Source organism: Aplidium turbinatum, chromosome 3 (genome assembly GCF_918807975.1).
Source record: "Aplidium turbinatum chromosome 3, kaAplTurb1.1, whole genome shotgun sequence".
Classification (NCBI taxonomy): domain Eukaryota; kingdom Metazoa; phylum Chordata; class Ascidiacea; order Aplousobranchia; family Polyclinidae; genus Aplidium; species Aplidium turbinatum.
In genome coordinates this window covers 32,723,644-32,795,732 of record NC_137474.1, presented here as the reverse complement: position 1 = coordinate 32,795,732, position 72,089 = coordinate 32,723,644, and the positions used below count along the sequence as shown (strand labels likewise).

General features: G+C 37.5%; 3 protein-coding genes and 1 pseudogene across 4 annotated transcripts; all 4 read left to right on the top strand.

Annotated features, from left to right (window-relative positions):
- The first annotated feature begins 8,795 nt into the window (after window positions 1-8,795).
- LOC145767500 (uncharacterized) lies at window positions 8,796-23,610 on the top strand. Its single transcript, XM_082579333.1, has 7 exons — window positions 8,796-8,929; window positions 13,670-13,758; window positions 17,177-17,240; window positions 18,329-18,472; window positions 21,544-21,641; window positions 22,312-22,418; window positions 22,830-23,610. The coding sequence occupies exons 1-7, from the start codon at window positions 8,852-8,854 to the stop codon at window positions 23,069-23,071; spliced, it is 822 nt and encodes a 273-aa protein (XP_082435459.1). The 5' UTR covers window positions 8,796-8,851; the 3' UTR covers window positions 23,072-23,610.
- Window positions 23,611-32,882: 9,272 nt separating this feature from the next.
- Window positions 32,883-33,916, top strand: LOC145766722 (protein FAM200A-like). The gene is made up of 3 exons (XM_082578429.1): window positions 32,883-32,917; window positions 33,125-33,798; window positions 33,906-33,916. The coding sequence occupies exons 1-3, from the start codon at window positions 32,883-32,885 to the stop codon at window positions 33,914-33,916; spliced, it is 720 nt and encodes a 239-aa protein (XP_082434555.1).
- A 1,471-nt stretch (window positions 33,917-35,387) lies between these two features.
- LOC145767111 (Na(+)/citrate cotransporter-like) lies at window positions 35,388-46,271 on the top strand (annotated as a pseudogene). The gene is made up of 12 exons (XR_014288738.1): window positions 35,388-35,486; window positions 36,059-36,324; window positions 37,025-37,169; window positions 37,916-38,071; window positions 38,547-38,701; window positions 39,342-39,464; window positions 39,790-39,894; window positions 40,325-40,518; window positions 40,770-40,888; window positions 43,297-43,458; window positions 44,584-44,721; window positions 45,651-46,271. The product of XR_014288738.1 is annotated as a Na(+)/citrate cotransporter-like (transcript).
- Window positions 46,272-56,433: 10,162 nt separating this feature from the next.
- On the top strand, window positions 56,434-68,907 carry LOC145766721 (Na(+)/citrate cotransporter-like). The gene is made up of 12 exons (XM_082578428.1): window positions 56,434-56,532; window positions 57,544-57,809; window positions 58,601-58,745; window positions 59,052-59,207; window positions 62,019-62,164; window positions 62,844-62,966; window positions 63,542-63,643; window positions 64,809-65,002; window positions 65,592-65,710; window positions 66,332-66,493; window positions 66,947-67,084; window positions 67,591-68,907. Exons 1-12 carry the CDS (start codon window positions 56,434-56,436, stop codon window positions 67,729-67,731), a joined length of 1,791 nt encoding a protein of 596 aa, XP_082434554.1. The 3' UTR covers window positions 67,732-68,907.
- The last annotated feature ends 3,182 nt before the right edge of the window (window positions 68,908-72,089 follow it).

Here is a 72,089-nt window from a genome sequence, read left to right as displayed (position 1 = left end):
ACCCCGTCTCAACCTCAATGCCAAGTCTTACCACAGACTCGTTAACCTCAACGCAGTTGACATCGAAGAACCTCCAGCAATCCGAAATCTCACTGACTCACTTATTGAAGAACTGAGGATGAAACCCTTAACATTTAAACAACCCTGCCACAATCAAGCCGTAGAAAGGCATGTCAAATTAATTTCAGAAGCTTCCTCTGCTGTAATAGGACATGATCGAAGAGATGGTATGATTCGTCAAAGAATAAAATCGAGGAGGCTGATGAAACGATTTGATACCAAGAAGCAATTTGTGTAAACATGTCTGTGATGTGTATTTTGTTTTCATCCTCAATGACTCTATTGTGTCAATGCAATAATTTAACTTATTTTTAACACTGATGATGGATAATTGGATATAGTCTTTATCCAAAATGTCTCATGAAGATATGAGTCTATTTGATAATCTGTTGGCTCTTATATTTTAGCGTTGATTAACTAAACGCTCCACTCATTATGCTTTTGCTCGTTCTGGGAGAAATGTACATTTTTTCACATAACTTTTTTCTTGTTGACTTTAGACCAAAAACTTCTTTTAGGACATATAGAAACTTGGTAGTTCTGTATCTTTTAAGACCAACCACGTATTTCTAGAATGATCGGTTCAGGAGTTATGGCTATTTTCAGAAATTGGGGACTCTCCGGCCATCTTGTGGCCGGTTGCCAGGACAATGAAAGTGGCAACCCCCTAAAATCAATTTTTATGGTGGTTATGGATCATTTGTCGGGTTTTAAGAACTACACTTTTTTGAATTTCAGGAAAAAAATTGTTTTCACTCCACCCTAACCTCCAGCATTTGCCAAACACTTTTTCTTTCAACAGAGGCTTAAACCACCTCCGCAGGTGGCTTATATCTTTCGGCTTATAAGCCGATATAAGCCTTGCTAAAGCATAAGTCTGCTTTCTGAATTGCAAAATCGACACTTAAGACAGACGTTTGTTCAGACAGACTTAAGTCGCCTTAAGTCTGGTTTCTGAATTCTGCCCTAAGTGTTTTTCCAGTTCTTGAAGCTGGTATACAAGCTCCCGCCCTGGTTAAAAAGGCGATGACGTCACGGAAGAGGTATCCACCAAAAAAATAGTGGAAAAGTGGGGTGAAACTAGTCAACCATAAAGATAAAAAGCATGCAAGTGTTCGCCTTACTAAATTAGTCGTGATTTGTTTTTTTGTTTTTCTTATCTGTATCCTGCATTGCGGGAAAGCGGACTTGAGCGCTATGCATCGGTGTACGCCTTCCGACGTACACCTGACCCACGCTGCAGCCGACGGCAATGTCTGTTTTCGGTTGTCTACTCTACTTATGACTTAAATTTGATGCTACCCATTACTCGAAATCGATTTCTGGGTAGAGGCAATTATCGTAAAGTTTCTTGCCCAGAGAAACAACAGCAAGTGCGGGTGGCTGGAGTCGAGCATGCAGGCTCTCGACTGCGAACCCAACGCGCTAACCACTCGGCCACTCCTGCCGACTTGCTTGTTTCTGCTTCAATTTGAACAATGGAACCAGCCCTGCAAAGCAGAAGATCTCACCTATGCAAAGCAATGTAACACAGGCCCGAAAAACACTACATATCTCTTTAGAAAAGAGTTAAACTTGACCAAGTTTAACTATTTATCCAAAGAATACTTTTAAAGATACCAGCATTTAATCAAGAGCATATCTCTGTCGTTTCTGCTTTAACTTTTACAATTGAACCATTGCTGGAAAGCACAAGCTATCGTCTGCCCAAATAAAGCTAAGCCAGACCCTAAAAGTTAAAATTATAATATATCCTAGGTAAAGAGATGAACTGGACCGAGTTTAACCATTTATCCGATAGATACCTTCAAAGATACCAGCATTTCATAAACGCTGATTTAAAGAACATATCTCTGTCTAGTGTCTATTTACAAGCAAAAGTTGAGGTTGATAGTTTTTTCACAAAGCGGGCAACCGAGCTTTAAACACAAGCAAGTAGCGCCTGATTTCTTTTTTTTTTATTTATTTAATATTGCTACGTAAGTTATGAAGGTGAAAAAGCACTGCTGTGCTTGCAACACCATTATTATTCTTATTATTATTATTATATGACTTGTTGCATTTTTGAATCGAAGCAAGTATAGCCTACAAGTCTCCGGCAGTCTGCGATCATTATACAGTAGAACTCGGTTAATCCGGATTCGATTTGACCGGCGATTCCATCCGGATTAGGCGAAGATCCGGATTAACCGATGACGGTTCTAGAGATGCAGCGAACCCAAAATTTTTATCCGCACACCGCACCGCAACTGACTCATCTATCCGCGCACCGCATCGCACACCGCAATTTATCTGTAACTTTGACACTGCAACGCACACCGCAAATTACAAAATTTTAAAAAAAATTTTAACGAGTTATTTTTTAGAAAATCAATTGTAGCAAAAAGCACCCATGGCATATAACTGGTAACCTACCGCTACCAGTACAGTTGTGCACTAATTGTCCAGGCTAACCAGATCATATTCTCCTATCAGCAATGCATCTAGTCAGTCAGTCAGTTTATTTATTTGTCACAAACACAAACATAAAAAGAATACAAAATATGCAATAATCTGCTGTGTGTCATATGACGAGGAGACTGCGAAAAGACCAAGCGGTCATCTAGTCAGCAGCCACCTCAAGCTAGGTGATGTAGGTCTAAATAACATGGTCTAAATCTAAGTTCAAGACATAATACAAACTAAAACAAATAGAATGTTCCTGGATCCAGTATCAGGACTTTTGAACACTTTTTGTAAGCAATAATGCAATTATAATGTCAGTGGCTATACGGTATGAACTACACACACAAGATTAAAACTTATAGCCTGAACTCACTGGGCTAACTGTTATAGTAACTAATGCGGTAGTTGCGCTAGGCCTATAGCCTGATAACTGAGCTTATCAGCTAGGCTATTAACCAAAAACATTCGTACAACTTCCCTGACAAATCAGCCCTAAAACAATGGCAACTGCAAGCCATTTGCATTTGCATAGCTTTCCATCTTAGGGCTTCCGAGAGAAAAAATAACTGATTTGTGTTTCCAATTTAAATTTGAAGTTTCATAACTGATTTTCTTGAAAAATTGAAAGTTTACGTTTACAAAAGTTTAATTTCTTGAAAGTTTACGCGGCAAGCGGCGCGGCGCGGCTTTGTCATTGCAACCTTCCACGCGGCGCGGCTTGCATTACTAGACGGTTCTATCAAGCCTGACTCATTTGTACTTCCAGTTTCATCCGGATTAGGCGAAGATCCGGATTAACCGAATCCGGATTAACCGAGTTCTACTTGTATGTCTTTATCAAATTAGATGTAAGTTGCTTGTTTCTGCTTTGATTTTTACAATTGAGCCATTGCTGGAAAGCACAAGCTATCGTCTACCCAAATAAAGCTAAGCGAGATTCTAAAAATTAAAAATATATCCTAGGTAAAAAGTTGAACTTGACCGAGTATAACCATTTACCCGAAAAATAGTTTTAAAGATACCAGCATTTAATCAACTCTAATTTAAACAACATATCTCTGTCTATTTACAAGCAAAAGTTGAGGTTGATAGCTTTTTCACAAAGCGAGCAACCGGACTTCAAACGCAAGCAAACAGCGCCTGATGACTTGTTGCATTTTTGAATCGAAGAAAGTATACAAGTCTCCGCCAGTCTGCGATCATTTTATGCCTAATATTAAATTAGTTGTAAGTTGCTTGTTTCTGGTTCGACATCGAAATCGCCTGGACGTTGAAGATGGGGTCTGCTACTCTTCGGCGAGTCCGATTCGACTAGTCCGATTCGGCGAGTTCCCTATTCGGCGAGAGCCTTTTTCAGCGAGTGCCCTATTCAGCGAGTTTTTGATTTTTTTAAATAAAGTTATCGGGCACCGTAGCCTAATTATAAATGTCGTTTTTACATCGCTTTAACGTCGCTAAACCTTGAAATCGTGCAGAAAAAATTAAAAATAAAAATGTTTGAACTATTAAATTAAAATTCGTCATGTCAGCTCAGTTGTTTTTATTTCTGACCATCATATCAAAACAATATACACGTCAACATAGCAAAGGTAGAAGCGACAAAACGCGAACGTTATGACGTGCTCGTGACTGAAGTAAAAGTTATTGAGTTGAAAGAAATTTGGCACGGTCGCAACACCTTCAGAAAAATTTAAGATATGAAGGGGAAATAAAAAAAATAAAATGTACAAACAAAATAAATAAATCATGTTTATGTCTATAAGTTAGTAGGCTACTTTTGAATATTTAAAATGATTAGTTTGGATCAACAAATGTGTGGCCTACAGCTTGGATTGAAAGGAAATTATCGGGTACGGTGCCGTAGCCTAGTTATTCCGACCAGCAAAAATTTGTTCCAAGAACCCAGTTAGCCTAACAGTTCATTTTTACATTGTAGTAACAGAATGAAAAGGCTAACCAAATGTGTGGCATATCGTTTTAACGTCGCTAAACGTTGAAATCGTGGAGAAAAGGGAGCTTTTGTTGACTAGGATACCGTACGTTGAAACTGAGAAACATTCACAGAAGCCCTGATCGATTTGTTCCAAGAACCCAGTTAGCCTAATGTTAGGCTACTACAATGTAAAAATGAACTGTTATCACGGAGTTATGGCATTTTTATGGGATTTGACTTTGGGATTTGATTTGACTTGACTATGGGATTTGATTCAACTTCCCAAAACCATTTTTAAACTTACTTTTGGGACCAAAAAGCAATTATTGAGTGGGGCCTTTTTTTGAATTAGTGATTTTTTTTCCATCCTAGGCATACTCCTAATGTGCCTACTTGTTTATACTGGTATAGCCTATATCTGACAGTGCATGCTGCTTGCAAGTGAATTTGTTAAATTGTTTTTCTTCACTTTTAATGGATGGCAAAGTCTGAATCTGAAATCGATGATTACCGAAATGTTCAATAAATAAAAATCAATTAATTAATCTGTATCAGATTTTCAGATATGAATTTCATAGAATTCTAAATGGTATTTTCGAAGGGCGTCGCACAACAAAAAATTGTGATTTTCAAGTAATGACACTTATTTATCGTACCACCGAGCTTGTATTCTGAAAAATATCGAGACAAGTTTCTAATTGGATTTTTGGAAAAAAAAATTTACTTTTTCATAATAGACAAATAAAACCTAACAATCACACGCAATTTAAGATAATATAATAACATGAGAATAAACTAAAATTTACAAACGTTTTCGGCCATACTCTTGTTAGATCTTATCCGGGGATATATCCGATCTTATCAAGTAATCAACTGACTGATATTCTACATAAAGTGAAATTACAAAACTGATCTAGATACACAAAATCGAAACGCATAAGAATGAAATGAAAAGGCAATAGCACATGACTCTAAATTGCGCAAAGAAAAAATACACATCAATGACACCAAATTAGGTGAAGAGATTTGGCAGATTGGAGGCGCTTGCGGCGAACATCTGACTATTGATGCAAGTATTGATGGATTTTATAAGCAAAGCCTCGTGGGTTTTGGCATCAAATTTGAGAAAGCACTTAGCCGAAGCACAATTCTAAAATACTCCAGGAATGCTTTTTTGTTTGAAGAAGTATATGACTTTTAATTTCACTTTTTCTGTTGAGAGCAGTTAAATCCAAATATTCCCTCAATCGCGTGGTCAAATGTCACGTAGAAATATCAATGTAAGTTAGATCATAGATACGGTACAGTTCGAGTCATGCGAAGTAGTAAACTTGTTCACAACATTTGAACACAAAAAGGAGGGAGTTCCAGATTTAAGCTCAAAATAATAACCAACTTTCAATGTTTTATACACGGGAATAATATCACCGTCGAACTTTAATTAAAAAACTTGGCATAGTCTTGACAAAAGGTTTTGTAATTGGTAAAGAATCCATTCACCATATTACCAAAATTGTACTCCCATAAATAGTTGGACATGTATAGAGCAGCGCATAAGTCGCTGATCAGAACTTTAGCAAAAGCTTTTGATTTTAAGAGCAGTTGAATAAACAGCTGTCCATAAAATACCGTGTTGAATTTTATTTTTTATCAAAAAAATCTGGAAACTCTGATCGACAACGCTCGGCGTTGAGGTTTGAGTTTGAGGTTGAGGTTTTGAGGTTCCAGAAAACTGGCCTTTTTTAATTGCAGTTGGCCTAAAAAAATTGATGCAAATAAGGCCAGAAAATTTGGCCTTTTTTATGGCTGCAAGTTTTTACCGGTTTAGAAAGTATTATTTTAAGGAAATTCAATTTCAATTGTAATATAAAAGTATCACTTATCATCACTTAGAGCCTGACCTATATTCGTTTTAATTTTAATTAGTGAGCAGAGACATAGGTAGAGAGTAGAGAATGTGTTAGCGGTGGACAGGGCGGTTCTATTAAGTTGCACCTGCCGTAAACCGTAAAGTATACACTTGCTTTGTTTGTTAATGTGATGTGTTTGCATTCCATTTGTGCAATTGTCGTATTTTGTTTGCTGCTAAATAATTTCAAAACCGAGTATATATTAGTTTTAGTTCTTATGACATCTTAAACGTATTGATTTCATACTGGGTTGGTCTGTGAATAAGTTTATTATAAAAGCCTACGACAACACATTTCACTGATTGTTGAACACTCCACGTTTACTTCTGATCCGGTTTGCAATACGCAAAATGCTACAGAATGACAGGGAATCTTTGCATTTGTTTATTTTGGATTTTTTAGATTCGTGGTTTTAAACTTCTATACATCAAATAAGTTTTGATGTGAGTGTAGGCTATATTTTATATTGTTATTGTGAAATTGAATTTTATACATTCTTTAGTTGATACAAACAGTGTTTTATTTTAATAATGCTTCTGTAGTCATGTATAGCACTGAAAAGAGTTTCCAATCCTGTAGTTGTAGACAATACATCCCTGGCAAATATACTCAATAATACAAATTCATGCTTATTTCTTAGCTAGATGTTCCGAATAGCACTGTTCATGAATTGAAGTAATAATGGTTTCTAGTTTATCTGCTACTTCAGTAATTTTTCATTAATCAAATTATGCAAACAAACCGGTCATTATGCTCTGACAGGCTAAATTATTATCTGTCATATTTGATCGTAAAATGGCATTTTCAAAAAACTATTTCAATTAAGTTGTTAGCGTTTATTTAGCCTTAGAAGTAAATAAAAAATTTGGCCTTTTTTTGGCCTTATTTTATAATGGATTTGGCCTTACTATAGCTTGAGTATCTGGCAACCCTGGTTGAGGCCAAGACTGAGGCACATGAAAGGAGGAGGGGACACTATTTTGTAATTTTTACCTTGAACTTTTCAATAAATAAAACAGTTTGCACTCCAAAAGTATAAGGTTGTGAAAATTACATCACTCTAATGTAAAAAGGCCCGTCTTCGAAATTAACATATTTTTACTTCCGCAAAAACGTTGCCAGGCAAAACGGCAAAAGTTGAAACTGCCTGGGCAATTGCTGTAAACATTTATTACGAAAAGATTGTACCAAAACATGTAAAACAAAAGCGAAAAAAATACTAGAGTAGTCTATCACGATCGCATTGATAGTTTTGGGTTGATTCAACGCTCGAGTCAGCACAAATCGATTTAATTATCCCGGCAGGTTATTTTGCGTAACAACAATGCCCAATAAAAAATTTACGTTTGCTTTACATTAATTCGACATCTAGCGACGTTGAATTATCATAAAGTAATGTTAGTTGTTGGAAAATCTCGCACACAATTTTATGAAGCTGACAATTAATTGTAAGCTACTAGTCGAAGTATTAGTCTTGTTTGTGTTTTCTTTTTTGATTGTAACTAATTTGGTTAAATTGTTGATTAGTTTCATAACTCAAATTATTCTTTCCAGGGTGGCAACTGACTAGTTGACCGTATGGTCGTTTCGTTGTCTCCCTATCAATAACAAAACCTCAACATTGTATGTATTATTGTTTTATGTCACTTTTGTGTTTTGTTTTTTGATAAATAAACGATTGATTGATTGATTGATTGAATTGCTTAACCAGGTACCGGTAACAAATTAATAGCTCCCTGCGAGAAGATTGCCTCGATTTACCTATAAGCTAACATAATTTCGGCACAATTGGGACACTGCTAGCAACACAAAGTCTGTTTGATAAAAAACTAGTCAGAATCGGTATCATCAAATGCTGTATCAGCTGGACGAGATAACGGAAAGCGAGGTGCAATAAGGATTAGATGCTTAGGCTACAATAGTTTGACATCTACTGGCTTTAAATTAATGCAAATAGGGTTATATTTCTATAAAAGATTCAATTCTCCCAGCTGGGCACGTGTCTAAGCACCGGCGAAGTAGGAAGTATCCCAAATAAAACATCCAGCAATAGTAAGATTGAATCAACATCCTAGCCTGGTGAAGTCTAAGAAAATTAGTTTTGTTTTTGTAATCTTGTGGTCCTTACAAGCGCTCGTGTGGTTTCGGCATTTTTATTGCCGACGCTAATGCGCCATTCATGCATCTGCGTCGGCCTTCACCTTGGCGATTGCCGAGGCTAATTTCGAAGACTGTAGGCTTATTACTAATACTAACCGAAATATTTTAATTTTATTTTGTATGGTTTTGCTGTGTTTATCCATAACATTAAGGTATGATATAGCCTAGGCTAGTATTTACCTGTACAGATTTGCCCAAATTAACACGCTCAAATTAATCAAACTAAATTATTGATTTCCTAAATGAGGTATCATTTCATGCAATTTCACCTTTATTGTATCTGGCACAGAACTGACCTATTATAAGGATATGAAACAGTGTGTGCAAAGGTGGTTCAGCAACTATGTATTGTTTATGCCAATTCATTAGAAGCAGAAGCAGCTTTCGTTCTTTGCAAAGTATTCGAAATTTAACAGAATTGGTAAGTAATTATGGACAATCCTTAAAAGTGATGTTTAAGTTAATGTAATGATTCCAACTCCAAGTATCAATTACTTTGCCATTGAAATTGCTTATTGAAAACATTTTATCACAATTGAATGATTTAAATTCTGGGGTATGGCTATATCTATGGCTCTAGTATTGCCAATTAAGGAATTTTACTTTATTTTGAGAAAACTTTGAAGGTGTTAAAAACAAAGTCTTGTCATTGGGGAAATTTTTAATTCCTGGGCAAAAAGCAAAACTCTGACCACACAACACCTGTCACAAAACAATGCTCTTTAGTCGCAACCATAGGAATTGGTGTTATAAATATAGCCACTTTAGATGGGTACCTCTAAATACCCATTGTCGGGCATTGTCGGCTTTTCGGGGGGTTGTGGAGCATTTCTAGGGGTTGTCGAGCATTTTCAGGGGTTGTCAGGCATTGTAGAGTAGCTACTTTCAGGTATTGTTGGGAATTTCCAAGGATTGTCTAGGATTTCCAGGCATTGTCGATCATTATCAGTGGTTGACGGATTTGTTAGGCATCATCAAACATTTTCAGGCATTGTCGAACATTTTCAGGGGTTGTCGAGCATTTTCAGTGGTTGTCAGGCATTGTAGAGTAGCTACTTTCAGGCATTGTCGATAATTTCCAGGCATTGTCTAGGATTTCCAGGCATTGTCGATCAATATCAGTGGTTGACAGGTTTGGTAGTCATTATGGAACATTTTCAGGCATTGTCGAACGTTTTCAGGGGTTGTCGAGCATTTTCAGGGGTTTTCAGGCATTGTAGAGTAGCTACTTTCAGGCATTGTCTATAATTTAAAGGCATTGTCTAGGATTTCCAGGCATCGTCGATCATTATCAATGGTTGACAGGCTTATTTGGCATTGTCGGAAATTTTCAAGCATTGTCGAACATATTCAGGGGTTGTCGAGCATTTTCAGGTGTCAGGGGTTCTCAGGGGGTACGTCTAAATACCCATTGTCGGGTATCGTCGAGCATTGTCGGCTTTTTGGGGGGTTGTGGAGCATTTTCAGGGGTTGTCGAGATTTTCAGGGGTGTTCAGGTATTGTGGAGTAGGCTAACTACTTTCAGGCATTGTTGGGAATTTCCAGGCATTGTCTAGGATTTCCAGGCATTGTCGATCATTATCAGTGGTTGACAGGCTTGTGAGGCATTGTCGAACATTTTCAGGCATTATCGAACATTTTCAGGGGTTGTCAGGCATTGGAAAGTAGCTACTTTCAGTCATTGTTGGGAATTTTTCGGCATTGTTGATCAATAGCAGTGGTTGACAGGTTTGGTAGTCATTATGGAACATTTTCAGGCATTGTCAAACATTTTCAGGCATTGTCGAGCATTTTCAGGGGTTTTCAGGCATTGTAGAGTAGCTACTCTCAGGCATTGTTAATAATTTCCAGGCATTGTCTAGGATTTCCAGACATTGTCGATCATTATCAGTGATTGACAGGCTTATTAGGCTTTATAGAACATTTTCAGGGGTTGTCAGGCATTGTAGAGTAGCTACTTTCAGGCATTGTTAGGCATTTCCATGCATTGTCTAGGATTTCCAGGCATTGTTGATCATTATTAGTGATTGAGGGGTTTGTCAGGAATTGTCGAACATTTTCAGGGGTAGTCTAGCATTTTCAGGGGTAGCCAGGCATTCTAACAAACCTATCTACCACTGAATATGTTCGACAATGCCTGGAAATCCTAGACAATGCCTGAAGATGTCCGACAATGCCTGCCAGAAAGAATCTAAAGTACTTTACAATGCCTTAGAACCCCTGACACCTGAAAATGCTCGACAACCCCTGAATATGTTCGACAATGCTTGAAAATTTCCGACAATGCCTAACAAGCCTGTCAACCATTGATGATGATCGACAATGCCTGGAAATCCTAGACAATGCCTTGAAATTATAAACAATACCTGAAAGTAGCTACTCTACAATGCCTTGAAATTATAAACAATACCTGAAAGTAGCTACTCTACAATGCCTGACAACCCCTGAAAATGCTCGACAACCCCTGAAAATGTTCGACAATGCCTGAAAATGTTCTATAATGACTAAAAAATCTGTCAACCACTGATAATGATCGACAATGCCTGAGTGGAAATCCTAGACAATGCCTGGAAATTCCCAACAATGCCGGAAAGTAACTACTCTACAATGCCTAACAACCCCTGAAAATGTTCGACAATCCCTGAGAACGTTCGACAATGCCTAACAAGCCTGTCAATCACTGATAATGATCGACAATGTCTGGAAATCCTAGACAATGCCTGGAAATTATCGACAATGCCTGGAAATTATCGACAATGCCTGAAAGTAGCTACTCTACAATGCCTGACAACCCCTGAAAATGTTCGACAATGCCTGAAAATGTTCTATAATGCCCAACAAACCTGTCAACAACTGATAATAATCGACAATGCCTGGAAATCCTAGACAATGCTTGAAAATTCCCAACAATGCCTGAAAGTAGCTACTCTACAACGCCTGACAACCCCTGAAAATGATCGACAATGCCTGAAAATGTTCAATGACTAAAAAATCTGTCAACAACTGATAATGATCGACAATGCTTGGAAATCCTAGACAATGCTTGAAAATTCCCAACAATGCCTGAAAGTAGCTACTCTACAATGCCTGACAACCCCTGAAAATGCTCGACAACCCCTGAATATGTTCGACAATCCCTGAAAACGTTCGACAATGCCTAACAAGCCTGTCAATCACTGATAATGATCAACAATGCCTGGAAATCCTAGACAATGCCTGGAAATTATCGACAATGCCTGAAAGTAGCTACTCTACAATGCCTGACAACCCCTGAAAATGCTCGACAACCCCTGAAAATGTTCGACAATGCCTTAAAATGTTTTATAATGACTAACAAACCTGTCAACTACTGATAATGATCGACAATGCCTGGAAATTATCAACAATGCCTGAAAGTAGCTACTCTACAATGCCTGACAACCCCTGAAAATGCTCGACTACCCCTGAAAATGTTCGACAATGCCTGAAAATGTTCTATAATGACTAACAATCCTGTCAACCACTGATAATGATCACCAATGCCTGAAAGTTCCCAACAATGCCTGAAAGTAGCTACTCTACAATGTCTGACAACCCCTGAAAATGTTCGACAATGCTTGAAAATATTCTATAATGCCTAACAAACTCGTCAACCACTGATAATGATCGACAATGCCTGGAAATCCTGGACAATGCCTTTAAATTATAGACAATGCCTGAAAGTAGCTACTCTACAATGCCTGACAACCCTGCAAATGCTCGACAATGCCTGAAAATTTTCTAGAATGCCTAACAAACTCGTCAACCTCTGATAATGATCGGCAATGCCTGGAAATCCTAGACAATGCTTGGAAATTCCCAACAATGCCTGAAAGTAGCTACTCTACAATGCCTGACAACCCCTAGAAATGCTCCACAACCCCCCAAAAAACCGACAATGCCTGACAATGGGTATTTAGAGGTACCGCTTTAGATCATTAATGAAAGCTTTGAATGTTGTTCTTATATTTGTTACTGACAAATCCACGCTCCACAGTTCACCTTAGAAAACTTTTAATTTGTTCTGTAGAATTTGTTGTCATTTTGACTTATTTATTACAGGGGTGCAACCTAGTTCGTACCTTGAACCATTCGTACAGTCAGTTTGTACCCTGAAAAGATCGAGAAAGAAAATAAAAAAAAGCCGAAGTCGCTGATCGGAGTTTCCCCAAACAATTTGAAACAAACTCGAGGGTTAGGGTTAGCGGAAACTGCGGAAAAATGTTTGCGGAAACTGCGATCAGCGAGGGTTAGAGCATAGATTATTCTATATTTAGGGTAAAGGTTAGCGGAAACTGTGGAAACACGTTTGCGGAAACTGCGGAAAAATGCTTGCATAAACTGCGATCAGCGAGGGTTAAGGTTAGAGCATAGATTACTCTATGGTTAGAATTAGGGTAAGGGTTAACGGAAACTGCGGAAAAAAATTTGTGGAAACTGCGATCAGTTAGGGTTAGAGCATAGATTACTCTATGGTTAGAGTTAGCGGAAACTGCAGAAAAATGTTTGCGGAAACTGCGATCAGCGGACTTCGGTTTTGAGCTATTTTTTCACTCGATCTTTTCAGGGGAAAAATTTTAAAATGATTGGGGAAACTGCGATCAGCGACTTGGGCTTTTTTTAATTTTTTTTCTCGATCTTTTCAAGGTACGAACTGACGGTCCGAACTGTTCATGGTACGAATTAGGTTGCATCCTTATCACAGTTTTGTTGGTTCAGACAGAAGTCGGTATAGTTTTAACTTGTTTGCATAATTCGTCCAAAATTGTTCAAAAATTTCAGCAGATGTTTAAATGGTCTTGGCTACGAATACAAATAATGCACCTTTCCCATTCTATATTTATACACTTCATTTTATGTGTCAATTTATGTCAGGCTATTCTAAACAATTATGCAAGATGTATTTGTTATCATATAAAATGTATTTTTAGGCCTATATATAAAATTTTATCCTTTTTTTTTGCTACTTAGTGGTTTATAAATGTTAAGCACGTAATGGATTATATATGATATGTGCTATATATTGCATTTCAAGGTGACATTACCGGTATATGTATATACAGTATACACTTTGTTTTAAAACAAAACTGTGCTTGATTGTGGGCAAATACTCAGTGGATATATTATTGTGTTGTTTTTTCAGATTAGAACACAACATAATGTCGCAGCAGAAAATGATGCCAATGCAACAATTTCTGTTGAACCTACAGAGGAGATAGAAAAATCTAAAAGGTTCTTGTTGCATCAGCCTGCATAATTATTCATAATATTAACAAATGTTTAAATAGTATCATATTATTTAAAAACATGACTGTTGACCGGTGTTCTTTTTAATTTTGGTTGGACAATGATGTTAACATATTGGAATTTGATATACTGTAGTTAGTGCTTAATGTTAGTGCCTATAAGGAAGATAAGTGCTGTAATGTCATTGAAAACTTATGCAAAAAAGTCTGAAAATTTGACTTTGCAAGTTAATCTTTATCTTATTATACAGGGTGATCAAACCAAGTGTAGACAAATATTTATTGAAATCATAGGCGCCGACTCCGGGGGGCGGAGGGGCGGCGCCCCCCCCGTAAATTTAGCTCGGGGTGGCTGCCCCCCCGCAAATTATTTTTAAAAAAATCCTAAAGCAAATGTTTCTAAGTTCAAATTTGCGTTAGTTTGACCTTCATTGCGGATCGATCTCAATTAACAGATCTACTTGTTGCAACAAGAGCGCTGCTCCTAAGATAACAAAAGAAACAGAAGTACGGTAGCTGATAAACGCCAGCATAGTAACAATGATTGAAAAACGTTTTTCTGGATTTCTTCTGCTTTGTTTTTTCTTGGGACTATGGGAGTGTCAATAACGAGGTGCAGTTTGCTCAATTTAGTATCTATGCGTATTAAGAGCTTAAGTTCAAAGTGACTAGCATATAATTTGAAGTAGCCTACAGGCCTTGAAATTCGTTTTTGTTGACGGCGGACAAACGTGTCCGGTTTGAGCAGCTATCTCGGCGGACAAATCAAGTCTCACGGCGGACACACCAGTTTTAGCTGTCGATCGTCATGCTTAATCACTTTATCTTGATAATAATTCTTCGCCATTTGAGAACTATAACTACGGTTTTAAAAGGCTTTTTAAAAAATCTGTAAAGTTACTCTGAAAGGCTTTCATCAGACCAACAACTTGCGCTTAAAGAGTCAAAGCGCCGTGTAGCTGGTCAATACGTCACATATATAACTGATTATTGATTAACTTCCCCCGAACGAGGTCGTGTGGCTTATTGCGTCACAATACTCTGGGCAGGAGTCGGAAAATTTCTAAACCAACGCTATTTTCTGCTGTGCAAAGTTTCACAGGCTTTTTTCTTTAAGTTTATTTTTGCGTGTCATACGAGCGAAAGTGAATTTTCCCTGGACCTTTTCTTTCTTACTACCAGGGGCTCTATCCACTTTTAGAATTCGGGGGGGTGATTTTTGGACAGTGGGCTAAAATCGTCATAGTCATTTCAACTTCTGGGGGGCTGCGCCCCCCAGACCCCCCATTGCAGCATCAGCTTCTTTCTGATCGAAGCATAGGGTTTCCAAATCGTTTCACAAAGTTTGTTTCGGAAAGGGCATTTTTGGGTAAGCAAACTGGTAGTCACTTAACAAGAAATATTTCTGGCACTGCAAATGAAAACTCGAACCAATCATAAACTACGTTTTCCGTGACGTTGAAAAGGGCGAAAAAAAGATGATACAAAGCAAATCAAGTGCTGGATTTTCTATCAGCTGTTTGTTTGTTTGTTTATTTGTTTTTCATATTTTTACCCTGCATTGCGAGAAAGCGGACTTGAACGCTATGCATGGGTGTACGCCTTCTGACGTACACCTGACCCACGCTGCAGCCGACTGCAATGTCTGTTTCCGGTTGTCTACTCTACTTATGACTTAAATTTGGTACTACCCATTACTCGAAATCGATCACTGAGTAGAGGCAATTATACTCATAGTGAAGTTTCTTCCCCAGAGAAACAACAGCAAGTGCGGGGGGGTGGAGTCGAACATGCAGGCTCTCGACTGCGAACCCAACGCGCTAACCACTCGGCCACTGCTGCCAACAGGTTGGCAGCTGGTTGGCTGTTTAGGGATTAGGGTTAGAAAGTAGTCATTTCATTGACGTGGGTTCGATTTTCACAACTGCTATTGCTCTTTTTTCTTCTGTAATTACCATTTGAATAAAGTTCAAAACAAAGATTAACTCTCTGGCTAAGTGCGAGAAAGGTCACAATTGGACGGTAGCCTCTTATAACATGTACTGATTGGTTGGCGGTGTCATTCTAGTCATTTGCAGTGGCAGAATTTTTTTCTTGTTAAAGTGGCTGCCAAGCAAACTAAGAACACAGTGTAAACGCCTGGCTCGTAGTTCAGGGTTGCCAAACCAAAAAATCATATTGAAATGAAATATATATTCATATTAATAAAAAATTCAAAATGTGCTAACAGCGAAAATATATTTTTCAAAATTTGATCAATAAAATATCACAAAACCTTTTCAAAGCCAAATGAGTGGGGGGGGTGATTTTGCATTGATCACCCCCCCACTCCAATTAGTGGGGGGGTAATCACCCCCCTCACCCCCCCTTGGATAGAGCCCATGGTTACTACTGTACTGTAATATCAAAACTTAACAAATTTTGTTGCATCTTGCTGTGATAGCCTACTCGTATAATCTAATTATATAAGTAACCAACCTTGCCGTATCATTATTACTTGGAGATCAAAGCCAGACATTGTGACGTAAAACTTAAACTAAATTGCGCGTGATTAGTGTAGAAGCACCGGTACTCCCATCGATTCTTAGCGAAGAATTCACCTTTGTTATGCTGATTCAATGTCATCAATCCTTGAAGCAACGTAAAAATCGAAAGTTTTCCTCCTTGAATGGAAGCTAAGGGACACAGTATTCACATTTTCTAGATGCGCGCTAGAATGCGCTGGAAAATATATTATATTGCAATAATTATTCGTGCAATGCAATGACGATTTGTATCGCTAGTTCCTGTGTTATTTCTCGGTGGACAAATATGACCGATCTAGATGGTACTTCCCGCGGACATCACATGCTGTATTTCGAGGCCTGAGCCTACATTATAAAGCTTGGCGATATACAATGGCAGATAGACGCAAACAAACATCAATGCTGACAAACAAACATCAGCATTTTGAATGTAAGCAATCAGTCGGCTAGAAAGTTTGCCCCCCCCCGGCAATTTTCAAAACCCGGCGCCTATGATTGAAATAACAGTGTAACAATGAAATAATTTTACACATATATTATAAAGAAAAAGAAAAGTATAAATAAACAAATTGTACTCGTATTTTTCAATATATTCTCCCTTTGCCTTTGCCAGAAATGCAAAATGAACAGAAAAACACCCTGCATGTGTACCAGTATGCAGCATGATTTGTTGTGCAGTTGTGCTTGATATCCAATAAAGTGGATTGTCTACTGTCTAGTCCCAACTAGTTTTAATGTACCGTATATAATTGGTACCTGTATTTAGTTATTAATTCACCCACAAAGTAAAGTGCAATGAAAATTGAAAATATAATTTCTTTTTAATTATGTGGGAATCTGTTTTGATCTTGTTGAACTCATATTCCAATAATGTTACAGCAAATTAAAGGCGCAAGAAAAGAAATCCCCTTTTACTCCTCGTCTATCCAAAGCTCGACTGGAGGTAATTGTTTGAACAGAGCATTGACATTTATTTTTTTAACATCATAAGCACTGAATATTATATGACCATATTGAATAGCTAGGCCAGGGTGGTCCAAACCATAGTATGCGGCCCTCTTGCAGCTTTTATTTTTCATCACAAAATCTACAGATGTAAAAATACACTCAGTTTTTCATAAATCCATTAGATTAGCCAAAATCCTAAAAAAGTGCAGATCAATAGCTAACTATTATGAGGTAGGTTTCTTTTTTTACTTTTTACTTTTTTTACTTTTTTTTTTTAACTATTATGAGGTAGGTTTCCGTAATAGTTTCTTTTTTTGTGGTTTGTGACCGCAAAGACTTGCGTCTTGCATGCTCTTTCTTGCAAGCACACACTCTGGAATTCCTTTGTAAGTTAGCTGCTAACTTATCTATTTGGTCAAGTGAAGTACAGTAAGGTACGTCCTGTACTTTATTAATAGAATGATTTCAGAAGAAAAGTGTCAGAGGAAAACAGAGAGTTCAATTCTACGTAAGAAAAGTATATTTTGCCAATAACAATGGTAAACCACAGTGTCTGGTGTGCTTGCAGTTAATATCCGATCCGAAGTAATTTAATTTAAAAGACTTTTAACTGAAGATGTGTTCCATGTTCGGTAGCATATATGCAATTTCTGGTGAAAATGAGAATGACTGATGAAACCCTGGATACCTGCTTACGTCAGTCGACCGCCGAATTTAAAGCAAAAGTGGACACAATAAATCATAAATTGTTTTGGTTTGCTATTTTGTTGATGTGTTGTGTATGATATTGTATTTTTTCTAGCTTAAAATCATTTTTTATGCGGCTTGTAAAGTTTTCTTCAAACTGTAATGTGGCCCTTCATGCTCGCAGCGCAGGCTTGGACCACCCTGAGCGAGACTACTTGCTGCTGAATCTGATATATTGTTGAAAATTACACGCTTCGTTTTTTTGCCATTGAAGAAAAAGTACTGCTTGCTATGACATGGCACTAAAAGAGGTTTAAAAAAGGTTAATACCCTTTAAAGCACTGCCCGATGGAACTATATCATAATGAACTGATCAAATTCACGTTACATTTTCAGAGCATTGAGAATGTGATGTCAATCGTGGTATCCAGCCAGGAGCTGTCTTGTGTAACAATGAATCGCGATCGTGAACTCACTGACTTGATCAATATATCTTTTCCAAAAACAAATCGCTCTTCCCGCTTAATTTATTATGGATTGGTGAGTAGTTCCACTACTCCTATACCAGAATCATGTTGCTGAACTTAGTATTTAGTAATAATATCTTGATAACGTCTGAAATAAAAGCTGGGCATCAGGTGTTACAATCACCAGAAGAACGTAAGTCATTTTATAATATCTTGATTATATCGATCAGTGTCCTTTTGTTTGTTATTTTTACCTTGCCTTGAGAAATTCTGCTGCTTGAGAGCCTAACCTTTCCAACTACATGAGTTGTACACTTTGAACTGGTGGTTTAGTATAATCATGAGGCTTGGTAGAACTCGCACTCGCACCGGGACATTTTTGTTGTATGTAGAGTTTAAAGTGCAACTGCACGATCAAATTAACATTGGCTAGAATCCATTGCCAAGACGTCTGGTACGGGATGAAAAACTAAAACTTACTTCCTTACAATTGAGGCCCACAGCCAAGAAACCGACCTTTTTCCCACGCTCTCTAGCACTTCTCTCTCACGCTACCTGGAAGTGGCAAACTCGTCTACGCCACCTAGCGATATGACGTCACTTGTAGTCGAACTTTGTGGAGACCAAACTAGACGCGATAGGTAAATGCGCTAATTTATAAGGTATCTATAATGAAGACGCATCTTTCAGCCAGCATATTATACAAATTTAGTTGTTGATGCCTGTGTGCCAGGAGTGGTTTGCGATACCCATCGCCGAAGGCTAGTTTCGTAGATTTGAACCGGCAAACTTGGTTACAGTAGCCTATATCGAAAAGATTTTGTATTGTACAATAACGCTTCAACAATCAGTTCAGTTTGTTTTTATTTCTGACCATCACAACGAAAAAACAGTATATGGCAAACATAGCAGAGGTCTAGAAAAAGGTAGAAGCGACAAAACGCGGACGTTATAACGTGCATGATAGCCTACCAAAGCAGGACAATCAGTTTAAAATATGGCACGGTCGCAACATCATTGTGGCTGTTTTCTGAATCCAGCATAATCCCCATCGTCGCTAGGGTATTTTCTACGAATAAAAGAGACAATGCAGGATGGCAGCACGACTCTGTTCGACTTGCCCAAAACTTCTCCATCCAACAGCCTCTCCAGCACGTGCCTATAAGCGACCAGCCTGAGAGGCATAACAGCTTCGTTAAGTACGAATGGAACAATTACGCAACTAGCTTTTGAAAGGCTGTTGAACAGTAAACAACATTACTCACTCATTTGACAACTTTCCATTGCGTAGTCTGGGCTTGTCATCTTTTTCCCAATTTTCAAAATCATGCTCAAGAAAGTGATTTGAGCAGATAACACTGCTAGGGAAGGGTCCATTCCACATACGGACTTGATGAGCAAACCTGCACCACTTAATTTGCAAATGTTGATCGTTCGGGAAGGCAAAAAATGTCACCTTGCAACAGGAACAGATTTTGTGTGACAGATAGAGAAAATTTTCACCATTTTAAATATTTAGTTCAGAACTACAATAATCTAAGAAACAAAATTGCTAGAAAAATGTTTTCTTTTAAAAGTTCATTTTTCCAAGAGATACATTTGAACGAAAGACTTGAAACTTACAAGAATGTTACATGACATTGGTTAAGACGTATGCTTTCCTTATGAGCCTATAACAGCTTTGGTCAGTCTCTTAAACCAACAATCTCAATGAACAAGACAACAGACCTGGCTTATTTTTTCAAACTAGAGGTTGCAAAGAGCCTATACTACTTGCTTTCACATAAGAAGCACGTGCCACGAGATCGAAGCAGCGAAAAAAAACCTCTTCCCTCTAAGACTAAGCCAACCAAAGCACTTGCAAAACTGATAGTCGCTCCGAGGTCTGACTATAAGTGACGTCATAATCCGCGTGTTGCGCAATGCAATCCGCCATTACAGGAACGTGGCCAAAAATACAAGCGCGTGGAAAACCATGGTTTTGATAATTTTTACTGAGATAAATATAACCTTAAAATGCAAGGGCGAGGTTGGTATTTATAGATTGAAACATGCTCTTTCAGATAAAGTGAGGTCAAAGTCATCGTGCAGTTGCACTTTAATTCTCTTTTTGACTCTTCGATACCATGGTAGTAAAGGGTCCACGTCTTTTTGGCGCAGACAGTTAGGCGTCGGTCAAATAGGCGCCGGTCAAATAGGCGCGCACACTGTGGCGTCTGGATATTTAGGTGCGGAGCACTGTGACGCCGTTCATTTAGGTACTATTCCTAGTAAAGTCTGCAGATTGTATCAGCTCAGCTTTGGAAAAATTTAGTTTTGACGGAAAACTAAATTACTTTTCACTCAAAGCCTACCACCCGCTTGAATATAGGCTACGGTATATTTTTTTACTGATGTTTAGTGTAGTTATAGCTAAAAGTGAACTCAGTCATGTTCGGAAACTTAAGTAATTTATTGATAAAGCTTTCGCCGACACAAACCTGGACTAACAACAAATAAATGCCGAACACGCGCATTAAAAAAACAATATATTTTTCTGTTCAATATAACAGTTTGTGTGAAAAGCATTGCCGGATAAAGCAGTTTCACTCACTGAAGCCATGACTAACAACAAATAAATGCAAGCGCATTAACAAAACAACATATTTTTGTGTGAAAAGCATTGCCGTTTTAAGAAGTTTCACGCACGGAAGCAATTGCATATTTTTCTGTTCAATATAACATTTTGTATGAAAAGCATTGCCCTACCTGCCAAGCTGATACAATCTGCAGACTTTACTAGGAATACCACCTAAGCGAACGGGCGCCACAGTGTTCCGCATCTAAATATCCTGACGCCACAGTGTGCGCGCCTATTTGACCGGCGCCTAACTGTCTGCGCCTGAAAGACTTGCTCCCGTAGTAAAAAATTAAATTCACTTAATTTTGGTAAAATCTGTCTTTCAACTAGATTTCTAACTTACAAACTATGCATGCCGTGAAGGACAATAGAAAACTGTTGCATCACAAAATGCTTTGAAATGTAGATTATACGGCTATGCGCTTTCTGAGCAAGATGGGTGCTCTAGTTAGGAACCACTGATTCAAAGCTTTTAACTGGAACCGTGATTTGCAACTTGTGCATTTATTGAACTTTTATTTCAGCTTCAACCATTGCTGCAGTTTCAACCGCATATTGACCTAAATATCGTAGAACTGGTGACATTGCCTCCGAAATACGATTCAATAAATTTGCATTTAAAGTGAGTAAAAGTGCTTTGCTGGTTGTTTTTGCGTAGGATGATTAAGATTCCACCCAATGGGGAAAAGGGAATTCATTTTGGTGGGTCGTGGTGATTGATAATATAAGTTTTTTTCTAATTAATTAATTTTAGCCAGCAAATGTGGAATGTATCTATTCTATTCCAGTGTTTGAATACGCTACAAGTGTGCCAGTACGAGTGATAGGAAATACTACTTCAGCGTGTCCACAAATAATGAACACGTATGTCTAGGTAGCAGAGTAGCACTTTCCACTTTCATGTATTCCATTGGTTAAATTATTGGCAATTACGTGGTAGGAAGTGTTTGTGTGTTTTTTTTTGTTTTTTTTTAGTTTATCCTTGATAAAATGCACCAGGGTTGAAGGCTGAACATATTTTCAGTGATTATATATATATTTTTTTTATGAGTTGTTTAAAAATTCCAACACCACATTTATCTTTATTTAAACGCTGATTTCGGTGACTACAGAACCTTGCGAAACGAGTATAATATATGCTTGCTAGGTTTCTCATAAATAAATTTTAGTTAAGTTAAATTAACTTGCCGTACCTTTTATCGATATTTTTCAAGGAAGCTAATGCATCACGTCTTTTTAAAGCAATCATAAAAGCAAAACAGTTTAAATGAATCTCCTCTTATTTCAACTAGGTCAGTATCAATGATGTTGATTGGAATGCTAGAAAAGGATCTTAAAAACCCCAGAGTTGTTCTAGCTTGTAGAAAGAAAATGGGGAAAATCTTTGGCTTGAACGTTGGTGAGATTGTTATCCATCAAGTCTCAATGTGTTCACCATTTTGTCATAAAGTTTGCATTATTTTCAAATTCATCTGATTGTACTGAAAGCTGTATCATTGTTGTCAGGCTTCTGTGCTCAAAATGCTTAGACCTCGCATATCCAACTGCGATCTTTATTTACGAAGTATTTGCTTAGTATTAGCCTACTCATAACTACATTGATTTGTAATTTGTACGCTTTGTGTGAGTACTTTTGTTGTCTAGCTCGGACTGAAAACCAGTTTTTTTATTTTGGTGATTAACGCAGTACGGTACCGTAGCACAAGTATTTTCTGGCAATGCTCTAGAATTCATAAGATTGCTTAGACTTTCCATTAAATGCCTATTTTCCCCTGTTTAGTTGTTTACCCTCTCCCAAATGTGTTTTCAGAGAAAACCGTTTCGAGAAAATGCAGCAAGAGTGTCGTCACAGAAATAGTCACTCAGAAGAGATGGAACGACTCAACCGTCCAGATACCAGAGCGCCTGATGCTGGAGAGAGAAGACACAATATACTATGCAGATAGACTAAAACATAAACTTCCGAATAGCGCAATATCTCCTGAAACCGCTGATGCATTTTTGCAAGCGTTAGGTTTTTGGGAGTTTGTAAAAGAAACCAGCTTTAAATAACGTAGCTGCTTTCTTTGATTTTAGTTTTTCTACGAAGCTTGTACTGTATTAATAAACGCCACTGACGTAATAAAACCTTTTTTTTAAATTACTCGTATGATGATGTTGATAATTTAGCCCGGATGATCTGAGCCTAACAGTTTCCAGCTTGGCACGGTTAGGGAGATCAGAACCCACTTAGCATTGGACTTCAAAACCCAAAACCTGGGGCAGATTTCAAATAAAATCCTAAAACAAGATTAGTTCTTGCTCAAAAGCACAAATGAATTATCAAATAGGTTACAGAATAAATGCAGAAAAGTTTGGCAAAAGTTTTATGATCTCAAAACATGGTACGATAGATAAAATTGTTGTAAATCGACTTGTATGTTTTCCACATTGCGCGAATTGCAGTCTACAATATTATTGCTGTTACGTGACTGTTTTTCTTTCATATCATGTCACATCTTGAGTTTGTGTATTGGTTGCAATTACTTTTTTGCACCATATGCTGATTGCTTTTCTTAAATGAAGTGGTTCGATAGTTTACCAGATTTAAAAATACTTTGATAGCACTGTTCTATGGTAACGAAATATACAACTTTGGATGGTTAAACGTTCTCCAATTAAGCAGTCTCCAACGATAGCTCAGGTGGCTTAAGCGCCCGACAAGTAAGCAGTGCTGTTTCGACTCGGGGTGTACGCTTGAGCAACGCATTTCAAAGCCATCTAGTGGGTGAAACAATTCACAGACAACTGGCGACAACTTACCCCGTCTGCTTCAACAACCGTGCCAGTGGTTGAAAGCCTACAGGCAGTGGTGGCCTTTGGGGTGGGCAAACTGGGCGACCGTCCAGGGCCCGCGCTTATCCAAAATATGCACAAATAAAATTTACATTAAACAGTAGGCTAACTTAAACTTTTCCACCATAGTTTGCATCCCTATTTTTTTAGAGTCGGTTTTGCATAGTAGCCTACCCTAACTTGTGTTTGTAAGTAAGACTATTACTTACTGTGCCAGTTAGTGTAGCTTCAGGGGAAAGATTTTCCAAGCTAAAGTTGATAAAAAAATTACCTTCTGTAGCGATCCATTATTTCATCATATAAGTTTTCCTGCCTTTTACTAAAGTTTCTGTAATTTTCCATGCAACTTCTCCCAAAGAAAATAGAAAAAAGGGCGCACACAATAAAATGGTTTGTTCGTCCTTTGACGAGAGCTCTATTAAATCGGACTAGCTCTATCATATCAAACCAGCTCAATTAGACCAGAGCTCACACGAAACCAGCTTGATGACATCAAACCAGCTCAATTAGACAAAGAGCTCTATCAAATCGGACTAGCTCACATCAAACCAGCTCAGTTAGACCAGTTCAGCTCTCAGAAAAACATTAAATTGATTGTTTAATTAAAATGTAATAACTCGTGATAATGTTTCACTATCCTGTAATTTCATTATTCTGTACTGTTTAAATTCAAATTGTGTTATAGACCTACAACATTATACGAACACCTTCTGATAACTTAAAATTATAATTCGGATAACAATTGTGTGGAAATTAGATAATGGAGTCAGATAGCCAAACTAGCTAAATTAGATAAATAGAAATTTCATCAGGCAGTTAGACAGCCTTCATCTTAATTCAATTTATAAACAAACCATTCTCATACTTAAACTTATACTTAAATAACCTAAATAAAACATATCACCACATTTTTATAAGTTACGTAAATAAATATAACCACACTTCGCTCTACAATGAGCCGAGAAAGCTTGGTTGGACTAGCTGTTGTTTCAATTGAGCACAACGTGGGCAAAACATTGGACAATGCTTCTCTTATTAAAGAGTTTGGTGCAAATAAAGCTAGAAAGGTGCATTTTGTGTAAGTGCTGCAGACAGGTGGTGTAGGACTCGGAGGGCATTGTGGTGGTACAACATAACACCAGAGTGATGTGAAGATGTCACAGCATGAAATACACCTTTCTCGCTTACCATCGCTGTTTGTTTTTGTATCATATTAATTTCTTTTTGTGATTTGTGGTTATTTGATTTTGCGTACTTTAATTTGTCGATACCGGGCTGTAGGGGGCCCTCCTCATATTACTTCTTGCCCAGGGCCCACAAAACCTTAAAGCCACCACTGCCTACAGGTGTGTGAAACTTTCTAGATTAAGCTTGCTAAGATGCTTTTTCACTGAATAAAGATTCAATCAAGTTTTGCAACAGAAAATGAACATTTGTTTTGTGTAAATGGGCAGCACAGTAGCATATCAATATCTTTGAAATTATTTTGCTTAATTACGCAACAACTGCTTCTTAGTTCTTGGTTCTGATCATTGCCACTCACCGATAACAGTTGACATCGATATCTTGATCTTTTTAAGCTATTTAGAATTTATCTGTTAAACATAGCCTAATCCATTTTATACAGTGGCCCATCCGGTGAAAAACTCTATCGAGCAATACGCAAACATTAGGCATACGCAATTACGCATAGCCTAAGCATTAATGTATTTTAAAAAAAAACTCTCCATAGACTATGCAAATATTGATGACTAATCACAAAATCTAATAACTTCTGTACCGATGACAAAAACGTGAACGTTACTTTTAAAATTCAATCGATTGCACCCAATTAAGTAACCAAAGTGAGACATTATAAAGAACAATATCTCCTTAGCGCAATTACCAGACAAACAGGCTATTGACTTAATCTTTTTGTGTTACCCATTGTTTACCCAATCTTGAAAGAAAGGTTGACATATTTCAAACAACCTCAATAGGCTGATTTAGAGCGCAAATAGGTTAGGTTGCTGCATTCTAGCTAGAAGAAAGTATGCAACAGCAAGAAATAGCACTGTCTATAAGCTACGTAGCCTATAGTTCACATGCATCAAATAAAAAAAAATTATTGAAAAAGTATTCTTGCAACAATAAGTCAAAACTATAGGCTGCATTTTTATTTGGATTAACGTATTTATATTTAGGGCAAAGGCAGGTTAGTCGATACAATTTTCACGTTTAGTGAGATTTTACTAAAACTGTTGGACATAGAAACACCATTTATGGTGCTAAAGAAAGTTCGTTTGTTGGGCTAACTTTCCCCCAAGTTTAGTCTGTTTGATGTCACCAGTTATCGGTTCAGACTCATTCAAACATACAACTCCGGTTTGTATCAACTACCCTTCTTGGAAGGTTAGTTGACAGGCTACACTCATAAGGTTAGTTGATACATGGGATTCCTAGTTGATACGATCAAAATACGCTTCAATTATATTGAGACTATACTTTATGCTTTTGAAATTTATACTCAAACTACTGTAGTGTAGATAGTAGAACCATATTGCCAGGTCAGGAGTTAACCAAAAGCCATGACAGTGCTGCAGTCTTATAGTGTTATCTAGTGTAAAATGTGATAAAGATATTTTACATCCGGATGTTCTTTCTAACGTCAACTTGTTATACAGATTTGGAAATTGGTGTAATTGTCAATTCTTATGACAGCCAAGGTTTACGTAGAGCAGTGGTTCCCAACCTGGGGTTCGCGGACCCCTTGGGGGTCCGTGAGAAAGCATTTGGGGGTCCGTGATTACCTTGACGAATTTTGAAAAAAAAAAAAAAAAGCCATCTTTTTATACTTTCATTTCTCTGTTTAAATGCAAATGTGTCAAGTACACCGTACCTACTTTTAAAGCGCTCTGTCAAGAAGTAGGGTCAGATTACGAAGTACTTTTGTATCATTTTGAAGTAGGCTACGTTTGTTATCTAGAGGAGAAGTTTTAAAACGACTGCAGCAGCTAAAAAATGAGGTAGCCTATCAACTCTTTTGAAAGCGAAAGGAAGTCCACTCTCAAAATTATTTGAGAGTAAAAGTTTTCTATACGGCATGGTCTACTTAGCCGATCTTTTGGGTCATATTAAAATTGTTAATCATGGCATTGCATGGCATAATCAAGGATCAGGTGTGACAATAATTGATGCAGCTGAAAAACTGAAGGCGTTTTTAGCCAAGTTGCCGGTTTGAAAACGCAGATTGGAAGCAGGTAATTACGCTAACTTTCCAATGTTAGAAGATCTTATCTTGATGGATGAAACTCAAAGAGAATGTACTCTTTTGATCTTTATGGGAGAAAAATTTTGCGCACACTTGGAAACCCTAAAAATCTCATTTCGACGTTATTTTAATTAAAACACCTGCCGAACAAAGTTGAAACATGGATTCGAAATCCTTTCTTACTTGAACAACATTAGCGATGACGATCTCAGTAAAGATGACCTAATTGATTTGAGATTAAAAGAGTTATTACGCATTGAATTTCATTCAAAAACTGTGGAAGAATTTTGGTGCTCACAACTGCAAACCTACCCATTCTTACCAAAGCAAGCAATTATTGTTTTGTTACCATTCATAATGACTTAACCTTTGCGAGGCAGGATTCTCAGCTCTTGTTACAATAAAAACTAAACATCGAAATCGCCTGGACATTGAAGATGACATGCGTGTTGCATTGTCAAACACTCAACCACAGTTCAGTCATTTAGTTCAGTAAAGACAACAACAGCCATCTCATTAAATTTGCTTACGTTGAAAAAGTTTCGGCATGGCACTTTGGGTCACTTTAATATTCAAATACTGCTGACATTTCTTGAACAATTCATTCATTTTCTTATTTGAGCAACTGTTTAACCTGATATTTGCCGCAGGAGTCATAGCGGCAATACAATATGACACAGTAGGCTACATTAGTTGAGGCAAAATTTAGGTAGGGGTCCCAGAATTAATAATTTGTCTAAAGGGGTCCGTGACAACCAAAAGGTTGGGAACCACTGACGTAGAGGGTCTTCAGTTGATCTGTAGCATCGATCAGTTGTTCTTTTATAAAACTGGGGCATGTTGTCAAAGAGGCCTTATTAATTCAAGTGATATTGTCAAGTTTACAGGTTCTGCAGCTTCATTTACACACAGCTTAAATCTTCAACAACTATTTCCAAACAGATTTACAGAGTTTCACATTTACGTATTTTACCTGAAAATATGGTTGAAATATTGCAGGTTACCGTACTAAATGTACGAATGCAGGTTAGTTGATATAGTGTATCAACTAGCCTGGGCTAAAATGTATCAACTAACCTTTTCCTTACTTTTATCAAAAATGTGTCTGTCAACAATCTAATAAAGTCAGTTAAAAATGATTTGATTTATGCAATAATACTTTACACCAATACACTGCCTGTCGCCAAGAAGTTAATCTCTTACCGTTTTTCAAACAGTCAAGAATTAACTGAATTGTAAATTTGAAAAAAATTGCAAAAAAACTCAATTTTTGAACATTTTGCATTATTTTACAAACTTGAAACTGGATAACCGCGAAATCTTCATATCACCATTCAATCATCATTCTTCACCAGTTGGTGGCGGTATTTCTACAAAATCCGTTTTCTGAAATCCGTTTTTAGTGGTGTATCAACTATAGGGTAGCCTGAATTCCTTACAAAATTAAACTATAGTATGAGTCGTGGCGAAGAACTCCGTTTTTGCTTTAGCAGTAGCGCAATTCAAGAGTTGACTAGGACTTCTTTCATTCAACTAAGTTAGTCTAATAGGGATAGTAATTTTCAAGACCTGGTCCAACATAAAGTAGCTTAGTAGCCTACATGCCTATTGAATTATTGTAGACTCGCTAGCCCACAAAGTAGACTGTAGGCTGCAGCTGCTTGAATAGAAAATATCCAGGCTTAGTACAGTGTAGCATGCATTAAGTTATAAATAACAGTGATAGACACATATAGGCTTCAGCATTTTGCCCATTAACTATTTTTTCGCGCAATTTAGCTCAAGCTTTTTGACAGCGCGTCATAACCAGTGCGCCAGTATAGAGTGAATTTATTAGCCCACTTAAAGTTTTAACTCAAACTCAACTTTTCTTTCGAAATGAAAATTGGTAGGTTAGGCTACAATGAGGGCCGTGTTAACCGCCCCTCCAGGCGGGGGGGCTCACTCATTTTAGTCTGTTTAGTTTTTTAACTGTTTAGAGAAAACGCTACTACAGAAATTGGATAATAATCAATAGCTTAAATCATGCAAGGCGGTATTTAGTGCTTCCCAAACCCGCAGCTGGGGCCTAACTCAGTTTAAGTGCCCACACACAGGGCCGGATTTAGCTGATGGGGGGCCCGGGGCACTTTTAGATCGGGGGCCCCCGTGCAAAAAAATTTTTCGCGCCAGCGGCGCGAAAAGACGCCTCTACGTCTACAGTAGCATTAATCCAGCACTGCATAGCATTTTGTAGAAACTTCAAAGGCTGAAATAAAATAAAAAAACAACACAAAAATCACATTTTTTCCACGTAGGGGGGCCCTTTAAAAGCCTGGGGGCCCGGAGCACCTGTACCCTCTTCCCCCCTCCTAAATCCGGGCCTGCCCACACATAAGTTATTTATTTCGTGCATTGTTTTTGGGCTTGTAGTTGGTTTGGTTTTGCATTTTTATCTTTGGACTGACAAAGTCTTAGCCCAGGGTTACTCAATTAATTTTAACAAAGGTCCAGTTTGACAAGTTGAATAAGTTATTTCACACGCAACCACGAAAGTTAAACTATCTGGGAGTGACTATTGGGTAGCCTGGGCGTCCAAGCCCCCAAGGAACTAGAATAATCAAGGTATAAATTTCTTCCTCCTTGTAGAAATCTGTTTAAAGCCCTGAAACGTGGCAATGAGGTTATTCTTCCAAAAGCTCAAGGTCCACCATCAACACCCAGAAGGTCCAAATTCGGACTGAGGTCCGCCAGTTGAGTAGCCCTGTCTAAGTATATAGCCTAGACTAGTTCTGGTTGTTTCGCATACTTGCAAAGCAAACTTTTCCGATTGTTGAAGTGTTGTTGCCGTGGAATTATTCCATCCATTAGGTGCCGCTAAATGAAAAGCAGTCTTTGGAATGCCTTGCTCAAGCGCACACCTTGAAAGTCGAACCAGTGCCGCTTGATCTTGAAGGTTTTTTGTTCACGTAGTCAGGTCCTAACCCACCGAGCTATCGGTGAGGACTGTAACAATGTAACATTTATGCAAAATTTCTCGCTCGCTCAAGCACAGTTTATTCACCTCACCGACGATATGTTGGTCATGCAGTTTCTGAAAGTGGGATTAAAGGAGTAAAACGTTTTTTGTGACCCACAAAAATAAATAATGTAATATTTCGAAGTAAGACCTGCTCACTCAAACAGCCTATAGCCTATAGTCTACTGCAGATAAAGGTTGAACATCTCAGATAGATTTTTGAAGTTCCAGCCTGCTGAAAGGCTATGTCATAGGCTACTAGGCTACAGGCCTATTACATTTATAAGAAAAAATATATAAAAATCCTTCTGTGGTCATAAATGAAGTTATTTTTTTTTTTGGTAGGCTAACTTAAATCTTAATTCAAATTCAATTTTAATTAGATGAATTTGGTTAGCCTACATAGCCTACGTGTGCATCTTGATAAAAAAAAAAAACATTATTGCGCCAAAAATGACCAAAAACCAAGACTGTAGGCTATTTTTGAAAATTTCGCTGGGGCCAAGTCTTCCAAAACTCTGGACTTTCCCCCTAACTTTTTTCCCGATCCGCTTCTGTAGCCTACTGTAGGGGAGGGTGGGGCTAGTTTGAACACTTTTCACGTTATGTAGTCTCACAGGCATGTTTGTTTATGAAATAAAGTTGTTTTAGCTTTGTTGCATACCTATAACATTTGTAGATACCTCGCAAAAAAAAATTTGAAAACTTTTTTACAGTTTAGATTTTATACTGAAATACAAAATATTTTTCAAGTGTTTAAACTTACCCCGTGTGTGGGGTAAGTTTAAACACGCAAAGGGTAAGTTTAAAAATCATAAAAATAGCCATTACCAACTGGATAACTTCGTGTTATAATGCAGTTTCGCATTTTAGATCAGAACAAACAAAAAAATAACAAGTTGTATCGACAAAACAACACAAATTTTAACAGAAAATCAAAAAAGTTCGGCCACAAGTCGAAATACAGTCTCATATCAATCAAGTGTCTCATCGCATGTTTTCACTCAGAATCTGAGGCACAGTTATGGCATACATAGTCTGGGAGGTCTTCTGTGCAGTCTTGGTGTGCCCATTGACGACATCCATAACACCTTACCCACTCTTCACCAGGACGGCTGTTCGTATACGGCTCGCTGCACACCAGGCAGAACCACATCTTTTTACGTTTGGTTGTTTCCTTTGTTAGATATCCCAGCCTTCTTTTCGAGGGTTTTGTTGGTTTTCTTTTTCTTCCTTTTAGCTCTTCTTCAAGTTTTTATTTTTTTGGGGTATCTGTCAAGATTGCTGCTCTTTTTTTCTTCTTCTTTTTCTTGCATTTTGTCTTGTTGGAGCTTTTGGCATAGGCATTATCCTTAAGGAAGAAAAGTCATCAGTCTCCAGAGAACTCCCGGCCACACAAACACTAGCGGATATGCCCCTATTTGTCTTTCTCTTATAGGTTCTCATAATTATTTCAACTAAAACAACCTGAATGTAAATTTAAGTTAAGAAAAACAATTCAATAAACAATTATTAACACAAAAACGGTTTAGCAAATTTGATGGGGCAAGTTTAAACACTACGTTTAAACTTGCCCCACAGCATCCAGTAGACATTTATTTAAATTTCACTACCAAGCTAACTAGCTATTAGTTCAAGTGACAAGCCATCTGAAAGTCAGTGAGTAGGTATTTTAAAACTGCGAAGAAACTTTAAATAACTTTACTGCAGACTGCGTTACAACACTACAAGCAAAAAGTAAAAAGTTTACTTCTATCCCCCAAAAACAGTCTTTGCTGGTACTCGGTAACTATGTCAGCATAGATGGCGCAACAGAGCTTCGATACATTTACTTTTGGAGAGGAGCTATTAGCAGTGTTTAAACTTCCCCCTGTTCAAACTAGCCCCACTCTCTCCTACTGTCGGCATATTTAGGCTACTACCTTTTTCTAAAATAAAATTAAAGTTGTTTAGCCTACTCTTTACTGAAATGATGAATGTGAAATTTTTCCCTACATTGAAAGAGTTTGCGCTCTTAACCTAACGCTTTCTTGTGTTAATTTAAGAGGTATTACTAAACATAGGGGCCCACAGGGATTTCGGGAGAAAGATGGTGCCCACACTACTCTGGCTTACGCTTGAATGAGTGTGCTTGCGTACGCTTGACTGATAGGCAATTTTTATCCTCGGATTGAAACGATTCGGTCATCTAATGTTTCCTCTTATTGTTGCAAGTAAACTTTTTAGTCCGCAAGGTGCCACTGAAGCGTTAGCTGTCCTTAGCTTACTGCACATTGCTCCAGCATCATTGCTGGATCTTATATATAACTTTGTTTGGTCTCAAAGTTAAACTTTGTTTGGTCTCAAAGTCGGTTAATTAACCTGATCAGGCTATACATAGTAAAACGCAGAAAAAAAGTTTATTTCGAAGAACTTTTCAAGAATCATTCACTTCTTTATTGATATATCTGGTTTATCTCTTTGTGACAGAAATTTTGATGATAGACACCACTCGTAAACCATGGTTTGGTTAGTTTTGAATTTTTATCGTTATACTGACAAAGTCTGGATAGGTTATTTCTGGTAGTTTCACATACTTGTAGAGGCTTTTGAGCGAGGATCGGTTACCGAGATTGGCAGAGTGAAGTTTCTGATTGTTGAAATATTGTTGCTGTGGAATTTTTCCATCCTTTAGGTGCCTCTGAATGGGGAGCAGTCCTGAAATGCATTGCTCAAGCGCACACTCCGAGAGCCTAGCCAGCGCCGCCTTATCTTAAGTCGAGCGCGTAACTACTGAGTTAATGGGGGACAGTGAAAATGTTTACTCACTGCTCAGGTAATAGATTTTGCTTATCCTCCATCAACAAAAATTCTCTACAGATTTTTTTCTCCAATTACGCTTATGTTTTTTCATCTTCTAGAGCAGCGGTTCTTAAACTGGGGGGCGTGCCCCCCTTGGGGGGCGCGAAAGGTTCACAAGGGGGGCGTGAGCGATGTCAAACTATGTGACTAAACGCGTGTGACTAAGTGGATTTATTGTCAGGATAAAGCAAAAAAGTCCCAATGCCATTGGATCTCACTGCGTGATTCACCGTGAGGCTCTGGCCTCCAGAACTCTACCAGCTGCAATGAAAGATAAGCTTACAGTAATCATACGAGCCGTCAACTTCGTCAAAACCAGTGCCGTCAATATGAGACTGTTTACCAAGCTGTGCAAGGATATGGATTCGAACCATAAGACTCTCCTCTTCCATACATCTGTTCGTTGGTTATCGAAAGGTAATCAGTTAGCCCGCGTGTATGAAATGAGAGATGAACTGATGCTATTTTTGGAAGCTCATGGGAAGCAACATCTCCTTCTGCCATTTTCATCAGAGAAGTTTCAGCTGGAGTTGGCATACCTCGTGGACATTTTCGAGGCCCTCAATAACTTAAATCTGCTCTTGCAGGGCAGAAATACTAACCGGATTAATAGCTATGATTCCATTCGAGCATTTGTGGCAAAGCTGGGGTTGTGGCACCACCGAATACAAACAGGAAATGCAGCTTCATTTACTAACCTAGATACTGCACTTGACAAAAAGCAACTTGAACTGGAAGGTGAGCTTTTGAAAAAAGAATTCGAACGCTATTTCCCAGACTTGGGTGACACCGACCTTCCAGAATGGAAGATGACAAGAAATCCCTTTCGTGCTAACGAGGACATTCTTCCCGACGGTTTGCAAGAGGAATTCTTGGAAATAAAGTGTAACTCCACTGCAAAAGACGATTATGAAGCAATGCCACTAACTGATTTTTGGGTTAAACATTTGCACATATACAAGGGAGTGGGTAGCGTGGCGATGCGCACACTTCTTCCGTTTTCGTCCACTTATCTGTGCGAAAGTGGCCTTTCTACAATTTTGAACATAAAAACAAAACATCGAAACAAACTTATTGATTGTGAAGCCGATCTGAAGTGTGCATTATCAGCTACAAAGCCTCGAATTAAACTTTTGGTTTCCGAAAAACATTACATCCCTCACATTGATGAAAGCTAAATATAAATTCCTGTAGTCATTACACTTTAATGTTTGCTAATTTTGTAGTTTGGTGGGGCGCAAGTTTGGATGGCACGTCAAAGGGGGGCGCGGCTCAAAAAGTTTAAGAACCCCTGTTCTAGAGAATTTAGGCCTATAGATTAAGTAGCCTACTAAGTAGGCTACAGCTCTTTTCGATGCTTGATAATACGCTGCAATACAATTGTCTAAGGCTAAGCTAATAGATTTTGATAAGCTTTAGATAGTTTACAGCTGATACAATAGGCGTATCCCCCGTAGGGCAGTGGTTCCCAAACTTTTTCTATTCGCGTACCATTTTGCAGTTTCATACAATGCTTGTTTACCACCAATGCAGGCAATGCTACAACCAGAAAATCTCAAAAATATAGCCTACAATAAAAGGCAAAAAAGTTAAATGATTTTTAATACAGCGCTTCAAGACAAAATAACTTTAATATTAGACTAAATATAATTACAGCAAGCTGTTGAGCTGTCGGATTGGTAGAAGACCAATAAATAGGGTGCACTACTACTGCTACTATCAGTAGCAACATTGAAAACTGAAAAGTTTTGGCTTTTCTGTTGAACAACCTAGGTCAGAGGTTCCCAAACTGTGCGTTTGCCACGCATTTGGTGTGTAGTTTTAATTTTTCAAGGGCGTCGCACAATGATTCCGTTTCGTATCTAAACTCAATCGTATAATAAAGCGCTCGCAGAAATTGTTATCCCCTGACATGTGCATGAGAACTCATCATTGCGAAACTGTAGCAAATGCTTATGGTTTAACAATCCCATAGCGCAATTCTAAATTCGTTTCGTCGCGCGACAAATAAAGGCTAGACTAGAGACGCAAATAGATAAAAATGACTGAAACTCCAATCGCTAGGTGAGTCGCAAGTCCAACAAAACATTTTCAAAAACGCTCAAAGAAAAAAGTTTAAAAACCACTGACCTAGATGTTGCGTCATAAACGCTTGAATCTCCTACGAATGCAATTAATTATGACACAACTGAGTAATTTGAAAGTTTGCGCAAACGGTATTATTTTGTTTTAAAACTACAGTCAACCATGGACGTCCACGTGTCAACTTAAGTGAGTTTCTCGCGTAGCCTACCATCTGAAAGACCTTCGCGTATCATTAGTGGTACGCGTACCACAGTTTGGGAACCACTGCCGTATAGGGTATTAGGAAAAATAAAAAAAAAATCCTCCCGTTCATCTATCAATAATTTCTTACCCTTTAATAATTTCTTAAGATTTCAAAAATGAGCTTCTTGAAAGGATTATGGGGATACAGATTAACTTTGGTGTTTCTTCTCACTCCAATCATACTTTTACCTCTTCCGCTCCTTGTATCAGGCAAGGTGAGTTTGAAACTGAACTAGCCTACTCCGAAAAAATTTGTCTTCTGAAAAATACAAACTGATTAAACCGTAAAATTGATCATTGGTAGGCTATTAGACTACCCCTCAATGCTGCAGTGATATGGCTAGTGTAGCCTATCGGCATGGAAATGAATCGATAGGATAGATTATACTAGTAAGCTTAACGAGTTTCCGGTATTTCAAGGGCTAAATATTGAACCATTTGTAACAAATTAGCCAGTTGTATGCTATTTAATGTTTGTATATGCGTCTTCCCAATAATTTGTCCATCATCAATTTAGCGTTCTGGTAATAGTTTTCCGCAGCAACAGAAATTGTTGGTTTAACATCTAGGCCTAAACTTCTAAGTCAAGCTAATTTAGCACTGGGACCATTTATTGCGTTATAGGATTTAACATTGACGAAATTACTCGTGTTACATTCATCCATGTGTGTTTTATAATTGCAAAAAATATACAGCGTTTGAGTTTAATCATTTTGAAAATGTTTAAACCTTCAAACAGTGATGTTATTAATTACAGCTTACCGGTGTTGCAAACATTTTATTTCAGGAAGCATTATGTGGATACTGCATGGCGTTAATGGCCATTTATTGGATGACAGAAGTGCTTCCTCTGGCTGTAACATCTCTGATTCCGCTCGTCTTGTTCCCACTTCTTGGAATTATGAAAGCTGCTGACGTAAGTCAAGCCTACCTCAGTGATACCGTCTGGTTGCTCACGGGTGGACTGATGATTGCCGTCTCTGTTGAAGTAACGAATTTGCACAAAAGAATATCTCTCAGAGTTTTAACATTACTCGGGTCGAAACCACGCTGGTAAGTGAAGTAGGGTAGGCTATAGCCTGAAGTGGTGTAGGCTATAGCCTACTCATTTATTTATAACTGCATTTGATATCCAAAGAATAACATGAATAGCCTAAGTTTGAGACTAGCTGCAACAAAAAGTTATGGTCAAGTGTAGTTTTCGAAAGAATCTAAATCCTACTGGCTAATCTCCTCCCGCGCCCCATTTGTTGTGATTTGCCTCAAAGGTTGGATTTACTGATATAACTGTTAGGTTATAGGCTATATTGGAAATATCTCAACAGATAACAAATAACTAAATATATGCGTGATTGGAATGATGCACACCAATAGCGAAAATGATGCAGTAATTTCAGCAAAAGTTACAAAGTTAACTAACAGTGGTCCAGTTCTCCAAGTGTAGAATATTATTTCTTGTCGACCTTTGTCTCTCGTCCTTGAGAGCGCTTGGCCTATTCAGTACTTTATTGAAAGAAGTTGTAATTTTGAACAGTGGGCCTAATGTACCTGCAGTAATCCTAATCGACTATTATTCTATTTGAATAAGGTCACTGACGAAGCAATTTTGCGGCTCTGTCTGCGATTGTTTTTGTTTTTTTTATATGTAGCATTCTACATACTCACAGGTCTTCACCATTATTTTCCTAATAATGCAAAATCGAAACACTTTAAATGTCAGTTATCCAACACTAGCTAATTCTGTGTTTTCTAGCTTGATGCTTGGATTCATGAGCACAACATTCTTCTTGTCAATGTGGATTAGCAACACAGCCACAACTGGAATGATGCTTCCGATTGTTGAAGCTGTAACTAACGAACTAATAGGCGAGAAAAGACACGAAATACAAAGCGAAAAGGTAAGCTACAATAAGCTGTGTAACTGTTCAAAAATATTCATATTGTTGAAAGCCTTATAAGTTCTGTAGTTTAATTACTCAGGGACACAGCTACTGATAGATGGAAAGAAGTAGGCTACTCACATTTTGAGCCAAAGTTTTCAATAATAGCTTATTTGAATACGAAGAAACCAACGGGACATTTTTGTCTCTTTAAACAAACTTTCAATTAAGCTACTACTCTGGCTTGACTGTACTGCATCTTAGTGATAGGGAGCCCAAGTGGCGAGAACTTGAAGCAATTTAGCTTAATCAAGAAACTCAAACTGCATTATTCTTGGTAGCGTTAGTTAACGCTACAGTTAGTTATGCGCATTTGATCAAAACTATCAAAGTTTTGCTTTGCCTAAAACTAAATTTTTCCAATTTGAGAAACAAGAAGCGGCAGCAAAACTTACCAGGAGCAATAATCAAACCCTGGACTGTTGCTTTGCTTGTCATCGTGGGCATATAAATTTTTCCACTCTTTTTCTGCATCCAAACACATTGACTATTTATAATAAACTATGCTCTCTTTCAGATTTATTTTTCTGGTCTCTTGAGAGTTGTAAAAAAAACAAATATTGATGGCAAAATGACTAAAACAGGAATATGTGCGTGTATGCAAGTTAAATTTTCATCTCGTCTGCCGCAAAACTACTGAAACACTTAGTAAATCGTTACTAGATTAAAAACATGACAATTTTTTTCTTTTTAACGATTCTTAGAAAAATGAAGCTAGCAAAATGTCAGAAGTGGATAAAAAGGATATATCTCAAGGAACTAGTTTTTCTAATGAAGTTTTTGTAACCGATGATGATGTTCCAAGTGATACTGAACCCATTTCTACGTACGAAACAGTAGTCATTGATGATGAAAAGCAGGTGAGTAGACTTTACTCTAACACCAAACTGAAAGCTTGAGTTTTACTACAAGGCCTACTGAGATCCAAAAAAAAGTTTTGTGAAATATAAAGTTGATGTTTTGTTAAGCTTTAAAGTCAAGCACGTATTAATACAATATTGAAACGACAATGGCAACAAAGTCAACCTATTTACAATACAGTATGAGGTTTTACACGGAGAGATGATTTGACACAATTATACCATTAAACTCAAAATTTTGACCTAAATATTTTTTTAAACTCAGATCTTTAATTCCAATGAGTCAGAGTTAAAACCAGAAGCCGAAAAGAAGAAAACCTAAAGTTAAGCCTGAATTTCATAGGATGACTAAACAAATCCTCTCTAAGCTTTGAGTTTAGGCTAAACCTTGATTTTTGTAAACTTTAGTATGATGTTTTGTAGTTTCTGGGATGATTGTCATATTTATATGAGCATTTAATATTTGCATTTACAGAAACTGGAAGAAAACTTAATAAAAGAAATGAAGAAGCGAAATTCTAACCTTCAAAAAGGATTGACTCTTTGTGTCCCTTACGCTTCCGCCATTGGAGGAACAGCTACAGTCACTGGAACTGGGCCTAACCTTGTGCTATCTGGACTATATGAACAGTAAAAAATATTCATAAAGTGAATTTGATGAAGTATCAGCAAAGTTCACATAATAGGAGTGACATGATCTACAGCATTTTTATTGCAGCCATTGTATGGTGTTTTCTTTGAATGTTTACTTTTTGAAGTTAGGCTACAGCACAAAAACATAATATTATTATAAAAAAAGTAACTAACTTGCGCTTATTGTGAACTGCTGCTGAAAGTTTAAAAAATTTCAAAAGTTGTCATAAATAGAAATGTTTTGACGCCTTTCGGCGTTCGCTACTGTAGACTACAGTTCACAACTGTAGCCCAGTATTTTTTAGTGGAATTTATTTTCACATGTTTTCATTCTGTCAGTGCTTTTTAGATATTCATCACTTTTAACAAAAGAGGCCTATGTAATTTTAAACAACTCTGAAGAAAACCTTTCTAAACAGTCGAGTTTAAAAGTATGTTTTGGTAGTTAGATTGTTCTTGAATAGGCCTACTGTATAGCTTAGCCTATAGTTTAATTCTAATTTAAGTCCTGTAGCCTACAATATCAAAATTGTAGGCCTATCTCCTGCTAAATATTTCCACTAATTTGTCATATGCAAACCGTTTGGATAGACATGTTGGCTTGTGTAAAACTTTTTGTTTCCGTTGTTTTATTCAGGATTTTTCCTGACGCCAACATTCAGCTATCCTTCGCAACATGGCTCGCTTATTGTCTTCCGGGAGCTCTGGTGTTCTTCGTTATCGCTTACTTTTGGATATCGTGCTTTTACTTAGGATTCAAGTAGGCCTAATTACCCTGTCTTTGCTCTTCAGAATTTTACCAGATACTTGAAGACAAATACTTAGGCTAGACAATTTTTACCAAAGATGTTTCAAACTGAAATCTTTCGAAGTAAGGACTGTCAGCGTACGATAGGTAGGCCTACACTCTTTAAAAATACGAATATCCTTATAAGTTCTTATTTTCAAACTCATTCAAGAGTACGGTAGGCTTCTGCATACAGTAGAGCAGCTTGTAACTTATTACCGTACATAAATGGATGCTAAACCTTTTATACAGTTTTTAACGGAATTAACATGCAGATGCAGCTAAGCATATTTTGCAGTGCTCGTGATTTCTTTTCCTGCTTAAAACGAAATTGATCTTCCGAGGAGGAACGAAAAGCCGACAATGTTTTGAAAAAAGAATACAACAACCTTGGGTCTATTTCGTAAGTGTTGATGTAGTATGGTTATATTTTGTGAAGATGATTTTGATGAAAAGTTGAAGTCAGCGACGTAGTCATGGTGGGCTTGTGGGAGCAATGTCCCAAAAAAATTATCTTGCACCCTTCCGCCAAAAAAAAAAGGTTTTAATGTACGGTAATTAAAATGTTTTAATGATATTGCATTAGATAAATGTTGAATGACGTTTCATAAATGTTTTACTGCACTTAGTAGCTTTATTAAAAAAAAATTAATTCAACTTTTAAAATATTTCCCCCCCAAATTTTTTCTGCCCTCCCTAAAGTTTTTTTTTGGCTGTGTCACAGGAATCAAGTCACGAGGAAACCAATCAGAGAATAGTTTGTACAACCTCGAATTGATGGCATCATAATTTCATGCTATGTATTGTCAACAAACATTTATTATACCTTCCAGATGGGCAGAACTAACTTCGCTGGCTGTGTTTGCTTCAACTGCTCTTTTGTGGTTCTTTCGGAACCCTGGTTTCATACCTGGTTGGTCGGTCTTCTTTGAAGACGGCTTCATCAAGGATGGAACGGTTGCAGTGGCAATGGGTTCACTGCTGTTTTTCCTACCGTCCAGAAAACCAGACTTTCTAATCAAATCAAGTAGGCCACTTCGGTTAAGCAACTTCAGTAGCCTATCTTATTTGAACGGGACTACTGTAGATGGCTAAGCTACTTCTACTGTTTTTATTAACACGTCTTTATGGACAAAAATCAACGAAATAGTATGCTTAATTATGGACTTGCTAAAGGCCTTGTCAAAGCCAGCAGATTTTATCGCTAAAGTTTTATCTCCATAAACAAACAATACAATCACTTTGAACTCAACCATATCGTATAAACTTATGTTACAGAAAGGTCATCTTGTTCGTCAGTTCCTGCTGTCATAAATTGGAGCGACATGCAAAGATTATTCCCGTGGAGTGTTGTGCTTTTAACAGGAGGAGGGTTTGCTCTGGCTCAAGGAGCTACGGTAGGTTTTGAGTGAGCAATGCATGGTATAGCCTACTATTAAGAAAACGTGGCTTGGAGATAAAAATAAACCTTCCTCTGTAGCGTAATAATGTTTTATTTAACCTCAGTGCAACTGAGAATATCAAGGTTGGCTTTCCTTCAGTTCATTTTTTATCATTGATATGTCACAGATCAAAATGAAAGTAAGCTATTACAGTAGCCTATCTGTAGATTAATTTGTTATATTACTTGCACGCAGTCGCGTTGACAAGTGGGTCTAGGCTGCGCTTTTGGACTCAAACCCGAAATTTCAGGGGCCCGTAACCTTTCAAAAAGGCCCGAGAACTTAAAGAAACCACCTCGTGCTCGTTGCATATGGTGCATTTTTTTGAAAGTGTCTTAGACGTGGGGTACGAGGATTTTATTGGTAGGCTACCGGGCCTAATTATCCTCTCAATGGGCCTGTCCAGTGTTTTTTTTAAGGTGTTTTGGGGGACCGAAACGGTCCCCCAAATTTCTCCAGCGGTTTTCACAAAATTTGGACTTGCAACTACAGTAGAAAAGTAATGGTTATTTTTCGCTATGTCTTAAGCAAATATGGCTATTTTTTGGTATTTAAATGAAACACTTTCGGTCTTCTAAAACTACTTAGCGGTCACCCAAACCAAACCTTAAAAAAAACCCTGGGCCTGTCAGCACGTCCTTGGTGGGAAACGGAAATAATACCTTGGGAAGTTTTATTCTTATCACATACTGTTGACATTTTGTCAACATTGACTTTTTCGCAGGTAATTTTGGACGTTAAATGTTAGCGCAGAGAAGCGATTGTAAATAGTTCGGTTATTTTTAAATTAATCTATTCATGTTTTGTGTTTGCACAACTTTTAACAAAATGACAACAATTGGAAACAATTGGAACTTCGCATTCGAAAAACTAGGCTTTTGTCTTGTTAAATCTATGTTATGATTGGAATTATGACATTGAATTATTGCATATGATTAGAATTATTGCTTTAGGTATTATTGCATCACACTTGCCGACATCCGTGACTGCATTATTAAATTGAAATCTGGCAAGAAGGTGTAAGTTTTGATATAAGATGGTTATTTAAATAATTCGATTTGGTATCATTAAATTTCTTCTTTCAGTTGAGCTGGTCTTCCTTGTAACTTTGTTCAATCGTCCAACTGTCCTTCCGCTAGATGGTAGTATAAAAAATGATAAGCTCTGAGTCTTTCTGCTGCATAGACCAAGGGTTGGCACATCGCGATTCATTCAAACCAACTTTATTATTTACAGTAGCCTAATGCTCAACGTTTGAGTTATTGGAAAAATACTTTTTAAACGGAACTTGATAAACAATATGATGTTTCCGATTAACCACAGAGCCAGGGCAGTAACTGCCACAGGTTCAGCCGGTGCAAGATACCGGGGCACCAGAGCAAAAGGCCCCGCATTGCTATATTTTATTTCAAAAATTTGAGTTCAAAACTAAAGTAAACTTGTTATTATGTTGTCATAAATTTCCACGTATCATCTTTTTTGAGCAGGATTTTCGTTTAGGTTTTTGTCGTAGCCTAGTTACTCAGGGCCAAATAGCCTTCTCTCGTCACAGGGGAAGACGGGGCAACACAGACATGCTAAATTGAAAGAAGTGCTCTATTTGAACAAACAATCAGATATCCTAAACCAACCTATTGCGTTTTTTTTTTAAATTTAAATGTCACGTAACAACAGCTGCCCAGAGTATGAAACCTGTTTTTCTTTGTTTATTTACAAAAATTAATTTTATTCTACAGTAGGTGTCCGTTTTGCCCAGGCCGTGAGGCAAAACAGATATAGGTTATGCCTAAATTTCCTAACAATTCATTAAGTTAATTTCTAGTAGTCAAGATCAAGCGACTTTTTGTTAATTTCTTAGAATGAATATTGATAGATTAAAAACAGTCTAGTTTGATAACCAGTAAATTTATTATAAATAAAACTTCGCCGCCGTACAAATAGCTTCTTTAGTGTTTTTATTCAAAGAGAATCAAACTAACCGCATTTTTCAAACAATGTTTGACTTATGAGAAGCGAAAAATAATAGAAGCGTGTCATAAGTTTCCAGTGGAAAAAAGCATATAAAAAATTAGAGGCCCATATTGGATTTTGCCCCGGTATCCCAACTGACAAAGTTACGGCCCTGCATAGAACGACAGAAAGCTACTGAAAATTTTTACTGAAAGCATCATTAATTTGACCTTTGGCTTAAATGTGACGATATTTGGAATTAGCATTATCCTTATTTTATTTTGATATCTGCCTTTAGCGACTGTACACTTTTTGGTTGTATTTTGGCTTTAAACTTAGACCTAGATTTAGCTTTAGACCTACTAGTGTTTTGCTGAGAAAATAAAATATGAACGTTCGATGACTTTTCACAGGATTCCGGGCTTTCTCAATGGTTGGGTGATCAGCTCAAAGTCCTTCAAGGCATCGATACTTGGTTGATATCGTTGATAATCACAATCATTGTCTGCGCTTTCACTGAATTTGCAAGTAATGCAGCAATAGCTACGTTATTTGTCCCAATCTTAGCATCACTGGTAAGCTGGTAGAATGCTGCTAGTCAACAAGTTTTGGGTAGAAGGAAAGAAGTAGGCAAATTTTATTTTCCGATCAGTTTATACACTAGTACATAATAAAATTACATCAAAATAACGTACTGTACAATTCAAAAACATAGAGAAACGTTTAAGTACGGTACGCTCAGTGGTGAACAATTCAATCTGATTATCTAGGAGCAGCAAAAGATCATTTGGTCATACAGTCAGCTGCTCTTAAGGAGGAGCGTCTAAATTGACCCAAGAATTTATAAACTGAAACAATTGATGCAGAAGCGCGACAGATAACCTGCATGTACAGCAATGGATTGCTCGTGACAAACTGTACTCTTACATCGAGAAACCTAGTTTGGACAGTTTGTCAGTTTTTGCATACTTTACAGACACTGGCTCAATGATTCAAGTCCTGTCAGGTTGACAATTTAAAAATTCCGCAGGTTGTGCAAAGTTAGTTGCCGGTAAAGTTGTCCACCCACTCATTGTTGCTGAATAAAAAGTACTCGGTAAAGTGCATTGCTCAAGCGCACACATCAAAAATTAACAACTGTTGCTTATTTTGTTACTTTTTCGTTTGCAAATCCAAAAGTTTATCCAACTTGAAGAGGTTTTAATAAGTTTTGATAAACCTACGGATGCACACAAAAAATGCTTATTATGGTTTTGTTTGATTGTTCTTACTGTTTTATTTTACCTAACGCTTTTCCAATTTTTGATATTTTATTTATATTGGTCAAAGGCTGTTCTTGATATGCTTACCTCTTTCTTGTTAATTCTGATTTTTCAGTCTTCGTCTTTTATCAGCAGCAAAGCCCCTTCAAGCATTATGACGTTTGAGGTTTCAAATTACATCATAATGTCACTAGTTCTTCTGTGGTTGGCAGTGAAAGTGATGGAAGTTTGATGTAGGAAAGTTTTGTACAAAATATCAACAAATAACCTCATGCTGAATAAGAGCTTTTTCATAAGATTAGGCTATATCTCGCATGCGACATAATTTATCTTATGTTAAAATGATGCATTGAACAAGATAATTGAAAGAAAGTTTATCGTTTCGTTTCCAAGTACCAAGTTAAATTACTTATAGGCTATACGTTTGTTTTTAACCAGGCTCAGACTCTTGAAGTGCACCCCATATATTTTTTGGTTCCTCCAGTTCTCTCCGCACCCATGGCTTTTATGTTTCCTGTGGCTACGCCACCAAATGCCATGGCCTTTGCATATGGCCATTTAAATGTTTTGGACATGGTAAGGGTGTTACTCTAGTCTAGATTTATTGTTCTACATTCATTTGCGTTGTGAAAAATGTAGCTTACATTTTAAAGCATTTCTTGTTTAGTTTACCTTGTAAGTTTATCAACTGTAAGTTATATTTGTTTATGAACCACTTCCAGATCCTAACATTGCAGAAGCACCATCAGTGGATACGCAGCCGTTTCCCTCGGCTTTCTGAAACATAAAACTTTTCATTACACCAACAGTTCTCATATTTGTCTCTAATACAGACAAAAGCAAATCATTGCCAGCCTTTGTCTTTCACTGTAAAATACATAAGAACTAGGAGCAAGAGGAAACAACCCAGACAGCCACTTATCTGGTCCAGATCTGGTAAAGATCTGGTCAGATCCGTGCCAGATTTGGGAAAGATCTAGACCAGATAAACCTGTTGTTGGTTGAATTTGGTTTGGTTAGTTTTGAATCTTTATCCTCGGACTGACAAAGCCTTGATAGGTTATTCCTGATTGTTTCGCATACGGTACTTGTAGATGCTCTTGACACAGGGCGGGTTACCGAGATTGACAGTGAAGTTTCTGATTGTTTTCGGGGAATTTATTCCATCCATTTGCTGCTGCTGAATGGAGAGCAGTCCTAAATTACGTTGCTCAAGCGCATAGCCTACACTGAAAGCCAAACCAATGCCACTTGATCTTGAGTAGGACGCGTAACCACTGAGCTAACGAGGCGGTTGTCTGGGAAGCAACATTGGTATTTTATAATACTAAATTCATAACAGTCCAAATTTTATTATTCGTTGTGTCTGAAACCTGTTGTTTCATATCGCCAGCCAAATCAGTAATTGTTTACTTCCCACATTAACGATATAAATGAAAAACCGCGCTTTGGTATTCGTAGAGTTATGCAAACTAATGTTAAGTTTTATTTTATTTATTTTCCAGGTCAAAGTCGGAACTTTGTTGAACATTATTGGAATTGGAGTGGTGACTTTATTCATCAACACTTATGGATATAGCTTTTTTGGTTTAGAAACATTTCCGGAGTGGGCGATACCTCCAAACACAACAGATTCAGTTTTTTGAAGTCAACCAAGTTTCTGTGTTGCTTTGTATTGTTGATGCGTGTCATATTTTTCCGATATCAAGAGACCCATTCATAAAGCTAAAGATTCCTGAATGATTAATATATCTTAATCCACATGAGCTTCAACAGCAAGAAATAACTAGTCTACTGCAACTGGTGTACATGATTAGCGCTTCGATTACGTTATTATTAAGACTACCAATCACACAACTACACAAGAGGCATACTTGGAATCGAAATATTCAACTATACTGTAAATAGGACCAATCTACAACTTGCTTTGAGTGTGGTAATGATGAAGTCCAAAAAGCCGAAACAGCTGATTAGTGAGCGCGACAGTCCATTGCCGCTAAAATAATGTCTGTCTGGAATAGACATTGTACAATTGTACATTCCCAGAGTTAAGAAAACAGAAGTTTAGTTTTGAGACCCGGCTTTCATTAATTGATTTCAAACCACATGTACATGTCCTATTGAATAATCGCATAAATCTTGTTGTTCTTGTGGCTTTATGCACAATAAAATTTGGGTAGAGAAGTTACTTTTTCAACTATAAGCAGACATAGCTGAGCAAAGCCACAACATTTAACATGTCAACAAATAAAAGCAGTATAAAGCAAACGTTTTCAAATATTATAACGAAAATATTACATTGTATGAAAAGTAACGGAACTACTGTATAGGGTCAAATTAAGACTATTTAAATGTTAACGAGACATAGGCTATAAGCGATTGCACTACAAGAAAAACTGTATAAACAGCTACGGTTCCTCTTTTATCTGTTACACACCAATAGAGTAAAATTGTATTGCTTATTGCATGTAATTTTACATATTAAAAACGTCACTACAAATCCCATAGGTTCCCATGGGCGAGGACTAGAGATGTAAAAAAACGAGCTTGTTTTTTTTGTTTTTTATTGTTTTTTTTTGTTTTTTATTGTTTTTATTTTTTGTTTTTTTATCTATTTTGACATTAAATATCACAATATGCAGCAATTAGGGTAAACTCATTGCAATAGCGTCTCTTTCCAGAAACAAACAGTCTCATAACTCGTATAACTTACTTCAAATCAGACAATATGTCTGGTATATTTTTTCATTGCAATTTTGTAGATCTCAATTCTCAACACACAAGCCATAAAGATTTCTCATCGTCTCAAATAGTACTAACAGTGTCCTATGGTACTAGTAATAGTCAGGCATGGAGGATCCACATGGGCCTGGGCTTCTTTGAAAAATTAGCAAAACGGTAAATCAGAGAGGTAGTTCCAAAAAAAGGTCTTTGCTCATTTGATTCACACTAGTTTGATTATCTTTGATAGCTTAATGATGAAATCCAATCTTTAAACTTATCTGTTGAGCCCATTACTGATGGGCAGCACGTGTGGGTGATGTGGGGTTGCGTGTGATTGGTGGAGAAATATATCAATATAATTATTGTCTATGGTCTCTATGGTTAAAACAATGATATCATTACATATGCACGTACTGTATAATGCTGCAGATTATTACTCTTAGGTGTTATTATAACTGTGTGTATATTGTTGCCTTTTTATTTTGTGTACATCGCCATATTTTGGAATTTAACGCCATAGAGCAATATAACAATTTTGTAATATTTTTGGTCAAATCGGGCTCAAAAATGGAACATTTTTGTTTGTTGGCACGAAAGGCAATCATGAAAACACAATGTAGGCAATAACAGTTTGAATTATTAAGAATGCAACAATGTCATGGAGGGTCTGGGGAACGAAGCTTCCCAGAAGTTAAATTGACTTTGACTGCTGCGCCTCTGGACTCACCTACTTTTAAAATGGTTCCTCCATGCCTGACAATAGTCTACATGGGTGGTGGGCACTTGAAAGGAACATTAACCTAAATCTTTTCTAAAATAATTAACCAAATACTTTTGACAGCTAAAAATATCAGTGATAAGATCTCTTGCATTATGTCACAAATGATCTGCAAGAAGCATCAATGACAAAGTGTCTAAGACCTTACAACACACGAAAGGAATACTTCTGTTTCAACATTAATAAAGCATATACATCGTTTCTAAGCTATCAGTTAAAAAACATGTTTAAACAAGCTATTGGCAATAGCTTGCATCAGTAAATTACCAGGCATGGAGGAACCATTTTATAAGTACGTGGGCCCAGAGGCGCAGCAGTCAAAGTCAATCTAACGTCTGGGGGACTTCGACTCCCAGACCTCCAATAACATTTTTGCATTTCTAATACTTGAATTCGTTTGTAGGTTACATTGTGTTTACATGATTGCCTTTCGTGCCAACAAGAGATAAATTTTCCATTTTTGAGCCCAATTTGGCCAAAAAAAACTACAAATTTGTTAAATTGCTCTATAGCTCTGTACAAAAGATGGCGATGTACACACAAATAAAAGGCAACAATACACACACAGTTATAATTCTACCTGGGAGTGATAATCTACACTCTACAGCATTATACAGTACGTGCGTATATGACTAGAATAATTATATTGATTGATAGATTGCTCCACCAATCACACGCAACCACACATCACCCACACGTGCTGCCCATCAATAGTAGGCTCAACAGAAAAGTTTGAAGATTGGATTTCATTATTGAGCTATCAAAGATAATCAAACTAGTGTGTATCAAATGAGTGAAGACCTTTTTTTAAAACTCCCTCCCTGATTTACCGTTTTCGCTACCTTTTCAAAGAAATTTGTCTTTCAAAAGTGGGTGGGCCAGGCCCACTCAGAAAATAAAGTAGGTGGGCCCAGGCCCACGTGGTTCCTCTATGCCTGTAAATTCCAACAAACAAGGTAATGTGTGTTCTGAATACTGCCATCTTGTTTTTGCCAAAATTTCGTCAACCTGTTGAGTGTGTACAAGAATAACCAGTACCGGTATACTAACATCGTAGGCTACCTTCCATAAAAGGTACTTTCATAAATGGAAAAATAAATTAACTCATCTACATTATGTCATGTATCAAATTGCTTCAAAATCAATGTTTGTCAGGTCTACTGCCACAAACATGCCTGAGAATGAAGAAGAAAGTGAAACAACGTAGGACTATGCAAAAACATATGCTGCCAAGCAGAAAATCTTAGGAATTTCAGTACACCAATAAACCATTTTTACTAATTTAATGTTTTTCAAGAGCACTATAATGAAACTAAGCTGCAAATTGTAAAAAAATTGGCATCTTTTCCACAAAAATATGGAAAAAAACAATAAAAACAAAAAAACGCGTGTTTTTTTTTGGCCAAGTTTTTTTTGTAAAAAACACGTTTTTTAAATAAAAAACGGTTCGTTTTTTTGCATTTACATCTCTAGTGAGGACCTATCTATTTATGAAATATTTGAGACTAAAATTAGAAACAAAATCAAGTAATGTACTTTTTTTTTGTTTAGCTGTGTTTTCTTTCATTTGCAGTAGACTGCAAGTGCACGTCGTTAAACAATCTTTTCATATTCTTTCGTTTTATCCTTGTACTTAAGCGTTTAAGACTTTTCATCGTACTAACACATGGTATTGAGAGATAATGATATCTCAACTCTACAAGTGAAGTTACATAACACAAAGATCACCAAGTCACGCAATATACCAATGGTTCCACAGGTCCCTCAGGTCCATAGGTTCCACATATCCCCTATTTGAGAAACATGCAGTAATAACAAAAGTATGGTCTGATCTAAGCAATTGAACAAACTGTTTATCTTGCTCACATTTTGCTGCGTAATCTAGTTCTCATTTCATGTGTGCAAGATAAGCAGTTTATTCAATTGTTTAGATAAGACCGTATTTTGCTATACCGTATATTTGTCAAGTACTTCTTATATACAATGTAATATTTTTTAGGCTTGATAAGGGTTGTATGTGTAGCCGAAAACGTTCGCTTTATTTTATTTTTGTTTGTTATAATGTTACTGTAAGTATTGTGATGTTGCTCATGTATGTAGGCTATGTTTATGTAAAATACAGTATGTCTATTAAAAGATTAGGCTACACATGAGATGTTTATTGGGACACAGATGAGATTTCAAGGTCACGGTTGAGCTGCATCTGTCCTTAGGCCGCTTTTTGTCGTAGTCGTTGCTTGTCGGACAAAGTAAATCCAATGAGAGGCATAGAATAGTGCAAAATACGTTGTTTTCAGATTGTGTTGTATTAAATGGAAAGGTCTGGAATAATGCCGGACAAATGTTATAGCGGCCAAAAGAGTGGCGGTGGAAAAAGGTATAGAATTGAGCTGGCCATATAAAAACACATGTCAGCAGGAACGAAAAGAGAGAGAATGGAAGGATAATCACATGAAAAATAAAAATAAAAGATGTTCATTTTGTGATTAAATGTGGTTTCAAAATATAATATTGACGTAAAAAAAGGACACTGAGCGTATTGTGATTCGTTGATAACGCAAAAATAAAGGTAAGAGCTCTGACAGCTCAGCTGGTTTAGTGCTAAACGTTGCGCATAAAAAATCGCACGATCAAGCAGCGCTGGTCCGACTCTCGGGGTGAGCGCTTGGGAAACGCATATTAAGGACTGCTCTCCATTCAGCGGCACCTGAAGAATAGAATAAATCGCAGACAACACAATTTTGACAATTAGAAACCTCACTCAGTCAATCTCGGTGATTGAGCATGCGTCAGTGGTCAAAGCCTCTAGTCTAAAACAAGGCTATGCATGCGAAACTGCAAGGAATAACATTTCAGAGGCTTTTTCAGTCCGAGGATGAAGATTCAAACCAAGCTAAGAGCTACTGGTGGAGGCTGGTCGTTTATTCTAGGAAGCTTGCACAATAAGCTTTGTTTGTTTTGATAACATTTGTGTCGCCCTAATCAGCAACCTCTGTACTGAAACTGTATGAGATGCTGCTTCGACAAAGTTAGAGTGACTCGTACAATTGTACCTTTTTCAATTTTGTCATACCTATATTTCTTAAGTTACTTGTTTAAAGTGAGTTAGGCTACTGCAAGCCTATGTATATTGTATAATCTAGGTATTTCAGGTTGCGAGAAACTAGTTAGACCACCAAGTAACCACCCTGAAACTCATTTATCGATTTTTTTAGTGACATTTAGTGACGTAATGATGTTTTAAAAATCTCAACAATCAACTCAAGTGCAGCGTTAAGTGTAGTATAGAGCTATCGAAGTTAGATGGGTGTCTTCAAAGCTGCCATTCAAAGAAAAGTGAAGTGTCAAATCGTTGCCTAAATGAAAATAGCAATAAATGATTTAAAAATTGATAAAGTGAGGAAGGTTGATGTGTAAAAAGGATTTGTGTAAAAGATATTTCCATGTCTTTGTTAGTCGACTATGTAGCATTAGTCTTTAACTGGTTAGTCGATTCTATTCAAGTCGGATTAAGCTTCAGGACTTCCCTAGCAAGTTTATCCAACTCAATACCGTAATGAGAACTTTCCGTGGTACTCACATGTAGGCTACGGGTCAATTGATCAGTTTGGTTGTTCTTGGTATGACGACTTAGCGGTGCAGTAGTTTTAAGGTTAAAAGCTTGAGTAGGCATAGCCCTCATTTGCAAGAAAAAAGTCGCTTGAACTATGTTTCACTGCAACTGAGGACTTTGGAGTTCACGATTTTGCCTTGAGTTAATAAGTAACAGCAAAATATTTCATAACGGTAGCAAATGTCATTATTTGTTTGTTGTAATCAGAAAGACAACTAGAAGCAACTCATTGATGTAATCTTCCTAAATATTGTTTGAATATTTGCTCTCTCCAAGTAACAAATTATTTATCACGTTATCAAATTATAATTGCGAATGATTTGCCTCTGTTGTGCCCATACATAATCCCATGCATGCCTTGTAATAACATCGCAACAGATAGTTTCACAGCACACAGAAAGCAGTAGATGATTGTAAAAGTCATTGACTTAACTACAGGTAGTAGGCTAATCAAGTCGTTGTGGTGGTTGATTCAACTCATTCTGCAAAATAATTAAAAACCACCAGAAACTTCTTGGTGTGTCGTAAGTTACAGCATTTAACTAAAAAAAAAATATTTTGTTGGCAACTAGACTCAACGGCAACAACAAACGAAAAGAGATAAGTTCAGGCCCGTAACTAGCTTGGAGCAGCAGGGAGGGGGCAAAAAGTATTCTAGAGGGGGCCCAACTTTTACTTTCTGTATCATGTACGAAAACGACGTTTGTACACAATGTGGGTATATTTACGCAAGAACATTAATTGTAGGCCTAATACAACGTTTACATTAGACTAGTTTATCATAGAACCAGTCAGTGGCGTAGCCAGGAATTTTGAAAGGGGGTGGGGGTTGACGGCCGACGGGCAAAGACCGACGGCGTCTTCGCCAAAGGCGACACCCAGCAGCGGGGGGTCTGGGGGGCCTCCCCCAAAAAATTTTGAAAAACTACTTTGAATTTGGTGCATTCTGAAAGCATTTTCAACAAACATGTGGGTATAAATATTCCTGTAAAATGGTGCTGTCCGGTGGCATAGCAAAAGGATAAGATCATGTTTTCTAGGGCATTTTTCGGTAATAAAGCTAAGTCTCTATGTTTTCTTGTTGCTAATTCCTGGCTGAGATATTTGAATGTTTGGTATTGGCAAAACTCGCTCTTTTAATGCAGTTTCGTTTAAAATTAGGCAAACTTTGTTTTAGAGACAACATTCTACCACACCCTTAAACACACAATGTTTACAATTAAATATCACAAGAAAATTGAGTATAAAACTGAAAAGTCAGCGAACAGAGCTAATTAACATAATTTTTTCCAGGGGGTGCCAACATTTTTGCAGGGGGGGCTTCGCCCCTCTTGCGCCCCCCCTAGTTACGGGCCTGGATAAGTTACAAACGTTTCTTCGACCCATTGATCAATCAGTTTACAGCTAAGAAAAAGATAGATTAATTATTAAGGCTGATACTAAGCTTTAGAAAATCGTAGGAAGTTTACTTTTGGCTAAGCGTGTTTCTATCGTGAAATTTTTGATTCAAGGAATTAGGCTACTTACGTATGCTCGATTGTAGGATAAGCTAGGATGCACTTTGAATCTCTTATCTGAATTGTGGTTTCGTTGAGACTAAACCGTTCGTTAGTTGCTTTTATTTATTACGATGCAAATGGATTGAAACAACGTTTAATTCAATTCAGTGGTCTTACGAAAGTTTAAATGTTATTGAAACAGACAATAAATTCTCCAACCAGGGATTTCTGGAAGTCAAATTCTTCTGAACCACTGTCTCCAACAAAGCTCTATAGCAGTCTAAGCATTTTCCGATACTAGCAACAAATATAGCCTACAGCAGATATTTGCAGAAAAAGCAAACTAGCACATCTAGTTTTGTTGTCGAAACTGCTGGAAGTATTACCTAATTCCATGCTTCTACGTGCTTGTGTAGCTATGCATTTACAGTACATAAATAAAAGTAGTTTATTGGGTAGCGTGGCTTGCTGTAAAATCACGCAACTAAAGTGTCCCGTAACTGAAACGTTTGCTGGTGCAGCTTTGATGAGCAACAAGTTCAATCACCATGTAAGCGAGGCGCGAGGGATTGTAAACTATAGAGTGCACCATGGCGCCCTAGAAATGCGGCCTGATTTGTTACATTTTGTAGATTTTGACTACCGCTGCTGCCACTATCTGACTGAAATTTTATAAAATTTTGCTACTTTTTACTGATTAGTAACGATATAAAAGCTATTTTTCGTCTTGGACGAGCAGTGCAAAATGAGAAAAAGTAAGGTAAAAAACGTTCAGTCAGACTGTGTGTTGATACATTGGATGTTGCCCCTTTGCATCTGCAACCAGGGCCTCCAAGAGCCCTGCCGGGCCCCGGTGCAGATAATGCTGCCGGGCCCCCCACCACGACATGTCGCGTGATATCTCACCAATCACAATCAAAATTTGCGGTGCGCGTTCTTACAAAGGATAAATTAGGTTAAAGTATTAACACTCCATTATTTCACAAACAATGCACTATTGTAAATATAACTTTAAATTCACAGATAGGCTACACACTAGTTATACACAAAGATAAAATACTGTAAAATGCTAAAACACTACATAGTGTAAATATAGCCTCAATAGCGTTGTCAGATATGGAATTCTGCCCTAATTTGAGGAAAAGTTTATAGCTGTTGATAACAAAAATTTGTATTTTGGAAATTGTTTTTAGTCCTGGGCAAAGATCAAAACCCTAACCTTTCCTAACTCTAACCTTTCCTAACTTTAATCCTAACTCTGGCAACACCTGATTGTAACCATGCCAACAAGTGGGTAAAATCAACTATTTCGAAGATAAAAATTGCAATACTATCCCAAATGGCTGAAATAGCATTGCATATGTGTGCATACAGCTTTACATTAACATACAATACCATTTCTGACCTTGAAATCTGCAGAGACTAGGGGAGCAAACTGAGGATGAATGGATTGCCATTGTTCATGACATTAAGAAATACCAACTTCATATAAGAAATACCAACTTCAAAATATAAAAATGCATTTTATGCAAAATTGACCTTAACACGCAAATTTAAACATTTTATCGGCCCCCTGAACGCAAAAAAATGAACATTTTGTTGTTCTAAAAAAGGGCATACCCATGAGGGGTCCCAATCAAAATACAAAACCAATATAAAAAACAATATTTTATGCAAAATCGACGTGAGCACGCAAATCTAAACATTTTGTCGGGCCCCCCTAAACTCAAAAAATTGAAAATTCTGTAATTTTAAAAAGGGCATAGCCTAGGCTACCCATAAGGGGGCCCCAGTCGACATACGGAACTAATATAAAAACAATATTTCATGCAAAATCGTTGAAATCAATCTTTTTATCGCGTGATTTTAGACATTTTGTCGGGCCCCCTTGAACTCACCGGGCTCCGGTGCAATGCACCGGTTGTCCCCCCCTCTTGTGGGCCCTGTCTGCAACACACGAACTGGTGTGTGTATTGTCACGTGTCATTCAAGTGTCCTTGTTGCGCAATCTGTGTTACGTTTCGTTCTGTCAGTTCAGTTGCTATTTGTCTCGCCAGGTGAACGTTGTTTTAGCCCGCATCAAACCCAATAAATCCCTGATTGTGTCTTTCAATAAATAGAGACGACAGCAATCAACACTGTGAATAAGCGAATAACAGTCTGACATTTTTTGTTGGATCCATTTTTACTTGTTTTTGAAAGCCAGATGAAGTAAGTACTCAACTTGTCACCTGGAGAAGACAGTAAAAAATACTTTTCAACATTATTTTTAGAAAATTTTGTTCAAACAGACACCAGAAGTTGATAAAATCTGGATGTCTGCAGAACGTCAGGCCGTATCTGTAGGTAGCCATCGGTGCACGAACATCTTATTGCTTCGTGGACAAGTTTATTAAGTCGGTAAAGATTCGATAGAAGTCTTATTGTATGATTTCAAAAATGAGGATTTAAAAAAAAGTAATTCTAAACAACCCTTGCATCTCGCTTGGGTTTCATTCACTCTCTAGAGTTTGACTTTTATTTGACATTTCAGTTTAAAGTAGGCTATCAGTTGATCCCACATTGTTCTCAAAACCAGACACCATGATCCGAAAGCTGGAAGTAAACTGCAAGTGTGCCACTTTTCAGCATCACTTCTATGTTGTTTGTGAACAAAAAGGCCCATGGAGATAATGGGCTATAAAAAAATTGTTCCGTTTATTAACTGACTAAAAGTAGAAATAGTTTGCAGCAATACACGAAAGTACAATTTTGAAAACTTTTATTTTTCTCGTCTTCAGTGGTCGCCCTCGTTGGACTCTCGCTTACTTCAGAATATGCTTTCCCCGCGTAGTGCCACAGTGAACACAGTAGTAAAATTGACAGTACCCTTAACATCACCATGAGAATAATTAAAGGTTGCCTGCTTTCAACTCCCGCTGACTTTCTGCTGGTAGCCTACTATCAGGGATTGCCTACGCCGTAAGCGTAGGCGTAGGGATTGCCTACGTCGTTATTTTTGCCCTGGGTGTGCTGGTTTGTATAGTTACTATAGACAAACCATGGTAAAATCGCGATTTTTACTAGACTGTAGTAAAATCGCGATGCACTCTGTGGTGAGCTGCCCATTGTTAAGAGTTAACTTTCTAAATCTTTAAACTAATGAAATTCTAAACTATTCAGAAGGCCTCAGGTGACCCCAGGCAAATTGTCAGGCGACCCCAGTCGGGGTCGCGACCTACAGGTTGGGAACCGCTGGCCTACGGACATGTGACCTGCGACGGCCTCAAACTCAATAAGAAGAATCTTAAAGTGGTAGCTTTCAACAGACCTGGGTTGTATTTTTTGAAGCTTTCCTTGTAAAGTGGAAAATACTGTGGAAAATTTACTGATGAAGTCGTATCTAGTAGCAGTAGCTTGCTTTTTAAAGGATACAACGAAACTCAATCGTTGAAACTCACCATCAAGATATTGCGGCTTTCTTAAACATCAGGCTAGTTTATCGTCACTAGAATGTGGCAAAACCGTTAAAGCTCATTATGCGTTTGAGGTCTATAATCTTTAACAGTTATGTTTAAACACAGTCAGCAATTGAATTTGTAGCACCGTCTTACTGTTATATATGAACCAGTTGGAATAAAAGTAAGTTTTTAATACCTTTGGTTGATCTTTACCAGCCAACCATACCATTAAGCATGGGTTTTTGGAACGGGTTGTGGAGGTACAGATCAACATTAGTGCTTCTCATCACTCCCATTCTACTTCTACCGCTTCCGCTTCTTGTATCAGGAAATGTGAGTTTGAATATTTTACTTGGATAAATTAAATGCAACTTTATTATGAAATCGTTTTTTATGCAGCATCATCGTTGGAAATATTGTTTAGGTTATTACCTTTTGGAACTACAGTAATTGTTTGTCCATGTTTTCTTAAGTATAAGTTACTTTGCAGCAAACATATAGGCTACTTCAGGTTACAAAAAATATGAAAGGTTAATTTATCATAAGCAATGGGAAATTATTGAACTGACTTTGATTTGAATGAATGTCACTTATTCATAAAAAAATCTTTCTGTTTTGTACTTATGTATTACTTTTGTATTTATAACGAAATAAATAAATGATGTAAATCGGCCACAAGATGGAGTTATGTGCCTTGTGACGTGTTTTGTTGACAGCTCGACACATTTATCTTGGAAACTTTAAACTGTGTAACGTAATACATCCAAGGTTAATACAAACAACCACTTAATACATCCAAATTACTCGGAACAGAATTTCCCGATTTATGTCCTTGTAAAAACTGGTTAATGATTCCAGTCATCGCTTAATACAACCACTTACACATTGCATGCTGCAAGCAAATTTTCTTGACTGTGTACAAACGGCCTATTATATGAACAAAAATCTAATCAAGAAGTAGCCTACTGTGAAGAAACAGTAATCGATTATCATCTATCCAAACAGACCATTCAAAAACATCAGTCAATGCAGTTGAGACAGTTTGTCGTTGTAGCCGAATTGGTTTTCTTTTTCAAGCTGAAATGTATTGCTTGTTGTAGTCTACATTGCATAATGAAGACATTAAAGACAGAATATTTGAATAACTACTGTATAGCACAATATATTGACTGCACTTTATTCTTTAGGAACTTGTTTAGTTGAAATTTCAGGAAGACCGTTCAAAACAACTATTGCTTATTAGCCTACATCCAAATCGTCAGGTCCGAGGGTGAATTTATTAAATGATTTCTACTATATTATCTACGATTTCTACGATTATTTCAAATTCTGTTCTACTTTCAGGAAGCACTATGTGGATACTGCATGGCGTTGATGGCAATTTACTGGATGACAGAAGTGCTCCCTTTGGCAGTAACTTCTTTTATCCCACTGATTTTGTTCCCAATGCTTGGAATTATGAAAGCTGCTGACGTGAGCAAAGCCTACATCAGCGACACGATCTTCCTCTTCGTCGGAGGCTTAATAATAGCTATCTCCGTTGAAAAAACGAACTTGCACAAAAGAATGGCTCTCAGAGTCTTAACTTTACTTGGATCAAAACCACGGTGGTAAGTCTACGGATAACTTATAAAAAAGTCAACATTGACGCAGACAGTTGCACTGCTTCCTGAAGTTATCATGTTTTTCTTTCATTAAAAAGACAGAGCTTGTGTGTTTACTAGACTGATACTTGGTGGTTGACTATCTTTTGTGGCCTCGAAAAGTTTTCATTTTCAAATTCAGTTTTGGTTGTATTGCTTGAACTGCATGCTTGGGTACAAGCATAAACTATAGGCTACAGTACTTTTGAAAGTTTAACAATACTCTGTGTAAGCTTGTAATTACTGAAAACAAGTAACAAAACTAAAAACGTAACAAACATTTTTTCACAGTTACAACTATCCATCAATTTAACCTAGAAAAAATCAATGAAGGGGATCATTTTCATGCTTGTGAAAATTTTTGAAAATTCTGTCGAGTTTAAACTAACGAAATGTTCGCGTTGGTTTCTCGTGAAAGCGCTCGAATTGCACCTCTTCATTTGATAACTGTATAAAAGACAATATTCGTTGTGGGTTTCCAGAAGCTGGCGTGTGTCACCGGCACTGTAATGAGTATCAAAATCTTTGACAGTAGATTGTCTTGCAAGCAACGTAGGTTAGACACAGGTGGTTGATTGTAAATAACTGAAAACAAGTAGCCGATAGTTTCAACTGCAAAAGTAACAGAAGATCTATTTAAAGACGTGTAAACTCTTGTCTACCTATAAAGACGAGGTTTTTGAAGGGAGAGTTCAGTAAAACAATAAAAGTTTCATAAGTCAGCATTTGCTCCCAATTGTTTGTGACATGTTTTGCAGTTTAATGCTTGGATTTATGGGCACAACATTTTTCTTGTCAATGTGGATAAACAACATAGCTACCACTGCAATGATGCTTCCTATAGTTGAAGCTGTTACTAACGAATTGATCAGCGAGCAAATAGATGAATCTCCAAACAAAAATGTATGTACACTAAATAGCTAGTAGACAAATATAAGAATATACTGTAGTGCTGAAGGATTTAGAAGATTTGTAATAGTTAAATTTAACATGCGTTTACTAGATCCATTTTTGAATAAAAAGATGTTTAAAAAAAAATAATCTTTGGTCTTTAGTTTATCTATCCAAAGATTGCTTTAAAAAATTTTTTCACATCATACAATTGAAATACGAAATTAAACTGTGACATAATCATCAATTATCTAATTTCCTTTGCCTCCAATGTAAAAAAAAACTTTGCTTGTTTAAATTCACTTGATCCATACTCAGGAAAAAGAGAAATACGACATACCAGAAATGAAAAAACAAGATATAACCCAAGGAACAAGTTTTTCCAATGAAGCGTTTGTTGTTGATGTGGATATTGCAGATGATGCTGAATCTTGTCCTGAATATGACATAATAAATATCGATGAACAGAAGAAGGTAAGTCACTTTTTTGTACCTGAAAGCTGAAATCACGATGCTTTGGCATCGTGGCCTAGTCTACAAACTACTCCGCCTACTCCCTGACAGGCACATGGTCAAAATGATCATGGAACTCATCCACAACAGGAGTTTTACCCTTACCACCGGAAGCGGAAAACCAAGTTAACTGCGGCGACTCAAAAACGGTGTCCCAGTCTTGGCTACCCTCCTTTTCAATGTCTATATGCATGACCTACCATCAACAACATCATGACCTACCATCAACAACATCTGACAAATATGCATATGCTGATGACTTGGCCATCTTGCACTCTGCGAAAGACTGGCAATCATTAGAAATGACGTTGAGCCAAGACATGACGAGCATATCTGGATACCTTCACCAATGGAAACTGAAGCTCAGCGAAAGTAAAACTGTGACGGCAGCCTTCCATCTCAACAACAGGGAGGCAAAACGTGACCTGAAAGTGACCGTTAACGGCAAAATTTTGCCACCCTGTCCAGAACCTACATACCTTGGGGTTACACTTGACAGGTCACTCACATACCGTCACCATTTACAGTCACTACGCAAAAAGCTGACATCTCGCGTCGCCCTGCTGAGACGTTTGGCAGGCACAACTTGGGGTGCAGGTGCTGACACCTTGCGCACTGCAACCCTGGCGTTGGTCCACTCCACTGCTGAATACTGCGCCCCCTGCCTGGTGCCGCAGTGCCCACACCCGTCTCATCGACAGCCCAATCAACAACGCATTGCGAACTGTAACTGGATGCCTGCGCCCAACTCCAACAGAGTATTTACCAATCCTCGCAGGCATCCAACCTGCTGAGCTTCGCCGAAAGGGAGCCCTTGTACACCTGGCTCGCCGGGCGGGGGATCCTAACCACTTGCTTCATGCAAAACTCAACATTCCACCTCAGGAATGTCCCCGGCAATTAAAGTCAAGACACCCCTTTGTGCCAGCTGCTGTTGAATTACTACATCCATTCAGCGATCATGCCATCAGCGCAGCACACTTCATGGAAGACAATTGGAATGCAGCGTGGTGTGCCACCGACACGAAACTACATCGTTTTATACCTCACCCGGTGGCGCGTCCCCCTGGTATGGACCTGCCTCGGCCGACTTGGGTCAAGCTCAACAGAATCCGAACCGGAGTCGGTCGCTTCCATTCCAACATGCACAAGTGGTGTTTGGCTCCCTCACCGGCCTGCGAATGCGGCGCGGAGGAACAAACTGCTGACCATGTCGTTCTCGAATGTCCGATCTATAAGGCACCAAATGGTACGCATGGTATAGCAACGCTGGACGAAGCTACACTCACCTGGCTCTCCATCACCTGCCCTGAAATTTGATTTGATCTAGTCTCAAACGACAGAAGAAGACGATGCTTGAACAGTTCTATTACTATTTATATCTTTCTTACAGAGGTAGAAAATGCCATTGATTGCCTTGGGATGGTAAAAAACATTAGAAGTACGTTTAGTCACCTTAAGATCCAAAAGTGTGATAGTTTAATAGTTTAAAAATGTAATTTTATCTTTGTTACAGATGCCATGGCAGTGTTAGGATGGTATCTGTTTGCCATGGCAGTTTGCCATGGCAAACTGCCATGGCAAACTGCCATGTTTGCCAGTTTGCCATGGCAGTTTGCCCTGTTTGCAACTGCCTGTTTTGCAACTGCCTGTTTTGCCCTGTTTGCAACTGCCTGTTTGCAACTGCCCTGCAGTTTGCCATGGCAGTTTGCCAGTTTGCCATGATCGTTTTGCCATGGCAGTGTTAGGATGGTAAAAAGCACTATGTTCTTCCCAAGAATCGAAAACCAAAAAATTGATTCATAGTGACGGTTTTCCATTTACGATTTCAATTAATTACCGTAATATCTAATAACATTGACACTAACCCCTTTTACCAGTGCGTAGTTATTGCCATTTATGACTTTGCCATCTTAATCAGCATTTCAAATTTTAGGCTACGTTTGGAAGCTGCACTATAAATGAATTATGCGGCAGCGTTTACAAAAAAAAGCACAATAGCGAAACAGCGTAGGCTACGCTCTCTCCCTCCTCTGGGTAGACATCACCGTTTTTTCTTGTCACGTTGAAACCGCTTGACTTGCTAATCAAGATGGATAAGATATCTTTTCATGATCCACCTTAGAATCATTTTTAGGTTGAGCTTCGCATGCTTTGGCCTAGCTGACTCACACTTATTGAAAATCCAGTGATTGCAATAAAATTCAGACATCAATCAATTTTAAACCAAATGGTTTCCATAGTACAGTAATATAAACCGTTTCATATCACCAAGATATGTCTAAATGCCCGAATCAATCTCGTCTCTGATCCTAGGCTACATTTTCTTAACACAATAACAAATTATTGTTTCAACAAAAAAGTAAAAAGTAACAAAAATTGCTAAACCACAATAAATATGCGATAAATTGAGTCTCGCTTTAGCAGCAAGATCGTTGCTTACTTCATAATGTAGATATTAATGACCTGATTTAGCCTGATGCTGCCATTATTGATCCTAGCACCAGATTAGGGAACTGTGTTTCGAAAGCTACTGCCAACCGGTACTGCCACAGCAAACTGGCAGCATCAGGTTAAAACAGGTCATTAATATCTACATTGTGAATTATACAGTACATATTTACAGTACTGTAATAGATGGCTGTTACAAGGGACCAAAAGCAAATGAAAAAGGAAAAGCTTTTTTGTTGAACAGAATAAAAATGCTGCTAGTTGTCTCAGAAACATAAAAATTATTTAGTGTAAAAATTAATATTTTTGCTTACATAAAAGGAAAAGTCAACGGAAGAAAGCAAAAGATGGAACACCAATCTACAAAAAGGTTTAACAATCTGCATCCCTTACGCCGCAGCCATTGGAGGAGCTTCTACAGTAACGGGAACTTCACCTAATCTTGTATTGTCTGGCCTATACGCACAGTAATGAAATAAATGTTTATTATGGTAAAGTGACGAGTTCTAGAATATACAGTACGGCATACGATGCTTTTGCTTACATATGGGGACCGTTTGGGCTAGTTTTTTTTTTTACTTTTTTCATGCTTCGCTAATCATAAGCAGAAACTAAACAAAATTCTTTTCCCAATGTTTATCAACTCGACTGATTTTCGTCCGAGTTCTTCCGTTTTAATTTCTAAAAAAAATAGAATAAACACTTGAGCTCGATGTTTTGTCATGAATTTTAACTTAGTCTTGATTGTGGGATTGTTGGAATGTTTATCCTAGCACTTTGTCGTGCAGGTGTCTCACCACTGCAGGTGTTGGTGCAGGTGTCTCGCTAGACCACGTAATCGACTTGCTGAGAACTTGACGTGAAATTTAGCCTCCCTTTTACTTCTGATAAGCCTTCAACCAATAAGTGTAAACCTGAATACGACATAAAACAAGTAATCTCGCATCCAAGCTCGTAAACACTGAAGTTTGAAAAAAAAGTAATTATAATAATTCTCATCTTTGTAGTCTTTTTCACTCACACATTTACTTGCAAAAGCCGATGCTGTGGTCTAATTTAATAGATATCAATAGCCTACCTGCACACGAATACTTTAATGAAGAGCTGAAAACAAAATGATCAATAAAATTGTAACATTTTATGTAGACTTTTTCCTGACGCTGACGTCCAGCTTTCTTTTGCAACATGGCTCGCATATTGTCTTCCGGGAGCTCTGGTGTTCTTCGTTATCGCTTATTTGTGGTTATCGTGCTTTTATCTGGGATTCAAGTAATTTATTTAAACTGAATTTATTTGTATCTTTCTATACAACAAAATCCATAAACAAATTTTGAACAATGTTGTCATTTATAGGGCCTACCGTGTAATTTTTGCCAATATGGTGGCCTACAACAACAAAAAAATAATTAAGGTTTATTTAAGCTAGAGGATTCTTAGGTTTTTAGTAGGCTAGTGTAATTTATTTTACAGTTGACTTACAATTTTGTCATACAGCATTTTTATTTTTTAAAGTTATTTCAAAGAAATCAACCTTCGAAGAGTAGCCTACCCTAATATTTGTCTTTTTCCTAATTGTACTTTGTTTGAAGTGCAAGCAAAGCTACCAGCTCCGTTTAACTTAGGCTAATACTAATACTTCTTGGTTTAACAAACAAAGTATCAAACAAGTGATCATAAATCATTCAAGCATTGTAACACATCTTTTAGCATAGACACTCAGGCTGCATGTGCTTCTAATTTCATTGAAATGTATTTAATATAGCCTATTTATGTATTTAAATATGCTTGATGTGCATGATAAAAGAAAAATTCTAACACATAGCCTACTGTTTTGTCTTGTCCAGCATCCGTGATATGTTTGCCTGCATGAGAAGAAATTCTTCTGTGGAGGAGCAAAAAGCTGACAACCTTTTGAAAAGAGAATACAGTAATCTCGGTCCTATCTTGTAAGTCATTCTACATCAGTTTTCTTCAACAGGGGTTCCACAAAACATGTAGTGGGGTTCCTTGAATTTTATGGGGTCCGTGTGAGTTACGCGAGAGTGCCTCATTTTTTGGTGAAATTGATTCTTGCTTCAGTATATTGATGCGTCATATGGATTTTTCAAAACACTGTGCTGTAGTCACACTCCAAGTAGGCCAGTTAGTTAAACAAAAGGTTGAGTGCAGTCAAATGCCGAAATAGAAACTTTGATAGTTGTTGCGTTACTTGTTCATTGTTGTGGTATTAGCAAAAACATATTGTTTTAATCTAAATTTTTGTTGGTGGGGGTTGGGTTCTGTGGCAAACGCGAGAGTAAGTCAGGCGCCTTGCAATGACAAAAAGATTAAAGAGCGCTGATCTACATCCTTGCCAAACAGCTTGTCAAAAAGGCTACAAAATTTGGTTTCATAAAAGTGGGCTGCTTTTGCTTCGAAATTCTCGGGCCGGATCAGTTTTTTAATCTGCCCCTGTATATATGGAACCAGAAAATCAATGGTTTGATAAAAACATCAAGAATTTAACAATGGTTTTGAAATTTAATTTCTTGTTGCATTTTCAATAAACACGGTGCGGTTCAGGTTTAGAATTGACAAAATCAAATATCTTTTTCAAAACAATCAAGTTAGAATTAGGTAATATTCAGCTGTACTGCGTCAAAGAGAAGCCATGGTTGCGTATTTAGTTTAGCCAGTCTTTTGCGCAATTCTTTGTTGACTCAGCCTGTAAATGTAGCTCATAAAACTAGTTTGAACAGTACTTGTAATATCTCTGCAGATTGAAATACGAAACAATGCCTCTGTAATTTATAAGATAGCCTACATAACCTGGATACAGATTTTGAGAATTAAGATTGCCAACATAAGTGACTTTTCACACTCAGCAGAGAACAATAAATGGAAACTTGTCGGCCTACGTTTGTACACTCTTTTTACGGAAATAAAAATATCTCTTTAAAACGCATATTTTACTCATTCCTACTGTATATTTTTGCGATTTATTTAAAATCTATATAATGTTTACAATCTACAAGTTTATCTATACAAACTTTCAAAAAAAAGAAGGCAATTTTCGAGTAAAGCCTCAATAATCAAAATTACACACCATCTGTTTTAGCTTTTTTATTTCAGATGGGGAGAAGCCACTGTACTTGCCATTTTTGTTTTAACTGCTCTTTTGTGGTTCTTCCGAGATCCAGGCTTCATTCCTGGTTGGTCGATTATATTTGGAGATGACTTTGTCAAGGATGGAACTGTGGGAGTTACAATGGGTTGTCTCCTGTTTTTTCTGCCTTCTAAGAAGCCAGAATTTTTCACGAAATCAAGTAATAGACATACTGTATAGCCTACTTGTTACTATAGATTTGGTAGAGAAATATTTTTGGAAAATTTTAATTCTGAAATTCTAGATATTATAATGTTCTAGACTTTTGTACTTGTTACGTTGCAAAGTTTTAAAAACTAACCAATATCCAAACTTTTCCATGAGCCGCCTGTTTGGTCTCTATCTAAAAAATTATAGAATTTTTTTTATCCATTTTATAAATTTAGGCTAGGCCAACTACAAAACTATCAATTAGCAATAACGCAAACTATGTTTATATTATGAATCGAATATCATACTGAAAAGTTCGGATCTTCATTAGCTGCTTGCTTTTCCAGCTACTCTCAGATTGGTGGACTGGCATGTTTTGGCGGGAAGAACAGAAATTGAGAGAAAATTTCCCCTTTCTCCCCTCCCTCTTGGCTACGTCCCTGATCTTCTCCTACATATATGTGAATCGAAAAAACTTAAAGCTTAAGTTGTAGCCTATTTATTGCAATACACGTCATTACGATCATCTTTAATTTGATAGTTCTGAAGGTTTTGCAAAAAAAATTGTTTAAGGTTGTTAACATGATTCTTTTTTTCAGAAAAATCTGTTTCTTCACCTGTTTCTCCAATTCTAAAATGGCGTGACGTAGAGAAGGTGTTTCCTTGGGGAATTTTGTTTTTAGTTGGAGGAGGATTTGCTTTAGCTCAAGGAGCAACAGTAAGTAATCAGACACAATTTTTTTTTATAGTTGGGAAATGATAGTTACTAGAAAAATTTAGGAAATGATAGTTACCGGTACTTGATGACTATTTGACTTGATAGTTGAATCAATCAAACCAAAAATCAGTAAATGGCAGCGTTTCATCGTCAAAATATTCAAACATTAAAAACTTTTTCGCAATCCCACTATGTGTAGGCTATTATGTTTTCTAGAAACAAAAAAATCCATAGTTCAAGATCAAGATTGAAATAGATCACTTCAAGAAGATGGTTTTACAAAAACACTAAACCTATAGGCTAGTAGTAGTCTATTCTCTATATAGCAATGACTTTTTTTCTGCTGACAAGACTTTCCCCTTAAAACGGGTATCTAGATGCTAAATTATTTTAAGTTGGGCTTGCAACCATGACTGGTTTGGTTAGGTTAGTGTTTCAAGATGCAACATGGATGCTGTGTCACTTTAGGCTTGCAGCATCTAGGCGGTGATCACAATAACATGTGAAAAGAGAAAATTTAGTTGAGAATACAACATTGCAAGTGCGTTGATTTTTAAAAACGGAACGCTAGAGTCTATAGGCTACAGACTAATATTTGACTGATTTATGATATTTCTGCAGGATTCTGGGCTTTCTCAATGGATTGGAGACCAGCTCACTGTCTTGCAAGGCATGGATACTTGGTTGATATCTTTGATCATCACAATCATCCTCTGCGCTTTCACAGAAGTTGCAAGCAACGTTGCTATTGCCACTTTATTCATTCCCATTTTGTCATCGTTGGTGAGAGTTTCAGTATGGTTAGAATTTATAATAATGCGGAAAGCACTTACACACTTAACCAGATAAAAAATATTTCCTTTTTTATTTCAAATGAAATCCACTTGCTAAACTGTAGGCTATTTAAGCATCTTAACCCGGCAGTATAGAATCACGAATGACATTCACTGGAGCATTGGAGCTAGGAAAACTTAAACCATTGTGAATTGAAGTAGGCTAGTAGTCTACCTTATTTTAGTGGTATAAATGCAGTGTGTGTTTTGGAGCATTAAAGAATGCAGGCTATCTAAATGGAGGCACATGAAAAACAAATGTGTTTTCAAAGCGAATAAATGATGTGTTTTTAAGAAACAAATGGGAGCCTCCAGAAACAACATTGGTCGCGGTCGATTAATTTGACTTTAGCATACGATTTTTCGGAAAACTGAAAAAAATATTTGTGCAAATTCTTTTCAGGCTCAAACTCTCGAAATCCATCCAATTTACTTGCTAGTTCCTCCAATACAAGCCACATCCATGGCCTTCATGTTTCCTGTGGCTACACCACCAAACGCCATAGCTTTTGCATACGGCCATTTAAAAGTTTTAGACATGGTAAGATATGCGTGAGGAAAATGCTAAGAAAAGTTAGGAATTATTAAATAGACCATACAAGCGCAATTTAACCACGAATTGAAACTTTTGGGACTCCACACCTAAAGTAAAATTTAATCCAAGGCTTTCTAAACTGTGGCCAAAAAACAATAAGCTGAGAAACTATTCAAACAACGAATGTTGTTCTTAATGATTAGAAAGTTGGACAGAACTAATGTAATATTTTCTTGGTTTTGTAATCTGCTTTACCACCACAATAGAATATTGTTTTACTTTGTTTGAATCTTTATTCAAACTTTAATGAGAAACAACAACTTTTTAGCATCCATTTATGTTCAGAATTTTTCGGTGCATTAACATCGTCTGCTTAGAATATTTTCTCATAAAATGTAAAAAGACTAGAAGCTGATGTGTAGGCTCCCAGGTCGAAGAGAAAACAATATAATAAAGTAGCAATCATTGTGCGTTTTTATTAGGTGGTTTCAAATGTTTTACTTCTTCCCCAGGTTAAAGTTGGGACCATGTTGAACATCATTGGAATTGTAATCGTGACTTTGTTCATCAACACTTATGGTTATAGCTATTTTGGTCTTGGAACATTTCCTGACTGGGCAATACCCCCAAACATAACAAACTCAGCCCCTTAATGATAACGCTGTGAAAATAAATCTGTAATTTTTATGTTGCCTTTTTATCTGCAAATTCTACCATAGTACTTTAACAAAGTTTTTTTCTTGTTGTTGAAAGTATTCTTAATAACCTACTTATACTGTAGGCCAGGGCTTCCCAAACTGGGGGTCGCGACCCCCTGAGGGGTCGCGTAACGAACTTTAGGGATCGCTGAAAGTAGCCTATACCAATTTGCACGAGGTACAGTACTGCGTATTAACACTTCTGTGCGAGATGCTGTGACAGTTATTAACTTTATTTAGAATCGCGCACTCAATAGGCTGTTTCTATTTTTTAAAAATTATGAAATGAATGGAATCGGAGTTAAAAACTCTTTTACCGGTACTGATGCATTGTGAAGTGAGGTGGCTTTCAAAAGTCAACGGTTTAAAATGGCTTGCCAATTAATGTTGAAAACTGAAATTGTGATTTTTCCAACAGAATAAAGTTCAGTCTTGGTCCACCATTTTCCCATCTAGCTTTTGGAATTATAGGCTAAATGCCAAATGTCAGATTTGCTTGAAAAACTGAACGAATTTAATTTGTCCCTTCTAGGAAAAAACATCAATATTTTAAATTGAAATCTAAAATTGATGCGTTCATCAAAAAATTAAACATCTGGAAACCAAAATTTCAAAATGATTTATCTGAAATGTTCTCACTTTGCCTACCGTTCCAGCCTAAGCAACATCGAAACCGCCTTGAGACCTGCATTAACAAATACTGAGCCACGACAGGACTTGCTTTGTGGCAGAAAGCAGTCACACCCATCACACTGAATGCCGGTAAATTGTTTTTGGTTTTCGTTTGATCTAAGCTTTTCAATAAGTAGGCTATCACAAATGTATATCTCGCACTGTTCGTCATTTTAATCGTAAGAGGTTGCGAAAAATTTTAGGAGATTAAAAGGGGTCGCGAGCAAAAAAGTTTGGGAAGCCCTGTAGGCTACTTGCTACTGTCTTTTTGTAGGTTGAATAAATTTGCAATTCACTAGTTTGTAAGTGGCAACAGGAGAAATATTCTCTGCAAAATCACGCTTTGTAAAGCTATAACTATATTTTACACCATAGAATGTGACGCTTTATTATACTTTTGTGTTTTAAATACAACTGCAAGCTTGTGAGTGTTATTACATTTACATTTTTCAAACATTTTGTTTCAATTTACTCCTAACAATTAAATACAAAGTTTTATATAAAAAGTTTCAGGTTCTATAAAATTTTCTACATTTTGTTCTTCGTTATAGCCAAAGTGTGACATTTTTGAGGGACTTAACTTTCGTTGCCAATGCTTTGTTGAACTTTTTATTGAAATATCATAGGTCAATTTTCCTGTCGATGACACAGAATTGAGGTGAAAGCAGTTAAATGTTTTAATTTCTTTTTGAAGTACTGTATATGTTGTCAGACTTACTTGAACTTGAGTGATCAATGTTCATGGTTTGAAACAGAAATTGGCTTACTGTATTAATTACATTTCTGACAAGTTTCATGATCATATGGACCATGTGTCCAGGGCTGGATTTAGCTGATGGGGGGCCAGGGGCACTTTTAGATCGGGGGGGCTCCCGTGCAAAAAATTTTTCGCGTTGACGGCGCGAAAGTCCACCTCTACGTCTACAGTAGCATTAATCCAGCACTGCACAGCATTTTGCAGAAACTTTAAAGGCTGAAAGGAAAAAAATAACACAAAATCACATTTTTTCCACGTAGGGGGCCCTTCAAAAGTCGGAGGGCCGGGGCACCTTCACCCTCTGCCCCCCTAAATCCGGGCCTGCATGTGTCGGTCTGACAGAGGGCGAAACAAATTACAAGCAAAGCCGCGCTGCCATACAGTGTCGTAGGCAGTTGTGCAGTCTAGGGAGACAGCGCCGGCCTTCTTTTGTGCCTCAAAGCAATCATCGATGTTTTTTGTAAAAAGGATGACCTGTGACCTGATCCACAGTTGGTTTTCCACAGCGAAGCCCAGCTTGCTCCTTTGGAAGGAGCAGATCGATGATCAGGTTGACACCGGCACAGATCAGCCTTTCGATGATTTTGAAAGGAAAACAAAAAGGAAGAATATCGGATGAAAATTTCCTGGAACTTCTGGTGGCTTGTAATGTTTATGAATCGTAGCCACTAAAGCTCTTCTCTAGATTTTAAAAATCGGTAGTGCAGGTAGGAAAAAAATCTACGTAACCTGGACTTAAGGCAAGACCAACATAGAATTTACGCTCAGGAAAGGAGAATTGTGTAGTTTCATTAGCCGAAAGGCTGTGGTAAACTCTTTCGGAGTGAAGTCTCCAGAGATTATTTGGCTTTTTGATGTTTCCAGCACTCCTAACAGGGCAGACAAGTTATTTGCGATAGGGCACGATGTCTTGCTGTCTTTTATCTTGTAGGCTCTGCTGCAGTAGCTGAGAAGCGATGGTGTATGCAGAAAGGGTGAACTGACGAGGAAGTTTTGTCGAACGTCCAGTGTTAATGAGATTCCATGTCTTGAGGCTTGCATGTGAGAATCGATGGATTTGGCAGCTTCGTTCTATCGCTAAAGCTTCTTTGCATTCAACCGCGCCAGTATTCTGGTTGCGGCAAAGCTAGAAGCTGGACCGGGTGTGGCATTTTAGTAAGAGCCAATGAAGAGCCTCACACTCAGAATCCCAATACGGTGTAGGCTATAGCTGGTTCGACGATCACGATCATATTAATCAATAATCTACAGGTTATGCGATAAGTTTTATCGAAAAGTAATGGAATTTTTGCGACCTTTGCAAAGCAGTACCCTACTCGCTGTCTTTTGCTTCTTGTTTCATAATCAGAATCTTTTTGGATTCACAAGCACGGTAAAACTGTGAGTGCTGCCAGACTGCTGGCTAACGTTTGAATATTTAAATTTAGCATCAACAATCTATTGCAAAAAGAATATAGTTAAACATACATAGTTTGTGGTTTAATAACAAGAATTAGATTTTATATGATTTTTTTAAGTTGGAAAATCTACTATTTGTGCGACGCTATTTGGAATTCCAAAGGGTGCACCAGGGCGTCGCGATGCACAGTTTGAGAACCACTGACTTACGCTATTCGTAGGCAATTTGTAGGTGCCTATAAAGCTGCATTTTATGAATTCAAATGTACGATTACTCTAAGGAGCTACAAATTACATGATTACTAAAATTGTTACATTTTCACTTTGACTTTTTTCTGACGCCGAGATCCAGCTATCCTTCGCAACATAGCTCCCTTTCGCCCTTCAACGAACTCTACTGTTTTTCGTTTTCGCTTATTTTTGGATGTATTGCATTTATCTGGGATTCAAGTAATTTCTTCAGACTTATTGCCATCTTTCCATACAGAAAAATACAAACACATATTTTGTATAAATTCGTCACTCATACCGTGTAACTTTTGCCAATGAATTTGACAAAGCATTTATGTAGGGAGTATTTGACGTAGTGGAATCGTATGTTTCTAGTAGCCTACCGTACAGTCAGTGTGAGTGTGACTTATAAATATTTAACCTAGCCTACACATTGTTACACAGCATATTAATTTTTCAAAATTTCCTTAGACAATTAAATTTTTCAAAAGTTTTATTTGTCTTTTTGTTAATTTTGCTTTGTTTGAGGTTAGAACAAAAGTACGAGATCTGTTTAAACCAATATTATAACTTCTTTAGTTTAGCAAAGAAACTATTCACTTGAAATCAAACAAACCATTCAAGCCCTGACACATGCTTTAGCACAGTGCGCTTTCACGGAAGTTGTAGGCAACCTTGCTATAACAACCTTGTTCACTCCCATCTTAGCATCGCTGGTAAGAGTTCTAGTAGAATGGCTGAAACATACAGCCTACCAAATATGGGAATCTTAAAAAACTTTTTTTCATTTTACACGCAAACTTCAGGAAAACCACAAAGATGATAAAGTTTGTAGCATGTGAAACAAGACATTTAACGCAACCCTTGATTGAACAAGTGTAAAAGTCACACCAAGCCACTGAGAATGGGTCATTGGGTCATCCACCTGAAAGGCCAATGTCGAAATCGATATGGTTTGGTTTTGAATCTTTAACCCCGAACTGACAAAGCCTCTGATATGTTATTTCTGGTAGTTTCGCATACTTGTAGAAGCATTGAACCTCTGACGCTGCGCCGCTTACCGATGTTGACAGAGTGAAGTTTCAGATGGTCGTTGAAGTGTTGTTGACTGAGAATTATTCCACTCACTAGGTGCCGCTAAATAGAGAGCAATCCTGAAATGTAAGCGCTGCCCGAATACCGAACCAGCGCGCTCAAGATTAAGTCAGGTGCTTAACCACTAAGAAAACGAGGCGGAGTTATAGATATCGTATAA

Excerpts from the sequence above, each read along its gene's own strand:
- LOC145767500 (XM_082579333.1), top strand. The coding sequence starts at position 8,852 with ATGTATTGTTTATGCCAATTCATTAGAAGCAGAAGCAGCTTTCGTTCT. Across the intron at positions 8,930-13,669 it reads TTCGAAATTTAACAGAATTG|ATTAGAACACAACATAATGT; the intron begins GTAAGTAATTAT and ends TTGTTTTTTCAG. Across the intron at positions 17,241-18,328 it reads TATCCAAAGCTCGACTGGAG|AGCATTGAGAATGTGATGTC; the intron begins GTAATTGTTTGA and ends TTACATTTTCAG.
- LOC145766722 (XM_082578429.1), top strand. The coding sequence starts at position 32,883 with ATGGGGGACAGTGAAAATGTTTACTCACTGCTCAG. Across the intron at positions 32,918-33,124 it reads AATGTTTACTCACTGCTCAG|GATAAAGCAAAAAAGTCCCA; the intron begins GTAATAGATTTT and ends ATTTATTGTCAG.
- LOC145766721 (XM_082578428.1), top strand. The coding sequence starts at position 56,434 with ATGGGTTTTTGGAACGGGTTGTGGAGGTACAGATCAACATTAGTGCTT. Across the intron at positions 62,165-62,843 it reads TTGTCTGGCCTATACGCACA|ACTTTTTCCTGACGCTGACG; the intron begins GTAATGAAATAA and ends CATTTTATGTAG. Across the intron at positions 62,967-63,541 it reads TGCTTTTATCTGGGATTCAA|CATCCGTGATATGTTTGCCT; the intron begins GTAATTTATTTA and ends TGTCTTGTCCAG.